Genomic DNA, 72,089 nt, shown 5'->3' with positions numbered 1-72,089 from the left:
CTCGCCCTATGTAGGCCAGGTATGCCCAGACGTGGGTCCTGGGCTAACTGTGCCACTGGAATCAAGCTATCCTAGCTGAAGAAGGATGATACCCCAAAACTGATCTTAGGATGCTTGTTTCCGATAGGGAGGACCTGGCTTGGCAGTTCGGGCTGGACTATTCCCATGAGGAACAGGGTCAAGACTGATTTGCATATGGCCAGGTCTAAACTGGGGTGGCCTGGTGAGCATAAGAATGATGGATTTAACCCAGATCTCTTGACTGGTGGTGAATGTTTTGATTTGTTCTGCATTCCGTCCATCAATGGTGTGTCTTTTGCTTTCTCGCCCTAAGTGCGCCAGGTGTGCCCAGACGTGGGTCAGGGGCTCACTATGTCACTGAAATCATGCTATCCTGGCTGAAGAGGGGTTAAATCCCGAAACCAGTCCTAGGATCCTTGTTTCCCATCCAGGGAGGACCTGGCTTGGCAGTTCGGGCTGGAGTGTTCCCATGAGGCACAGGGTCAAGACTGATTTGCATATGGCCAGGTCTAAACTGGGGTGGTATGGTGAGCAAAAGAATGATGGATTTAACCCAGATCTCTTGACTGGGGTGAATGTTTTGATTTGTTCTGCATTTCATCCATCAATTGTGTGTCTTTTGCTTTCTTGCCCTAAGTGCGCCAGGTATGCCCAGACGTGGTTTCTGGGCTCACTGTGCCACTGGAATCAATCTATCCTGGCTGAGGAGGGGTGAATCCCTGAAACCGGTCCTAGGATGCTTGTTTCTGGTCCAGGGAGGACCTGGCTTGGCAGTTAGGGCTTGACTATTCCCATGAGGAACAGGGTGAAGACTGATTTGCATATGACCAGGTCTAATCTGGGGTGGCATGGTGAGCAAAAGAATGATGGATTTAACCCAGATCTCTTGACTGTGGGTGAATGTTTTGACTTGTTCTCCATTACGTCCATCAATTGTGTGTCTTTTGCTTTCTCGCCCTATGTATGCCAGGTATGCCCAGACGTGGGTCCTGGGCTCACTGTGCCACTGCAATCAAGCTATCCTAGCTGAAGAGGGGTGATTCTCCAAAACTGATCCTAGGATGCTTCTTTCCGATCCAGGGAGGACCTGGCTTGGCAGTTCGGACTGGACTATTCCCATGAGGAACAGGGTCAAGACTGATTTGCATATGGCCAGGTCTAAACTGGGGTGGCATGGTGAGCATAAGAATGATGGATTTAACCCAGATCTCTTGACTGGTGGTGAATGTTTTGATTTGTTCTGCATTCCGTCCATCAATGGTGTGTCTTTTGCTTTCTCGCCCTAAGTGCGCCAGGTGTGCCCAGACGTGGGTCCGGGGCTCACTAAGGAACTGAAATCATGCTATCCTGGCTGAAGAGGGGTGAAATCTCGAAACCAGTCCAAGGATCCTTGTTTCCCATCCAGGGAGGACCTGGCTTGGCAGTTCGGGCTGGAGTGTTCCCATGAGGCACAGGGTCAAGACTGATTTGTATTTGGCCAGGTCTAAACTTGGTGGTATGGTGAGCAAAAGAATGATGGATTTAACCCAGATCTCTTGACTGGGGTGAATGTTTTGATTTGTTCTGCATTTCATCCATCAATTGTGTGTCTTTTGCTTTCTTGCCCTAAGTGTGCCAGGTATGCCCAGACGTGGGTCCTGGGCTCACTGTGCCACTGGAATCAATCTATCCTGGCTGAGGAGGGGTGAATCCCCGAAACCGGTCCTAGGATGCTTGTTTCCGGTCCAGGGAGGACCTGGCTTGGCAGTTAGGGCTGGACTATTCCCATGAGGAACAGGGTCAAGACTGATTTGCATATGACCAGGTCTAATCTGGGTGGCATGGTGAGCAAAAGATTGATTGATTTAACCCAGATCTCTTGACTGGGGGTGAATGTTCTGATTTGTTCTGCATTCGGTCCATCAATTGTGTGTCTTTTTCTTTCTTGCCCTAAGTGCGCCAGATATGCCCATACGTGGGTCCTGGGCCCACTGTGCCACTGGAATCAAGCTATCCTGGCTGAAGAGGGGTAAAACCCTGAAATCGGTCCTAGGATGCTTGTTTGCGGTCCAGGGAGGACCTGGCTTGGCTGTTCGGGCTGGACTGTTCCTATGAGGCACAGGGTCAAGACTGATTTGCATATGGCCAGGTCTAAACTGGGGTGGCATGGTGAGCAAAAGAATGATGGATTTAACCCAGGTCTCTTGACTTTGGCTGAATGTTTTGATTTGTTCTGCATTCGGTCCATCAATTGTGTGTCTTTTACTTTCTCGCCCTAAGTGCGCCAGATATGCCCATACGTGGGTCCTGGGCCCACTGTGCCACTGGAATCAAGCTATCCTGGCTGAAGAGGGGTAAAACCCTGAAATCGGTCCTAGGATGCTTGTTTGCGGTCCAGGGAGGACCTGGCTTGGCTGTTCGGGCTGGACTGTTCCTATGAGGCACAGGGTCAAGACTGATTTGCATATGGCCAGGTCTAAACTGGGGTGGCATGGTGAGCAAAAGAATGATTGATTTAACCCAGGTCTCTTGACTTTGGCTGAATGTTTTGATTTGTTGTGCATCCGTCCATTAATTGGGCGTCTTTTTCTTTCTCGCCCTATGTACGCCAGGTGTGCCCAGACGTGGGTCCTGGGCTCACCATGCCACTGGAATCATGCTATCCTGGCTGAAGAGGGGTGAAATCCCGAAATCGGTCCTAGGATGCTTGTTTCCCATCCAGGGAGTACCTGCCTTTACAGTTCGGGCTGGACTGGCCCCATGAGGCACAGGGTCAAGACTGATTTGCATATGGGCAGGTCTAAACTGGGATGGCATGGTAAGCAAAAAAATTATGGGTTTAACCCAGATCTCTTGACTGTGGGTGAATGTTTTGACTTGTTCTCCATTACCTCCATCAATTGTGTGTCTTTTGCTTTCTCGCCCTATGTAGGCCAGGTATGCCCAGACGTGGGTCCTGGGCTAACTGTGCCACTGGAATCAAGCTATCCTAGCTGAAGAAGGATGATACCCCAAAACTGATCTTAGGATGCTTGTTTCCGATCCAGGGAGGACCTGGCTTGGCAGTTCCGGCTGGACTATTCCCATGAGGAACAGGGTCAAGACTGATTTGCATATGGCCAGGTCTAAACTGGGGTGGCCTGGTGAGCATAAGAATGATGGATTTAACCCAGATCTCTTGACTGGTGGTGAATGTTTTGATTTGTTCTGCATTCCGTCCATCAATGGTGTGTCTTTTGCTTTCTCGCCCTAAGTGCGCCAGGTGTGCCCAGACGTGGGTCCGGGGCTCACTATGTCACTGAAATCATGCTATCCTGGCTGAAGAGGGGTTAAATTCCGAAACCAGTCCTATGATCCTTGTTTCCCATCCAGGGAGGACCTGGCTTGGCAGTTCGGGCTGGAGTGTTCCCATGAGGCACAGGGTCAAGACTGATTTGCATATGGCCAGGTCTAAACTGGGGTGGTATGGTGAGCAAAAGAATGATGGATTTAACCCAGATCTCTTGACTGGGGTGAATGTTTTGATTTGTTCTGCATTTCATCCATCAATTGTGTGTCTTTTGCTTTCTTGCCCTAAGTGTGCCAGGTATGCCCAGACGTGGGTCCTGGGCTCACTGTGCCACTGGAATCAATCTATCCTGGCTGAGGAGGGGTGAATCCCCGAAACCGGTCCTAGGATGCTTGTTTCCGGTCCAGGGAGGACCTGGCTTGGCAGTTAGGGCTGGACTATTCCCATGAGGAACAGGGTCAAGACTGATTTGCATATGACCAGGTCTAATCTGGGGTGGCATGGTGAGCAAAAGATTGATTGATTTAACCCAGATCTCTTGACTGGGGGTGAATGTTCTGATTTGTTCTGCATTCGGTCCATCAATTGTGTGTCTTTTTCTTTCTTGCCCTAAGTGCGCCAGATATGCCCATACGTGGGTCCTGGGCCCACTGTGCCACTGGAATCAAGCTATCCTGGCTGAAGAGGGGTAAAACCCTGAAATCGGTCCTAGGATGCTTGTTTGCGGTCCAGGGAGGACCTGGCTTGGCTGTTCGGGCTGGACTGTTCCTATGAGGCACAGGGTCAAGACTGATTTGCATATGGCCAGGTCTAAACTGGGGTGGCATGGTGAGCAAAAGAATGATGGATTTAACCCAGGTCTCTTGACTTTGGCTGAATGTTTTGATTTGTTCTGCATTCGGTCCATCAATTGTGTGTCTTTTACTTTCTCGCCCTAAGTGCGCCAGAAATGCCCATACGTGGGTCCTGGGCCCACTGTGCCACTGGAATCAAGCTATCCTGGCTGAAGAGGGGTAAAACACTGAAATCGGTCCTAGGATGCTTGTTTGCGGTCCAGGGAGGACCTGGCTTGGCTGTTCGGGCTGGACTGTTCCTATGAGGCACAGGGTCAAGACTGATTTGCATATGGCCAGGTCTAAACTGGGGTGGCATGGTGAGCAAAAGAATGATTGATTTAACCCAGGTCTCTTGACTTTGGCTGAATGTTTTGATTTGTTGTGCATCCGTCCATTAATTGGGTGTCTTTTTCTTTCTCGCCCTATGTACGCCAGGTGTGCCCAGACGTGGGTCCTGGGCTCACCATGCCACTGGAATCATGCTACCCTGGCTGAAGAGGGGTGAAATCCCGAAATCGGTCCTAGGATGCTTGTTTCCCATCCAGGGAGTACCTGCCTTTACAGTTCGGGCTGGACTGGCCCCATGAGGCACAGGGTCAAGACTGATTTGCATATGGGCAGGTCTAAACTGGGATGGCATGGTAAGCAAAAAAATGATGGGTTTAACCCAGATCTCTTGACTGTGGGTGAATGTTTTGACTTGTTCTCCATTACCACCATCAATTGTGTGTCTTTTGCTTTCTTGCCCTATGTAGGCCAGGTATGCCCAGACGTGGGTCCTGGGCTAACTGTGCCACTGGAATCAAGCTATCCTAGCTGAAGAAGGATGATACCCCAAAACTGATCTTAGGATGCTTGTTTCCGATAGGGAGGACCTGGCTTGGCAGTTCGGGCTGGACTATTCCCATGAGGAACAGGGTCAAGACTGATTTGCATATGGCCAGGTCTAAACTGGGGTGGCCTGGTGAGCATATGAATGATGGATTTAACCCAGATCTCTTGACTGGTGGTGAATGTTTTGATTTGTTCTGCATTCCGTCCATCAATGGTGTGTCTTTTGCTTTCTCGCCCTAAGTGCGCCAGGTGTGCCCAGACGTGGGTCAGGGGCTCACTATGTCACTGAAATCATGCTATCCTGGCTGAAGAGGGGTTAAATCCCGAAACCAGTCCTAGGATCCTTGTTTCCCATCCAGGGAGGACCTGGCTTGGCAGTTCGGGCTGGAGTGTTCCCATGAGGCACAGGGTCAAGACTGATTTGCATATGGCCAGGTCTAAACTGGGGTGGTATGGTGAGCAAAAGAATGATGGATTTAACCCAGATCTCTTGACTGGGGTGAATGTTTTGATTTGTTCTGCATTTCATCCATCAATTGTGTGTCTTTTGCTTTCTTGCCCTAAGTGCGCCAGGTATGCCCAGACGTGGTTTCTGGGCTCACTGTGCCACTGGAATCAATCTATCCTGGCTGAGGAGGGGTGAATCCCTGAAACCGGTCCTAGGATGCTTGTTTCTGGTCCAGGGAGGACCTGGCTTGGCAGTTAGGGCTTGACTATTCCCATGAGGAACAGGGTGAAGACTGATTTGCATATGACCAGGTCTAATCTGGGGTGGCATGGTGAGCAAAAGAATGATGGATTTAACCCAGATCTCTTGACTGTGGGTGAATGTTTTGACTTGTTCTCCATTACGTCCATCAATTGTGTGTCTTTTGCTTTCTCGCCCTATGTATGCCAGGTATGCCCAGACGTGGGTCCTGGGCTCACTGTGCCACTGCAATCAAGCTATCCTAGCTGAAGAGGGGTGATTCTCCAAAACTGATCCTAGGATGCTTCTTTCCGATCCAGGGAGGACCTGGCTTGGCAGTTCGGACTGGACTATTCCCATGAGGAACAGGGTCAAGACTGATTTTCATATGGCCAGGTCTAAACTGGGGTGGCATGGTGAGCATAAGAATGATGGATTTAACCCAGATCTCTTGACTGGTGGTGAATGTTTTGATTTGTTCTGCATTCCGTCCATCAATGGTGTATCTTTTGCTTTCTCGCCCTAAGTGCGCCAGGTGTGCCCAGACGTGGGTCCGGGGCTCACTAAGGAACTGAAATCATGCTATCCTGGCTGAAGAGGGGTGAAATCTCGAAACCAGTCCAAGGATCCTTGTTTCCCATCCAGGGAGGACCTGGCTTGGCAGTTCGGGCTGGAGTGTTCCCATGAGGCACAGGGTCAAGACTGATTTGCATTTGGCCAGGTCTAAACTTGGTGGTATGGTGAGCAAAAGAATGATGGATTTAACCCAGATCTCTTGACTGGGGTGAATGTTTTGATTTGTTCTGCATTTCATCCATCAATTGTGTGTCTTTTGCTTTCTTGCCCTAAGTGTGCCAGGTATGCCCAGACGTGGGTCCTGGGCTCACTGTGCCACTGGAATCAATCTATCCTGGCTGAGGAGGGGTGAATCCCCGAAACCGGTCCTAGGATGCTTGTTTCCGGTCCAGGGAGGACCTGGCTTGGCAGTTAGGGCTGGACTATTCCCATGAGGAACAGGGTCAAGACTGATTTGCATATGACCAGGTCTAATCTGGGGTGGCATGGTGAGCAAAAGATTGATTGATTTAACCCAGATCTCTTGACTGGGGGTGAATGTTCTGATTTGTTCTGCATTCGGTCCATCAATTGTGTGTCTTTTTCTTTCTTGCCCTAAGTGCGCCAGATATGCCCATACGTGGGTCCTGGGCCCACTGTGCCACTGGAATCAAGCTATCCTGGCTGAAGAGGGGTAAAACCCTGAAATCGGTCCTAGGATGCTTGTTTGCGGTCCAGGGAGGACCTGGCTTGGCTGTTCGGGCTGGACTGTTCCTATGAGGCACAGGGTCAAGACTGATTTGCATATGGCCAGGTCTAAACTGGGGTGGCATGGTGAGCAAAAGAATGATGGATTTAACCCAGGTCTCTTGACTTTGGCTGAATGTTTTGATTTGTTCTGCATTCGGTCCATCAATTGTGTGTCTTTTACTTTCTCGCCCTAAGTGCGCCAGATATGCCCATACGTGGGTCCTGGGCCCACTGTGCCACTGGAATCAAGCTATCCTGGCTGAAGAGGGGTAAAACCCTGAAATCGGTCCTAGGATGCTTGTTTGCGGTCCAGGGAGGACCTGGCTTGGCTGTTCGGGCTGGACTGTTCCTATGAGGCACAGGGTCAAGACTGATTTGCATATGGCCAGGTCTAAACTGGGGTGGCATGGTGAGCAAAAGAATGATTGATTTAACCCAGGTCTCTTGACTTTGGCTGAATGTTTTGATTTGTTGTGCATCCGTCCATTAATTGGGCGTCTTTTTCTTTCTCGCCCTATGTACGCCAGGTGTGCCCAGACGTGGGTCCTGGGCTCACCATGCCACTGGAATCATGCTATCCTGGCTGAAGAGGGGTGAAATCCCGAAATCGGTCCTAGGATGCTTGTTTCCCATCCAGGGAGTACCTGCCTTTACAGTTCGGGCTGGACTGGCCCCATGAGGCACAGGGTCAAGACTGATTTGCATATGGGCAGGTCTAAACTGGGATGGCATGGTAAGCAAAAAAATGATGGGTTTAACCCAGATCTCTTGACTGTGGGTGAATGTTTTGACTTGTTCTCCATTACCTCCATCAATTGTGTGTCTTTTGCTTTCTCGCCCTATGTAGGCCAGGTATGCCCAGACGTGGGTCCTGGGCTAACTGTGCCACTGGAATCAAGCTATCCTAGCTGAAGAAGGATGATACCCCAAAACTGATCTTAGGATGCTTGTTTCCGATCCAGGGAGGACCTGGCTTGGCAGTTCGGGCTGGACTATTCCCATGAGGAACAGGGTCAAGACTGATTTGCATATGGCCAGGTCTAAACTGGGGTGGCCTGGTGAGCATAAGAATGATGGATTTAACCCAGATCTCTTGACTGGTGGTGAATGTTTTGATTTGTTCTGCATTCCGTCCATCAATGGTGTGTCTTTTGCTTTCTCGCCCTAAGTGCGCCAGGTGTGCCCAGACGTGGGTCCGGGGCTCACTATGTCACTGAAATCATGCTATCCTGGCTGAAGAGGGGTTAAATTCCGAAACCAGTCCTAGGATCCTTGTTTCCCATCCAGGGAGGACCTGGCTTGGAAGTTCGGGCTGGAGTGTTCCCATGAGGCACAGGGTCAAGACTGATTTGCATATGGCCAGGTCTAAACTGGGGTGGTATGGTGAGCAAAAGAATGATGGATTTAACCCAGATCTCTTGACTGGGGTGAATGTTTTGATTTGTTCTGCATTTCATCCATCAATTGTGTGTCTTTTGCTTTCTTGCCCTAAGTGTGCCAGGTATGCCCAGACGTGGGTCCTGGGCTCACTGTGCCACTGGAATCAATCTATCCTGGCTGAGGAGGGGTGAATCCCCGAAACCGGTCCTAGGATGCTTGTTTCCGGTCCAGGGAGGACCTGGCTTGGCAGTTAGGGCTAGACTATTCCCATGAGGAACAGGGTCAAGACTGATTTGCATATGACCAGGTCTAATCTGGGTGGCATGGTGAGCAAAAGATTGATTGATTTAACCCAGATCTCTTGACTGGGGGTGAATGTTCTGATTTGTTCTGCATTCGGTCCATCAATTGTGTGTCTTTTTCTTTCTTGCCCTAAGTGTGCCAGATATGCCCATACGTGGGTCCTGGGCCCACTGTGCCACTGGAATCAAGCTATCCTGGCTGAAGAGGGGTAAAACCCTGAAATCAGTCCTAGGATGCTTGTTTGCGGTCCAGGGAGGACCTGGCTTGGCTGTTCGGGCTGGACTGTTCCTATGAGGCACAGGGTCAAGACTGATTTGCATATGGCCAGGTCTAAACTGGGGTGGCATGGTGAGCAAAAGAATGATTGATTTAACCCAGGTCTCTTGACTTTGGCTGAATGTTTTGATTTGTTGTGCATCCGTCCATTAATTGGGTGTCTTTTTCTTTCTCGCCCTATGTACGCCAGGTGTGCCCAGACGTGGGTCCTGGGCTCACCATGCCACTGGAATCATGCTACCCTGGCTGAAGAGGGGTGAAATCCCGAAATCGGTCCTAGGATGCTTGTTTCCCATCCAGGGAGTACCTGCCTTTACAGTTCGGGCTGGACTGGCCCCATGAGGCACAGGGTCAAGACTGATTTGCATATGGGCAGGTCTAAACTGGGATGGCATGGTAAGCAAAAAAATGATGGGTTTAACCCAGATCTCTTGACTGTGGGTGAATGTTTTGACTTATTCTCCATTACCACCATCAATTGTGTGTCTTTTGCTTTCTCGCCCTATGTAGGCCAGGTATGCCCAGACGTGGGTCCTGGGCTAACTGTGCCACTGGAATCAAGCTATCCTAGCTGAATAAGGATGATACCCCAAAACTGATCTTAGGATGCTTGTTTCCGATAGGGAGGACCTGGCTTGGCAGTTCGGGCTGGACTATTCCCATGAGGAACAGGGTCAAAACTGATTTGCATATGGCCAGGTCTAAACTGGGGTGGCCTGGTGAGCATAAGAATGATGGATTTAACCCAGATCTCTTGACTGGTGGTGAATGTTTTGATTTGTTCTGCATTCCGTCCATCAATGGTGTGTCTTTTGCTTTCTCGCCCTAAGTGCGCCAGGTGTGCCCAGACGTGGGTCCGGGGCTCACTATGTCACTGAAATCATGCTATCCTGGCTGAAGAGGGGTTAAATCCCGAAACCAGTCCTAGGATCCTTGTTTCCCATCCAGGGAGGACCTGGCTTGGCAGTTCGGGCTGGAGTGTTCCCATGAGGCACAGGGTCAAGACTGATTTGCATATGGCCAGGTCTAAACTGGGGTGGTATGGTGAGCAAAAGAATGATGGATTTAACCCAGATCTCTTGACTGGGGTGAATGTTTTGATTTGTTCTGCATTTCATCCATCAATTGTGTGTCTTTTGCTTTCTTGCCCTAAGTGCGCCAGGTATGCCCAGACGTGGTTTCTGGGCTCACTGTGCCACTGGAATCAATCTATCCTGGCTGAGGAGGGGTGAATCCCTGAAACCGGTCCTAGGATGCTTGTTTCTGGTCCAGGGAGGACCTGGCTTGGCAGTTAGGGCTTGACTATTCCCATGAGGAACAGGGTGAAGACTGATTTGCATATGACCAGGTCTAATCTGGGGTGGCATGGTGAGCAAAAGAATGATGGATTTAACCCAGATCTCTTGACTGGGGGTGAATGTTTTGATTTGTTCTGGATTCCGTCCATCAATTGTGTGTCTTTTCCTTTCTCATCCTAAGTGCGCCAGGTATGTCCAGACGTGGGTCTTGGGCTCACTGTGCCACTGGAATCAAGCTATCCTGGCAGAAGTAGGGTGAAACCCAGTAACCGGTCCTAGGATGCTTCTTTCCGGTCCAGGGAGTACCTGGCATGGCAGTTCGGGCTGGACTGTTCCCATGAGGCACAGTGTCAAGACTGATTTGCATATGGCCAGGTCTAAACTGGGGTGGAATGCTGAGCAAAAGAATGATGGGTTTAACCCAGATCTCTTGACTGGGGGTGAGTGTTTTGATTTGTTCTGCATTCAGTCCATAAATTGTGTGTCTTTTGCTTACTTTCGCACTGGCCAATATGATTACTGCTAGATCACTTGCTCAAGAAAATTCTTCCCAAATACGGGTATTGCTTTACTATGACAAGTTTATCTTTCCCTAGAAACCAATGCATATTTTTCCTAACTCTACATCTCCAAGACCTCAAAACTATAATTTTACTTTTTGAAAACATTCATTAAACAAAAATGATCATCAGAGTAGTGACCTAGGTCTTTAAGTCACCTTTGTAAACCTATTGTAGTTAAATCCAATGGAATGGCGTCATCCGCATAAAGTAGACAATTCAATTCTACAGGTCATAATTTCGGTGAGTCCCCTTTGCTGTTCCCCACCCGGCTCAGCACTTCATTAAAGTACAAAGAGAAAAGGAGAGGGGCTAATAAACACCCATACCCTTACCCATTGTGAGTTTCCACTTTACTCAACAGGCCCTGGTTGCCTCCCATCAGCACCTGTGTCCAAGATGAAGAGTGTAATGCAATGATCAGTCTTAACAAATGCACTGGAATCCCCATTGCGGACAGTTTCCTGTGCAGCATCCCCCAGTCCACCTGGTCGAAGGCAGTGGAGAAACCTCTCAAGGCGGCATACAAGGCCGTTCCCTTGCCTACTGGATATTTTTTGATCAAGGGTTGTAGAACAGTGATGTCATCTAAAGTGCCACTATGCTTATGGAACCCCGCTTGCTCTACGGGTACAAGGTCATTACCAACAGCCCAATCCTGGAGATGAAGATGTATGTTCCTAGCAAACAGTTTTCCGGTTGCATTCAGTAATGAAATCTGTCTAAAGCTGGCTCAAGATGTTTTAGGGCCCTTTTTATATAGTGGAACTGCTATGCTTCCTCTCCAAAAGGACGGAATAATCCCGTAAGCATAGCAGTAAGAGAACACCAGGTAAAGGAAATTAGCCCATGTGAGGCTGCCTTGTTTATTATCTGCCCAATATTTACGTGAATTACCAGATTGTGCAACCTCTCTCAATTTAATCAATTTTGAACCCTCCACCCCCTACATTCAGAAGCATTCAATCTGGTTCTTACCCGCTGTAATCTATTAATTTTCCTTTGCCTAGTCAATTGGTCCCTTACTAAGGCACTTAATTCCTGGTTTAACTTTTTTACCTCCCACAATGCAACCACTGGGAGGTTAATGACATTAACTCATTTTTTTCTTCCATATGATCTGAATAGAGCCTAATGTTTCTCAAGCCAGATGGTGGCATTTTCCTGACTGGGACCAGAGCTCGGATTCTTAACAAGCCTCCTCTAGCATGTCAGATTTTTATTAAACCAATAGGTACACCCATTTGTTTTATTGTACATTATATTTAAATTTCGCAGATTCTAAAACTCAAGCATCTTGAGTTCCAAATTGACATCCACTGATAAAATACTGTGGTCGCCCAGGTCTGTCCTCAGTACCTTAAACTGAGTACATGCTCCAAAGAGTTGATGTGATACCACCACATAGTCAATTAGTAACTGCCCCGAGCGGCATGAAAAGTATGGGAGGCGGGGGCGCCTCTGGGAATCTCCCATTTAATATGACAAGATCATTAGTTCTCAGACAATCCAAAAGACTCAATCCTCACCTATCCAATCTAGTATGGCCTGGCAACATTATTTCAGGGATGGTCCATACATCTTCCAACTCTCGGTTGCTGAACCGAGAGTTGGATTAATTTTGCCAGAGAGGAACAATTTGAGATTTTAGCAATAAAATCACCCACCACATATATAAGTGTACACACTTCTGAAGTACTAATTTTATGCACAGAAGAAAACATTTAATCTATAAGAAAGTCAGAAGCCCTCCCAGGTGGAATGTACATTTACCAGTAAAAAGGTTGAGTACTGACCTCGTGCTACATTAACCATGGTCAGTTTTTAACACATACAAAGATTTGACGGATCAAAAAAAAACAGAGGATTCCAGTTTATACTGCCACTAAGTAAAATATCTAGACCTCCACTTTCATGGACTTTTACTGAAGGTTTTGCTGAACAACAAAAGACAAAAAAAAATCTCAAAACTAAAATCTACACAACTCCATGTTTCCTGAAGGCAGATTATCATTGAATCATATGTCATTAAGGAGCTTAGCTTAAAGCTTGTGTGTCCTACACCTGCCATGTTCAAGGACAGGATTCTTCCCAAGGGGTTACCTCTGCACCATAGGGAGTTTTATATTTTCTTTATAAGCATTCAATGAACCAGCGACCCAACTCCACTGGGCCAATTCAACTTCCCCACTGGGTTTGATAGTCCTTCATTCCTCTTATCCCGCAATGTTAATTGCTCTTTTCCCTATTTTACTACCAACCGAAATTGTAATATCTTTAAGGTTTACAATTCCTCTGCTATTGGATTTTACTCTACTTAAGCCCTGGCAGTATTTCTTATGGAATTCAATCTGAGCAACTACTGGCTCCTCAGATGAAAAAATATCAATCTAATTTTTCCTGAAATGATGAACATTCGCTAGGACTAACATTGCGATTATCCCGGAGCTAAAAGTAACTTTGGAATTCAGGAGTCCACTTTGATGGTCTAATAAAACCAGCGGAATATCTCTACTTGTTACCAATCTCAGGTCCTCGATTTTGAATAATAACTACAAGTCGACCGGGCAGAAAAGAGTTTAATATGGTGGCGATGTTTGTTAGACACCGCCAGCCATATTACTATGGGGGCAGAAACATGCCTTTTCGTGGCGGCATTGCCGCCATGGAAAGGCATGCGGGAATTGCTTGCGGGGTACGTTGCGGGCCCCTATGGACTCTGGGGGGTGGGGGGTGCAAATGGGGGGTACCTATGGTACCCCCCTGCAGTTCCATGCACAACATGGCAGGCACCGTTATTAATTGGATAATATTTTTTTATAAATAATTAGTAAATATGTTAATTGTGTAATTTGTTTATGAATTGGTTGTGGGTTGATAGGGGAGTAGGGTGGGAAGTAATTTAATTTTAATAAAATGTGTATTCGTTTTTTAACTACAATATTTATTCAAATTTAGTGGTAATTGTGTGAACTAATTTATTTTTAATTGTTTTTAATTTGCTTGTTAATTGTTATCAGTTAATTCATTAATTGTTAAATAATTAGGATAATTATGTAATATTTTACAATATTGGTGGTGACGTTTATAGAGGAGTATAGTGGGAAGAAAATTATTTTTGAAAATTAATTATTTGTTAAATAATGTTATTTATTTTGCAAGAGTGGGAATACTAAATTATTCCCCTCCGCTATCCAACACTTTCCCTACTGTTACACTTGGTGGAGTGGGAATAGTAAATTATTCCCACTCGCTATCCAACACTTTCCCTGCTGTTGCACTTGTTGGAGTGGGAATAGTAATTTTTACCCACCCGCTATCCAACATTTTCCCTACTGTTGCACTCGCTGGAGTGGGAATAGAAATGTTTACATACCCGCTATCCAACACTTTCCCTAATGTTGCACTTACTGGAGTGGGTATAGCAATTTTTACCCATCCACTATCCTACACTTTCCCTACTGTTGCACTCACTGGAGTGGGAATAGTATTTTTTACCAACCTGCTATCCAACACTTTTACTACTGTTGCACTCATTGGAGTGGGAATACTAATTTTTTCATACCCGCTATTCAACACTTTCCCTACTGTTGCACTCACTGGAGTGGAATAGTAAATTATTCCAATTATTCCCCTCCGCTATCCAACACTTTTCCTACTGTTGCACTTTCTGTATTGGGAATAGTAGTTGTATCCCCTACGCTATCCATCATGTCCCTACTTTTATAGATAATGTACTGTAATTTATTTGTAAAATAAATATGAATTTTAATATTTTAATTTATTATAAATATTTCATTTTTAATATTACAGGTTGTTAGATCTGGGGGTATCTAGTTGGCAATGGTTATCACCTTTGTCCAAATAGGGACCCTTACTTCTAAGTCAGGACAAGGGGATTACTCTCCTTAATAACCCCTGCTCACCCCCTTGGTAGCTTGGCACGAGCAGACTGGCTTATCTCAGAGGCAGTGTGTTAAGCATTTGTGAATATACACAGTAATACAGTGATAACACTACAGATGGACACAAAACAGGTTTTATAAAAATAGGTATTTTTTATATAGACTTAAACACAAGACCACAAACAACAAAAATCCACAATACTATACTAAAGGTTACTTAAAAGATGATCAAAGTCTCTTAATTCAAGTTGATGGTAAATGCGACAAAGTTCTCAACAAAGTTCTTGGATGCGGCACGCAAAGGAAACAAAAGGCTCGCAGAAGGGGAGATGCGTCGGTTCCGTGACCCGGGGGAACGGTTGCGTCCTTCCTCAATGCTTGAGCAGAGTAGGGGACTTGTCGTGAGCCTTACCGGTGTGAAGGTAATGCGTAGATTCTCGACCTGTTGCAGTGCGCAAGATGGTGCCTTGATGCGATGCGATGACGATGCGATGATCCAGTTGCGATGCGAGAAGATGGCGCCCTTGATGCGGCGATGCGATGATGATGCGATGACGCCCTGGCAGCCTTGCGATGACTCTGTACTTTGGAGCCGTGACAGACCCTGCGATGCGCTTCTCCGGTGATGCGATGACAGCTCTCTCTATGCGTCGCGCTTCTCCGGTGATGCGACAGCAGACAGCTTCGATGAACACACGCTCCCAGAGAGATGCGACGAACTCTCGCTTCTCCGGCGTTGCGATGATTTCAGCTGCGGCGGCGACACGCTTCTCTCGATCTGTCGCGCTACCAGCTCCCAGCGGCACGCAAGTGACTGGAGTCAGAATTCCCAGCAAGGAAATTCAGGAGGGAGCTGGGGGTGAAGTATTTTGGCCCTGAGACTTCAGAAGGAGGCAAGCACAATTCAAGCCTTTGGAGAATATTCTGTAGATGAAAGTCCTTACAAAGTTCCTTCTCCTTTCCCTTGGCAATGAAGCAACCACTGGAGGCCAACCCAGCAAACAGCACACTGGCAGAGGGGCAGTCCAAACTCATGCAGCTTCCTTGGTTTTTCTCCTTGGCATAAAGGTTTCTTGTTCCAGAAGTGATCTAAAGTCTGTGGGACTGGGTCCCAATATTTATACAAAAAATCCTTTGTTCTAACCAGTTCCTGAGCACTGTGTTTACATGACTCTTCTATTCCTTTCACTGTGCAGGGCAGAAACATCAGACGCCCCACAGGAGGTGGAGCCAGCACAGGGGAGGGAAGATGCAGCTCTGGAGCACTCTGTTGACAGGATTCCCCTTCTCCTTTCAATGTGCAGGGCAGAGACATCAGACAAGCCACAGGGGGTGGAGCCAGCCTTGTGGAGGGAAGGCCCAGCCCTATTCAGGTCCCAGGTGAACTCTCCCCCTCCCATCTGGAGGTAAATCTCCCTATTCACCACTGGGCTGTCCCAGTCTCCTGGAATTTCCCCAGCCCTGTCACACACAAACCCAGACAAGGAATACACAAGTCAGCAGAGGGGGGCTCAAATGGTTAGGCAACCAAATACCTACTTTCTAAAAGTGGTATTTGCAAACACAGAATATTAAAATAAACTTTACTAAAAGATGTATTTTATTATTCTGAGTTCAGGCATACTAAGCTCGAATTTCTACCATGTTCCCTGAGTCAGTTAGGATTGTAGGGATGTAACAATCTTCACTGCCCATTCTAATCTATGAGAACAGGTAGCCTTCAATAGTGAAAATGGCTGTAATTCACTACTAGAACATGCTACACACATCAGAGCATGTCCTACCTTATTCTTACAATGCACCCTGCCCTTGGGCCTACCATAGGGGTGTCTAATATGAAGCAAAGGGAAGGTTGAAGGACTGGCAAGTGGGTGCACTTGGCCAAGTCGACATAGTAGTCACAGACTACACACATGCCTTGCAATGGCAGGCCTGAGACACACTTTACAAGCTGCTTCTGTGGGTGGCACAACCAGTGCTGCAAGCCCACCAGCAGCATTTGCTCTACAAGCCCTGGGCACACATGGTGCACTGTACTAGGGGCTGACAGTACATCAAATAAGCCAATCATGGAATCCAATCAGTATATCAATTTAACATAGGGAGCACTTGCACTGTGGCACTGATTAGCAGTGGCACAGGGCCCAAAACATACAACCAGCAAAAATATGTCAAAACAGAGGAGGCAATCCATCAAAAATGGAAGGGAGACTCACGCCAATGATGTCAGGTCTAACACAGGTTTGTTTATATATATATATATATATATATATATTACCTACTGGCGGTCGCCAGTAGGTATATATAGTTAGGATTTTTTCTCTATGGGATTTTTGAAAATTCTATGTCTAATAACTTTGGCGTTTGTGGACGGAATTGGCTGAAATTTTCAGGAAAATGGCACATTTTGTTTCTGAGCAGCCCTTGAAAATTTGGGGGGGGTTCGTCAAGGGGGGGCCGAGAAAAAAGGGGGGTCCCAAAACGTGTTTTTAACATTGAGTTTTCCATAGGGCGGTTGGCCTCACTTTTAGCCCGAACGGCTGAATGGATTTGCACGAAACTTGGCAAAATTGTAGGGACTGGTAGCCCGATGTGCCTTTGCTAGGTCTCAATATATGTGCTCCAGTGGATTTTGAGAAATTAACGTTCAAAAAAAGATATATATCTGTAACAGCGGACCGGGCAGCGCTCCGGTTCGCGGACTTTTCGCGGTACGGAGCTTTGTGAAGCGAAGCTGATTGGTTCTCCGGCGTCTGTGAACATTCCAAACAGTCCGTAGCGGCCGCCATCTTGTCTCTCGGTAGGATCGAGAGACAAGAGGAGGCCAAAGCGAAGGGGCAAATGACCATAAGGGGGCATAGTAGATCCTCGCTGACCCCCTAGGTTTGATGTGGAGGTTTTAAAAGGGCCCCGCGGGGCAAAAAAAAAAAATAAGAATAATAATCGAACGGCTGAATGGATTTGCACGAAACTTGGTAAAATATTAGGGACTGGTAGCCCGATGTGCCTTTGCTAGGTCTCAATATATGTGCTCCAGTGGATTTTGAGAAATTAACGTTCAAAAAAAGATATATATCTGTAACAGCGCTCCGCTTCGCGTAACGGAGTTTTGCGAAGCTGATTGGTTCTCCGGCGTCTGTAAACATTGCAAACAGTCCGTAGCGGCCGCCATCTTGTCTCTCGGTAGGATCGAGAGACAAGAGGAGGCCAAAGCGAAGGGGCAAATGACCATAAGGGGGCATAGTAGATCCTCCTTGACCTCTTAGGTTTGATGTGGAGGTTTTAAAAAGGCCCCGCGGGGCAAAAAAAATAATAATAATAATAATCGAACGGCTGAATGGATTTGCACGAAACTTGGCAAAATTGTAGGGACTGGTAGCTCGATGTGCCTTTGCTAGGTCTCAATATATGTGCTTCAGTGGATTTTGAGAAATTAACGTTCAAAAACAAGATATATATTTGTAACAGCGCTCCGCTTCGCGGAGATAAAATTATATCTGTATTACCTAGCTGTTGCTAACACCAGTTAGCGACGGCTAGTAGGAGATAGCGACCATCTTGGGCCCCACTTTGCATGTGAGTGATATTTATCACTAATGACATGCAAAGTGGGCATGCCAAGATGTTAGCGACTGGAAACAGTCGCTAACATCGCTATCTCCTATTATCAACTTTTGGAAATATTCGCGATAAGCGCGAATATCTCCAAAAGCTAGCACCTACCCTGAGCAGTTCTTAGCCATGTTATCCAATGGGAGGTGGATAACATGGCTAAGAGCATTAGCTCGGTAATGCATGAATATCGCTGAGTTTTCAGCGATATTAATGCATTGCGGTCGTTTTTTATCGTATTTGCGATAAACCTTGATAATAGCAAGGTTTATCTGCGATAATTTCTGACGATGCTTAGCGGTAAAAAAATCGTTGCTAAGCATCGTTAGGGATAAATATCGCTTAACTTTGGTAATATGCCCCAACGTCTGTTAACGTTCGATTCGAAGGAAATCAGGAAGTGTTGAAAAACATTGTCTGCGCCATCGTGCCTTTTTTCAAATGCCACACTTTTGTCGTGCACGGCAGTCATTTTAGATGCCTTGACCAGACCCACTCTGTGCACGCTGTCGATCCTTAGCATGGCTCCCCACCCTCGCAAGCATCTCCCCCAGGCAGTGGTCACCCCCGCTCTCTGTCTTATGCATGGGTAATAAACCACCCCCCATCTGCGCTGCTCTTCCCTGAGAATCACACCCTGTGCCCGCCCGACACCTCCCTTTCGCCCTATTCACTACCGCACCCTCTGACACTCCTTTTCCTCTGTGTCCGATTGTCCAGGCCGGTCCTAGGGTATCAGCTAGCCCTGCAGATGTAGTTTATGGCCCCAGCTGTAAAGAATCACCCCTCTTCAAAGGAGTTATAGTAGATCAAGGCCCACACTCGATGAGATCCGTCACAGCAGACGCGTTCCTATTATCTGAAAACCATCCTGTATTGTGATTGGGGAGGGGACCGAGCCTGAAGCGGAAGATTCCAGGGATGACTCTTTGTACATCAAAGTTTTTACAATTATGTGTCACATTAAAAATATATAGCACTCCAACAAAGTAGTAAGATTATAAAACTTTAATAACTTATAAATATATACAAGAAAACAAAAACAGTAATAACATATAAACATTTTTAGGGAAAAACAACGAAGTAGCGGTCGGCTGTGCGAATAGTCCCAACGCAGCACAACGTCCAGATTTCTGGCGTGGGGCGTCGCGGGGGGTGGGTCATCAGTAGCAAACTGTTGTGCGAATAGTTCCAAGGCAGCAGAACGATGGCACCAAGGTGATGTCCAGTAAGTTGCCGCACTGGTTTTGGTATCCTACAATGCTGCTCCGAATAACGGCGTGGGGCGCCCCGGGGGAGGCGGCGTGAACGGGCCTCTCCAGGTGGAGTCTCGTCTGTTGTAGTGGGGCGCCCCTTTACCGTTTCAGTTGCCATTCCGTCCGCTTTTGGTCCACTGTGTCAAAAGCCGCAATTCAGCTGAGTTGCGCCCACTCTTGCGGTGCAGCGATAGGCGGCTGTCACAGGACTCTCAAATTGGCGGCAGGCTGTTTCCTTTTTGGGCCTGGTCCACTGAAATGGCCCTGGGACACCTTGGAAATCGGACGCTTGTCTGCTAGGTCTTGGACCCCATTCTCGAAAGCGTCCCCTCCGCCTTGAGGATTCATCAAAAGTTTTGGGGGCCCCCGACTCCTGTAGGCTTCTGGTGGGGAGCGGCTGCCATGATTGCTCGCGGAATGACCACGACGGAGCTACGAGATGGTGGTGCTCTCATGCTGACGCCAGCTTCAGTCTGAAACATCCAGAAACAAGGTGGGGCTTTCATCGTTTGGGAAAAAAAAAAAGTTTTCATCCAATGAAAAGTGTTGTTTTTAGGTCATATGATCAAGCCTTCCATCATTAGGAAACCAAAAGTAAAATGAACCAATGAAAAGTTTTATAAACAAGTCACATGACCTGTTATGCGGCATAGGGTATAAAATGCGGAGAAAATACGTTGGCACGTGAGGCGGCGTCAGTAGCGGACCGATGTGCGAATAGGCCGAAGGCAACACAACGCGCCAAGATCCGGATGGCACCGAGGTGGTGTCCAGCAAGTTGCAGCACTGGTGTGGCCATCCTACAATGCTGAAAGTCGGCGTGGGGCGCCACGTTGGCCTGTGAGTTTGCGTCAGTAGCGGACCGATGTGCGAATAGGCCGAAGGCAGCACAACGCGCCAAGATCCGGATGGCACCGAGGTGGTGTCTAGTAAGTTGCCGCACTGGTGTGGCCATCCTACAATGTTGAAAGTCGGCGTGGGGCGCCCCGTTGGCCTGTGAGATGGCGTCAGTAGCGGACCGATGTGCGAATGGGGCCAAAGGCAGCGCAACAATATTTTCTGACTAGAAGACACCACAAGGCGCTGAGATGCCAAGATTCGGATGGCACCGAGGTGGTGTCTAGCAAGTTGTGGTACTGGTGTGGCCATCCTACAATGGTAAAAGTCGGCGTGGGGCGCCCCGTTGGGCTGTGAGATGGCGTCAGTAGCGGACCGATGTGCGAATGGGGCCAAAGGCAGCGCAACAATATTTTCTGTATGGAAGATACCACTAGGCGTTGAGATGCCAAGATCCGGATGGCACCGAGGTGATGTCTAGCAAGTTGCTGTACTGGTGTGGTCATCCTACAATGCTGAAACTCGGCGTGGGGCGCCCCATTAGCCTGTGAGATGGCGTCAGTAGCGGACCGATGTGTGAATAGGCCGGAACCAGCACAAGGCGCCAAGATCCGGATGTCACCGTGGTGGTTTCATAGTTGAGAGGCACTTCATCTGCAGTGGGGCGCCGAGATCCGGATGGCACCGAGGTGATGTCTAGCAAGTTGCTGTACTGGTGTGGTCATCCTACAATGCTGAAACTCGGCGTGGGGCGCCCCATTAGCCTGTGAGATGGCGTCAGTAGTGGACCGATGTGTGAATGGGGCAAAGGTAGCGCAAGAATATTTTCTGAATAGAAGACACCACAAGGCGCTGAGATGCCAAGATCCGGATGGCACCGAGGTGGTGTCTAGCAAGTTGTGGCACTGGTGTGGCCATCCTACAATGGTAAAAGTCGGCGTGGGGCGCCCTGTTGGCCTGTGAGATGGTGTCAGTAGCGGACCGATGTGCGAATGGGGCCAAAGGCAGCGCAACAATATTTTCTGACTAGAAGACACCACAAGGCGCTAAGATGCCAAGATCCGGATGGCACCGAGGTGATGTCTAGCAATTGCTGTACTGGTGTGGCCATCCTACAATGCTGAAACTCGGCGTGGGGCGCTCCATTAGCCTGTGAGATGGCGTCAGTAGCGGACCGATGTGCGAATGGGGCCAAAGGCAGCGCAACAATATTTTCTGAATAGAAGACACCACAAGGCGCTGAGATGCCAAGATCCGGATGGCACCGAGGTGGTGTCTAGTAAGGTGCACTGGTGTGGCCATCCTACAATGCTGAAAGTCGGCGTGGGGCGCCCCGTTGGCCTGTGAGATGGCGGCAGTAGCGGACCGATGTGCGAATGGGGCCAAAGGCAGCGCAACAATATTTTTGGAATAGAAGAGACCACAAGGCGCTGAGATTCGGTTAGCACCGAGGTGGTGTCTAGCAAGCTATGCAGCTGAGTTGCGTGCGCACTTGCGGCGAATAGGTCGAAGGCAGCACAACAATGTTTTCTGAATAGAAGACACCACAAGGCGCTGAGATTCGGTTACCACCGAGGTGATGTCTAGCAAGTTGCCGCACTGGTGTGGCCATCCTACAATACTGCTCCGAATAACGGCGTGGGGTGCCCGAAGGGGGGGGGGAGGCGGCGTGAACGGGCCTTCCTAGGTGGAGGCTCGTCTGCTGTAGTGGGGCTCCCCTTTACCGTTTCAGTTGCCATTCAGCTGAGTTTCGGCTGCTCTTGATGGTACAGCGACAGGCGGCTGCAACAGGACTCTCAAAATGGCGGCCTGTTCTTTGGATTTGGGCCTGGTCCACTAAAATGGCCCTGGGACACCTTAGAACTCGGACGCTCGATTTTTTTTTCCTTTCCTGTACATGCAAAAAAAGGTAAATGCCCGGTACGTTACACGCTTCATCTGCCACGATGAACTCTCCAGAGGAACCGAAAAAAAATATAGTTATGGTAACTATACCATGCATCGTCATATGGAGAGGTGGCACCAATTAATTATAGTGCTGCATAAAAGAGAGATTTGGAGGAGAACCCCTGACCTGCTAGTACATTCATCAAAGAAGTGGCACTGACAGCATCAGAGGCAAGGGAAACGGTCCCAAATATTTAGAAGAACTTTGGAAAGATTAAAATGACATGTTTAGATTGTGGCAAATTAATTTCATGTGGACAGATGAGTGTTACTCTAATAAATACAGCATATGAACATCATCATAGTCGATGGTTGGTAGAGACATTTTGACTATATCCTGGACCTGCCCGTCCTCGCCCAAAATGGCGCCGGAATAAATGGGACTCGTAACTCCTTGTTGTGTACTGGTTGCAGAACCTTGAAATCACGAGATACGTATGCAGTTTTGAAGCACATGGCGGGCGGGGACGAGAATTGATTGAATATTTCGACATCCCTATTGATATTAAGTTCTGATGTGTTATTGATTACTGTACTATTGAAAGTTCGAATTAACGTCACCCATGGTACTTGCCCGCAAATGTATATCTAGATAATTTTATTGTAACTGGCCCTGTCGTATTTTAATTATAAAATGTACGTCCACCGATTCCGTAACTGTTAGACACCTTAGTTCTTGCAACCTAATGGCCCGCCCGTTACGTTCCTCTACAGTGTAAATGTCTACTCATCATATACGATTACAGTTTGCTCCGTGGCCGGCCCACGTGGTTATAGGCTCGTATTTGTATAATGAAATTTTCACAATAAAGGTTTTTAAAAGAAAACATGGTAGTAGTATATACATTGGTAAAGTTTTTAATAATAGTCACTGTTTTAGAATCATTAAAAGGCAAGTGAAATAAAGCAGACCAATTACATGAAGGGTAAAAGGTATAATACGAAGGAACGCAGTAAAGATAAATGGTCAAGGGCTGTTGTGTTTTCTACTCCTGCAACATAAAGTGATCGATAAGAATCTCATATTCAGGCGTATCGGCGACTAAGACAGCAGGTCGACCCTCTTTTGCTCAACGGCTCCGTCATGGGACGAAGAAACGCTCTTTTTCTCGAAAAAAGAATATATTTTACTTGCAGGACAGTTGTAAATTTTCCGTGAAAGTACATTAGCCTGGAACATTATAACATATATTTAAGAAAAAATAATGTTCGGAAGTAATAAAAAGCGTAATTTTTAGGTCATATGACCAAGCCTTTCATCATTAGAATAAGAAAAGTAAAATGAACCAATGAAAAGTTTTATTAACAAGTCACATGACTTGTTATGCTTACGTTACGCGCTGCGCGCCCCGGATGACTTCCGGATGCGCTAACGCGGCGCATCATATGACGCATTACGCGACAACGCAGGTCCAGAATATAGTCAAAATGTCTCCACCAACCAGCGGTCGGAACACAACCCCTTTCAGCAGGCTAAATAGTTCTGTTAAATGACAACAGAAGGGACAGGCAACAAGAACCATCAGTCAAAGAGGGGAGGGCTAGTTCTTCTCTACCGGGTTACATTGGGGCGCTACCGGAACTGATCGAATTGGTAGTCTACAGTGTGTCTGGATGTTTCAGACTGAAGCTGGGGTTAGCATGAGAGCAGCACCATTTCGTAGCTCCGTCGTGGCCATTCCGCAACCAATCATGGCAGCCGCTCTTTATCGTTATTTTGGGCGGGGTGGGTGGCGGAGCCAAGCTGTTTTGCAGCCATCATTGTGTGGAGTTCAGTTCATCTCACTAGTTTTGTATTTGTCATGAGGGGTTGTTCCTAATGTTTCTATTTTAGCGAGGTCAAAAAGAGATCCCATTAGTGGCCTACTGATTTTGCTCGATTCCTTTTCTTTTTTTTTTACACGATTTTTCGTTATCTGCAAAGACTAAACAGAGTATTGCGACTCTGTGTTTGTTTGTAAATAGAGAATGAACCAAAGAGAACCAATTCTAAAACAGTAAATACTTGGATAACAATCAATCAAATGGAGAGAGAAGCAGGCACGACGTATTACAACGGGGGCAAAGGCCTGCGTTAACTACCCTTCACTATGTGCAAAGAGAGAGTACTCCTAATAGAAATGAGGGGGGGGGCACCATTCAAAGCAGATCAGTGTGCATAAACACGAAAATGTTTTCACTTACCACGTACTTGACATTCGACAGCTTATGATATTTGCTATTAAAAAACCATTGAAATTCACTGAAAAAACCATAGGTTATAGACCATATATAGTTAGGAATTAGCATTTACAAAACCTTGAAAATTCACTGAAAAAACCATAGGTTATAGACCATATATAGTTAGGAATTAGCATTTAAAAAACCTTATTTTACTCACACAAAACCATTGAAATTCCATATATAGTTAGTTGCACTAACTATATATCGCGCACCCGCAATCCACTGCTGATGATGTCACATATTACATCATTCATGACATGGTCAGTGACATCACTGATGACATCACTGATGACATCTCAAATGACATCACTGATGACATCACTGATGACATCTCAAATGACATCACTGATAACATCTCAAATGACATCACTGATGACATCTCAAATGACATCACTGATGACATCACTGATGACATCTCATTTGACATCAATGACCACATCACTGATGATATCATTCATGTGACAATACAATGCATCTCCTCACACTTTAATATAACCTCTGTTACACCCAGTGTTAAATACAGAGTATAATTTTTGAAACCATTGACACACCAATACTAGTTACTACATACGCACTCAGTGATTCCTATGTTTACACACACATTCACTCATTTACCCATACAATCATTCATACATACAATCACTCATCTTTACAACACTATCATATGCACTCATACACCTATACAGACTCTCACACTCTGTCACTCATCCATGGAGTTACTCACACACCTAGTCAGTCCTGTAAATAATCAATCACACTTCCATTTTCTAATCTATACAGTTAAACATAGAGCACCTTACATTTTGAAACATATACTAACACATACTTACTCTCTTATACAATCATTGATACAAGTACACATTGATCTGCACAGAGTCACACACCTCCCAGCCAGCCACACACACACTCAGTCTCCCATACAAATACTTGGGCAATCAATCAATAACCCATATAGTTACTCATATAGCTACTGACCAACACATGCAGCAGTTTACAGAACAACAGACATAATGATGCACAAATTAAGACAGTTTAGTCACTAACCCATGCACTCAGTGAGACACATTTAATCACTCACTCATACAGTCAGTCACGCACCTACTAAATCCTTCATCCAGACACTTCTACATCTACTCATTCTTCAATATGTAAAACATATTTAAACTTTTCAGAAACACACAGTCACTGGATGATGTCATCAGTGATGTCATTTGAGATGTCATCAGTGATGTCATCAGTGATGTCACTGACCATGTCATGAATGATGTAATATGTGACATCATCAGCAGTGGATTGCGGGTGCGCGATATATAGTTAGTGCAACTAACTATATATGGAATTTCAATGGTTTTGTGTGAGTAAAATAAGGTTTTTTAAATGCTAATTCCTAACTATATATGGTCTATAACCTATGGTTTTTTCAGTGAATTTTCAAGGTTTTGTAAATGCTAATTCCTAACTATATATGGTCTATAACCTATGGTTTTTTCAGTGAATATATATATATATATATATATATATATATATATATATATATATTACCTACTGGCGGTCGCCAGTAGGTATATATAGTTAGGATTTTTTCTCTATGGGTTTTTTGAAAATTCTATGTCTAATAACTTTGGCGTTTGTGGACGGAATTGGCTGAAATTTTCAGGAAAATGGCACATTTTGTTTCTGAGCAGCCCCTGAAAATTGGGGGGGGTTTCGTCCAGGGGGGGTCGAGAAAAAAGGGGGGTCCCAAAACGTGTTTTTAACATTGAGTTTTCCATAGGGCGGTTGGCCTCACTTTTAGCCCGAACGGCTGAATGGATTTGCACGAAACTTGGCAAAATTGTAGGGACTGGTAGCCCGATGTGCCTTTTGTAGGTCTCAATATATGTGCTCCAGTGGATTTTGAGAAATTAACGTTTAAAAAAAGATATATATCTGTAACAGCGGACTGGGCAGCGGCCCAGGACGCGTACTTTTCGCGCAACGGAGCTTTGTGAAGCGAAGCTGATTGGTTCTCCGGCGTCTGTCAACATTCCAAACAGTCCGTAGCGGCCGCCATCTTGTCTCTCGGTAGGATCGAGAGACAAGAGGAGGTCAAAACAAAGGGGGAAATAACTATAAGGGGGCATAGTAGATCCTCGCTGACCCCCTAGGTTTGATGTGGAGGTTTTAAAAGGGCCCCGCGGGGCAAAAAAAAATAATAATAATAATAATCGAACGGCTGAATGGATTTGCACGAAACTTGGCAAAATTGTAGGGACTGGTAGCCCGATGTGCCTTTGCTAGGTCTCAATATATGTGCTTCAGTGGATTTTGAGAAATTAACGTTCAAAAAAAGATATATATCTGTAACAGCGCACCGCTTCGCGTACTTTTCGCGTTACGGAGCTTTGCGAAGCGAAGCTGATTGGCTCTCCGGTGTCTGTAAACATTCCAAACAGTACGTAGCGGCCGCCATCTTGTCTCTCGGTAGGATCGAGAGACAAGAGGAGGCCAAAGCGAAGGGGCAAATGACCATAAGGGGGCATAGTAGATCCTCGCTGACCCCCTAGGTTTGATGTGGAGGTTTTAAAAGGGCCCCGCGGGGCAAAAAAAAAAATAATAATAATAATCGAACGGCTGATGACCATAAGGGGGCATAGTAGATCCTCGCTGACCCCCTAGGTTTGATGTGGAGGTTTTAAAAGGGCCCCGCGGGGCAAAAAAAAATAATAATAATAATAATCGAACGGCTGAATGGATTTGCACGAAACTTGGTAAAATATTAGGGACTGGTAGCCCGATGTGCCTTTGCTATGTCTCAATATATGTGCTTCAGTGCATTTTGAGAAATTAACGTTCAAAAACAAGATATATATCTGTAACAGCGCTCCGCTTCGCGGAGATAAAATTATATGTGTATTACCTAGCTGTTGCTAACACCAGTTAGCGACGGCTAGTAGGAGATAGCGACCATCTTGGGTCCCACTTTGCATGTGAGTGATATTTATCACTAATGACATGCAAAGTGGGCATGCCAAGATGTTAGCGACTGGAAACAGTCGCTAACATCGCTATCTCCTATTATCAACTTTTGGAAATATTCGAGATAAGCGCGAATATCTCCAAAAAGTAACAGCTGCCCTGAGCAGTTCTTAGCCATGTTATCCAATGGGAGGTGGATAACATGGCTAAGAGCATTAGCTCGGTAATGCATGAATATCGCGGAGTTTTCAGCGACATTAATGCATTGCGCTCGTTTTTTATCGTATTTGCGATAAACCTTGATAATAGCAAGGTTTATCTGCGATAATTTCTGACGGTAAAAAAATCTTTGCAATGCATCGTTAGGGATAAATATCGCTTAACTTTGGTAATATGCCCCAACGTCTGTTAACGTTCGATTCGAAGGAAATCAGGAATTGTTGAAAAACATTGTGTGCGCCATCTTGTCTTTTTTCAAATGCCACACTTTTGTCGTGCACGGCAGCCATTTTAGATGCCTTGACCAGATCCACTCTGTGAACGCTGTCGATCCTTACCATGGCTCCCCACCCTCGCAAGCATCTCCCCCAGGCAGTGGTCACCCCCGCTCTCTGTTTTATGCATGGGTAATAAACCTCCCCCCATCTGCGCTGTTCTTCCCTGAGAATCACACCCTGTGCCCGCCCGACACCTCCCTTTCGCCCTATTCACTACCGCACCCTCTGACACTCCTTTTCCTCTGTGTCCGATTGTCCAGGCCGGTCCTAGGCTATCAGCTAGCCCTGCAGATGTAGTTTATGGCCACAGCTGTAAAGAATCACCCGTCTTCAAAGGAGTTATAGTAGATCAAGGCCCACACTCGATGAGATCCGTCACAGCAGAAGCGTTGCTATTATCTGAAAACCATCCTGTATTGTGATTGGGGAGGGGACCGAGCGTGAAGCGGAAGATTCCAGGGATGACTCTTTGTACATCAAAGTTTTTACAATTATGTGTCACATTAAAAATATATAGCACTCCGACAAAGTAGTAAGATTATAAAACTTTAATAATTTATAAATATATACAAGAAAACAAAAATAGTAATAACATATAAACATTTTTAGAGAAAAACAACGAAGTAGCGGTCGGCTGTGCGAATAGTCCCAACGCAGCACAACGTCCAGATTTCCGGCGTGGGGCGTCGCGGGGGGTGGGTGATCAGTAGCAAACTGTTGTGCGAATAGTTCCAAGGCAGCAGAACGCGCCGAAATCTAGATGACACAAAAGTGATGTCTAGTAAGTTGCCACCCAGCAAATAACGGCGTGGGGCGTCGCGGGGGGTGGGTCATCAGTAGCAAACTGTTGTGCGAATAGTTCCAAGGCAGCAGAACGATGGCACCAAGGTGATGTCCAGTAAGTTGCCGCACTGGTTTTGGTATCCTACAATGCTGCTCCGAATAACGGCGTGGGGCGCCCCGGGGGAGGCGGCGTGAACGGGCCTCTCCAGGTGGAGTGTCATCTGTTGTAGTGGGGCGCCCCTTTACCGTTTCAGTTGCCATTCCGTCCGCTTTTGGTCCACTGTGTCAAAATCCGCCATTCAGCTGAGTTGCGCCCACTCTTGCGGTGCAGCGATAGGCGGCTGCCACAGGACTCTCAAAATGGCGGCAGGCTGTTTCCTTTTTGGGCCTGGTCCACTGAAATGGCCCTGGGACACCTTGGAAATCGGACGCTTGTCTGCTAGGTCTTGGACCCCATTCTCGAAAGCGTCCCCTCCGCCTTGAGAATTCATCAAAAGTTTTGGGGGCCCCGACTCCTGCAGGCTTCTGGTGGGGAGCGGCTGCCATGATTGCTCGCGGAATGACCACGACGGAGCTACGAGATGGTGGTGCTCTCATGGTGACGCCAGCTTCAGTCTGAAACATCCAGAAACAAGGTGGGGCTTTCATCGTTTGGGGGGAAAAAAAAGTTTTCATCCAATGAAAAGTGTTGTTTTTAGGTCATATGATCAAGCCTTCCATCATTAGGAAACCAAAAGTAAAATGAACCAATGAAAAGTTTTATAAAGAAGTCACATGACCTGTTATGCGGCATAGGGTATAAAATGTGGAGAAAATACGTTGGCACGTGAGGCGGTGTCAGTAGCGGACCGATGTGCGAATAGGCCGAAGGCAACACAACGCGCCAAGATCCGGATGGCATCGAGGTGGTGTCATAGTTGAGAGTTCTGAGCAGCGGTTGTAACACTGTCTGAAGCTTATTTGCAGCTGCTGCAGCTTCACTACGCGCGAAGATCCGGATGGCACCGAGGTGGTGTGTAGGAAGTTGCCGCACTGGTGTGGCCATCCTACAATGCTGAAAGTCGGCGTGGGGCGCCCCGTTGGCCTGTGAGTTTGCGTCAGTAGCGGACCGATGTGCGAATAGGCCGAAGGCAGCACAACGCGCCAAGATCCGGATGGCACCGAGGTGGTGTCTAGTAAGTTGTCGCACTTCTGTGGCCATCCTACAATGTTGAAAGTCGGCGTGGGGCGCCCCGTTGGCCTGTGAGATGGTGTCAGTAGCGGACTGATGTGTGAATGGGGCTAAAGGCAGCGCATCAATATTTTCTACTATATTTCCGGTGTAGAAGAGACCACAAGGCGCTGAGATGCCAAGATCCGGATGGCACCGAGGTGGTGTCTTGCAAGTTGTGGTACTGGTGTGGCCATCCTACAATGCTGAAAGTCGGCGTGGGGCGCCCCGTTGGCCTGTGAGATGGCGTCAGTAGCGGACCGATGTGCGAATAGGCCGAAGGCAGCACAACAATATTTTCTGACTGACACCACAAGGCGCTGAGATGCCAAGATCCGGATGGCACCGAGGTGATGTCTAAGTTGCGGACTGGTGTGCGAATGGGGCCAAAGGCAGCGTAACAATATTTTTTGTATGGAAGATACCACTAGGCGTTGAGATGCCAAGATTCGGATGGCACTGAGGTGATGTCTAGCAAGTTGGTGTGGTCATCCTACAATGCTGAAACTCGGCGTGGGTCACCCCATTAGCCTGTGAGATGGCGTCAGTAGCGGACCGATGTGCGAATAGGCCGAAGGCAGCACAACGCGCCAAGATCCGGATGTCACCGTGGTGGTTTCATAGTTGAGAGGCACTTCATCTGCAGTGGGGCGCCGAGATCCGGATGGCACCGAGGTGATGTCTAGCAAGTTGCTGTACTTGTGTGGTCATCCTACAATGCTGAAACTCGGCGTGGGTCGCCCCATTAGCCTGTGAGATAGCAGTTCTTTGGATTTGCGAATAGGCCGAAGGCAGCACAACAATATTTTCTGACTGACACCACAAGGCGCTGAGATGCCAAGATCCGGATGGCACCGAGGTGATGTCTAAGTTGCGGACTGGTGTGCGAATGGGGCCAAAGGCAGCGTAACAATATTTTTTGTATGGAAGATACCACTAGGCGTTGAGATGCCAAGATTCGGATGGCACTGAGGTGATGTCTAGCAAGTTGCTGTGGTCATCCTACAATGCTGAAACTCGGCGTGGGTCACCCCATTAGCCTGTGAGATGGCGTCAGTAGCGGACCGATGTGCGAATAGGCCGAAGGCAGCACAACGCGCCAAGATCCGGATGTCACCGTGGTGGTTTCATAGTTGAGAGGCACTTCATCTGCAGTGGGGCGCCGAGATCCGGATGGCACCGAGGTGATGTCTAGCAAGTTGCTGTACTTGTGTGGTCATCCTACAATGCTGAAACTCGGCGTGGGTCGCCCCATTAGCCTGTGAGATAGCAGTTCTTTGGATTTGGGCCTGGCTCGTCTGCTGTAGTGGGGCGCCCCTTTACCGTTTCAGTTGCCATTCAGCTGAGTTTCGGCTGCTCTTGATGCTACAGCGACAGGCGGCTGCAACAGGACTCTCAAAATGGCGGCCTGTTCTTTGGATTTGGGCCTGGTCCACTAAAATGGCCCTGGGACACCTTAGAACTCGGACGCTCGATTTTTTTTTCCTTTCCTGTACATGCAAAAAAAGGTAAATGCCCGGTACGTTACACGCTTCATCTGCCACGATGAACTCTCTAGAGGAACCGAAAAAAAATATAGTTGTGGTAACTATACCATGCATCGTCATATGGAGAGGTGGCAACAATTAATTATAGTGCTGCATAAAAGAGAGATTTGGAGGAGAACCCCTGACCTGCTAGTACATTCATCAAAGAAGTGGCACTGAGAGCTTCAGAGGCAAGGGAAACGGTCCCAAATATTTAGAAGAACTTTGGAAAGATTAAAATGACATGTTTAGATTGTGGCAAATTTATTTCATGTGGACATCTGAGTGTTACTCTAATAAATACAGCATATGAACATCATCATAGTCGATGGTTGGTAGAGACATTTTGACTATATCCTGGACCTGCCCGTCCTCGCCCAAAATGGCGCCAGAATAAATGGGACTCGTAACTCCTTGTTGTGTACTGGTTGCAGAACCTTGAAATCACGAGATACGTATGCAGTTTTGAAGCACATGGCGGGCGGGGACGAGAATTGATTGAATATTTCGACATCCCTATTGATATTAAGTTCTGATGTGTTATTGATTACTGTACTGTTGAAAGTTCGAATTAACGTCACCCATGGTACTTGCCCGCAAATGTATATCTAGATAATTTTATTGTAACTGGCCCTGTCGTATTTTAATTATAAAATGTACGTCCACCGATTCCGTAACTGTTAGACACCTTAGTTCTTGCAACCTAATGGCCCGCCCGTTACGTTCCTCTACAGTGTAAATGTCTATTCATCATATACGATTACAGTTTGCTCCGTGGCCGGCCCACGTGGTTATAGGCTCGTATTTGTATAATGAAATTTTCACAATAAAGGTTTTTAAAAGAAAACATGGTAGTAGTATATACATTGGTAAAGTTTTTAATAATAGTCACTGTTTTAGAATCATTAAAAGGCAAGTGAAATAAAGCAGACCAATTACATGAAGGGTAAAAGGTATAATACGAAGGAACGCAGTAAAGATAAATGGTCAAGGGCTGTTGTGTTTTCTATTCCTGCAACATAAAGTGATCGATAAGAATCTCATATTCAGGCGTATCGGCGACTAAGACAGCAGGTCGACCCTCTTTTGCTCAACGGCTCCGTCATGGGACGAAGAAACGCTCTTTTTCTCGAAAAAAGAATATATTTTACTTGCAGGACAGTTGTAAAATTTCCGGGAAAGTACATTAGCCTGGAACATTATAACATATATTTAAGAAAAAATAATGTTCGGAAGTAATGAAAAGCGTAATTTTTAGGTCATATGATCAAGTCTTTCATCATTACAATAAGAAAAGTAAAATGAACCAATGAAAAGTTTTATTAACAAGTCACATGACTTGTTATGCTTACGTTACGCGCTGCGCGCCCCGGATGACTTCCGGATGCGCTAACGCGGCGCGTCATATGACGCATTACGCGACAACGCAGGTACAGAATATAGTCAAAATGTCTCCACCAACCAGCGGTCGGAACACAACCCCTTTCAGCAGGCTAAATAGTTCTGTTAAATGACAACAGAAGGGACAGGCAACAAGAACCATCAGTCAAAGAGGGGAGGGCTAGTTCTTCTCTACCGGGTTACATTGGGGCGCTACCGGAACTGATCGAATTGGTAGTCTACAGTGTTTCTGGATGTTTCAGACTGAAGCTGGGGTTAGCATGAGAGCAGCACCATTTCGTAGCTCCGTCGTGGTCATTCCGCAACCAATCATGGCAGCCGTTCTTTATCGTTATTTTGGGCGGGGTGGGTGGCGGAGCCGAGCTGTTTTGCAGCCATCATTGTGTGGAGTTCAGTTCATCTCACTAGTTTTGTATTTGTCATGAGGGGTTGTTCCTAATGTTTCTATTTTTGCGAGGTCAAAAAGAGATCCCATTAGTGGCCTACTGATTTTGCTCGATTCTTTTTCTTTTTTTTTACACGATTTTTCGTTATCTGCAAAGACTAAACAGAGTATTGCGACTCTGTGTTTGTTTGTAAATAGAGAATGAACCAAAGAGAACTAATTCTAAAACAGTAAATACTTGGATAACAATGAATCAAATGGAGAGAGAAGCAGGCACGACGGATTACAATGGGGGCAAAGACCTGCGTTAACTACCTTTCACTATCTGCAAAGAGAGAGTACTCCTAATAGAAATGAGGGGGGGGGGCACCATTCAAAGCAGATCAGTGTGCATAAACACGAAAATGTTTTCACTTACCACGTACTTGACATTCGACAGCTTATGATATTTGCTATTAAAAAACCATTGAAATTCACTGAAAAAACCATAGGTTATAGACCATATATAGTTAGGAATTAGCATTTACAAAACCTTGAAAATTCACTGAAAAAACCATAGGTTATAGACCATATATAGTTAGGAATTAGCATTTAAAAAACCTTATTTTACTCACACAAAACCATTGAAATTCCATATATAGTTAGTTGCACTAACTATATATCGCGCACCTGCAATCCACTGCTGATGATGTCACATATTACATCATTCATGACATGGTCAGTGACATCACTGATGACATCACTGATGACATCTCAAATGACATCACTGATGACATCACTGATGACAACATCCAGTGACTGTATGTTTCTGTAAAGTTAAAATGTGTCTTACATATTGAAGAATGAGTGGAAGTATAAGTGTCTGGACAAAGGATTTAGTAGGTGCATGACTGAATGCATGAGTGAGTGATTAAATGTGTCTCACTGAGTGCATGGGTTAGTGACTAAAGTGTCTTAATTTGTGCATCATTATGTCTGTTGTTCTGTAAACTGCTGCATGTTTTGATCAGTAGCTATATGATTAACTATATGGGTTACTGATTGATTGTCCAAGTATTTGTATGGGAGACTGAGTGTGTGTGTGGCTGGCTGGGAGGTGTGTGACTCTGTGCAGATCAATGTGTACTTGTATCAATGATTGTATAACAAGGTAAGTATGTGTTAGTATATGTTTGAAAATGTAAGGTGCTCTATGTTTAACTGTATAGACAAGAAAATGGAAGTGTCATTGATTCTTTACAGGACTGACTAGGTGTGTGAGTAACTCCATGGATGAGTGGCAGACTGTGAGTGTCTGTATAGGTGTATGAGTGCATATGATAGTGTTGTAAAGATGAGTGATTGTATGTATGAATGATAGTATGGGTGAATGAGTGAAGGTGTGTGTAGACGTAGGAATCAGTGAGTGCGTATGTAGTAACTAGTATTGGTGTGTCAATGGTTTCAAAAATTATATTCTGTATTTAACACTGGGTGAAACAGAGGTTATATTAAAATGTGAGGAGATGCATTGTATTGTCACATGAATGATATCATCAGTGATGTGGTCATTGATGTCAAATGAGATGTCATCAGTGATGTCATCAGTGATGTCATTTGAGATGTCATCAGTGATGTCATCAGTGATGTCACTGACCATGTCATGAATGATGTAATATGTGACATCATCAGCAGTGGATTGCAGGTGCGCGATATATAGTTAGTGCAACTAACTATATATGGAATTTCAATGGTTTTGTGTGAGTAAAATAAGGTTTTTTAAATGCTAAATCCTAACTATATATGGTCTATAACCTATGGTTTTTTCAGTGAATTTTCAAGGTTTTGTAAATGCTAATTCCTAACTATATATGGTCTATAACCTATGGTTTTTTCAGTGAATATATATATATATATATATATATATATATATATATATATATATATATATATATATATGTGTGTGTGTATTTATAACTTTTCTTATGTTTCTAACATTTTATAACTAAACAACATAAATATTTATTAATATTATGAAGTTAATATATATTACAAAAATATATGTATGTTTAATTTGTTTTATGTTACATTTATAATGTATCAGTTTTTAACATTTTAAAATAATACTAAATATGTTTCGAATAATTATATGTTTTATTTAATTATTTTTATATTATTTTTAAGACATTTAAAAAAACGATATTTTAAACAAAAATATTTTGGTTTTGATATTTTTGTATTTACCATTGTAGAGATAGGCTGTCGATATTCTGTCCATCGATATTGTAGACTCGATATTCCTGTAGCTCGATATTCTGTCCATTGCAATTCTGTCAGTGATCCGTTCCTAAGGCATAGTGAGGACATTTTATACCCGTTGATCTGTTTAATATCTTTTATCTAGCGCTTGAGATATCTTGACCTTTGTTCATCTGTGTTTGCAGGTGGAACAGGATTTGGTGGTGGTCTGACCAGCCAATTAGTAAGATGGATTCTATGCACTCTGATCCTTCTTTGATATAATGAGGTCCAGAGCTGCCATTTTTACATAGGGCAGGTCTGCACAGGATTGCATAAGTTTATGATTAACAAGGTAGGCTTTTAACCCCTTGCATGTGAAGGACAAAATGGTTCCATCCTGCAACATGGTGCTCATCTGCCAAGGACGAAATTGTTCCTTTCTCTGCACACAACCACCAAATCATTCATTCCTCGGGAGCTGGGGAAAAGATTTCCCAACTTCCCGAGGTATTTTTTTTCAATGCAATGACAATCGCGCGCATGGTGTGCTGATGTCATTACATTGATAGTGAAACTGAAATGAGCCGATCGGCACATTTCAGTTTTACTGCTTTGGTGCTCGTGGGGCTATCTCAGGGGATCAAATGTATTTTTGTGTGCTGGTGCACAGCCCTGTGAGTTCTGGTCTCTTTTTGTCTTTGAATAAAGGTTTAGGTGCTCCACTGGTGACGTCTCCCATCCTGTGACGTCTATTATCAAGCAAATATCACGTGTTTCCAATTGACAATTGGTCACATCCCCTTGGGCACACTTTGAGGTTCCAAATAAGGACTTCACAAATGTTCGTAAATGAGTTGAAACAAATATTTATTCTTGTAGTTTTTGTGCTTCCATTTAAGAAATTAAAGTCATTTCTTATCTTATTGAATCACAAATAAATTTCATGTATCAAGAGCTCAGATTGCTCCAATGCATTTCGGGCCTGTCGTCCTTCTTCTGGGAGCATTTCTGAAATATGAAAAACCATAGCATGCTTTTAGCCTACATGTACACCTAATGAGCAATGATACATTATGAATCTGATAGTGCCATGTGCGTTTTATCACCTGTGCATAGTATCAAACAAATGTGTGTTCGTGTTCCCCAGTGTTTAGCACTGTTTTGTAGTGACCAACTGTGAATATACGACACTGTGTAAAAACGGAAAAATAGACAATGGAGTAAAGCTTACATTGAACTCTTTCAGACGCTTTGTGTTGAACCTGAAATGAAACGAAAAACGAGCAAGAGAAAATAATGGACTGTGAGCAAGGGGTTCCCCAAAGTCAACCTGCATGTGGTGACAGGCTTTAATCATTCTGACTTACGGGTTTTGGAAAGTGGAGTGAGATGGCGTTTCGGATCCGTTGTTGGCTAGTCCGAACTGCATTGGCATTTCCGTGTAAACGATGTTGCCGATAAATGATTGGAGAAAGACACGTCACGTGCCAGGGACTCCTCGGACGTGCGCGACGAATATGGAAAACAGACTACGGGCCATGGTTACGGCTTGACAACTGATGTGCTTACTGCCGAATGTAACGAAAGAAAGACTAAAAAATGGTATACACCCGTTACAACGGATCTTTTACTCCGCAGACCCATTACAACGCGACCATTACTCCGCATACCATTACAACGCATTGCGCTGGGGGGCGCTCTAGGATAGGGAATAAGTATAATTTACTATCCAACACCTTCCCTAGGGTCCACGGGGACTGGAGTTAGAATAGTAAATTATACTTACCACTATCCAGCGCCCCAAGGCGCTATGCGTTGTAACGGTATGCGGAGTAAAAGTCACGTTGTAATGGTCTGCGGAGTAAAAGTATGTGTTATAACGTCATACATCCCTAAAAAATGAACCACTTATAATGGGACCGAACGTGGCTTGAAAATACAAATAGAACCGGCAGAAAATGCCGGGCCTTGAAAGATTCGGGCCTTACAATAAAAGCTAGGAGATGTGTGACAAAAGTGAAGCAATCTAGGAGGATGGAGAAAAAAAACGTGATTAGTGAAAAAAGAATGGGTAGATAATGCGAGGTGTGGATTCCTTAAGGGACGTTTATGAGTGTGCTCTGCATGCAACATGACACAATGGCAGTGTAGGTCAATATGAAATATAATCAAAGGTAACATGGCAATTCAATGTGGTCATTTAACCCGTGTGGTTTTGCTGAGTTCAATTTACTGATCCATAAGTTTTCACGGCGTAGTAGGAATTTGTCGTTATCCCTTCCTTCCTTTTTATCAACGACTTCTAAGATCATAAATTTTAGTTGGGAAATGTTATGGTTCTGTTCCAAAAAGTGCGTTGCCACTGTGGACTTCACGTTTCGAGTTCTTATGTTGGATTTGTGTTCGTTTAAACGCACTTTAATTTTGCGTTCAATCTTCCCCACATAGACTTTGCCACAAGGGCATTTCAGAAGGTAAATTACATTTGAAGTGTTACATGTAGCTGACACTGTGAGCCTAATGTTGTAACCCTTCATGGGATGTGTTACACTTTTGTCTGGTATGATGTTGTTGCAGTTGTTGCAATTGGTACATGGTCTGGTGCCTTTTGCTTTCACATTCTGAATGTTAGGTGTCTTAAGAATTTTTCCTATGTTTTTACTTCTGGTATATGCAAACAATTGAGCGTGAGCAAATATGGCTTTAAAATCAGGTTCCATACCCCAGATCGGCCAATGTTTATTGATGATCTTCTTGAAGTCTGCACTGATGTTTGAAAATTTAGAGACAACTACTGTCCATTTGTTGGGTGGTTTGATCGTTGTTTGCAATAACTCTGTTCTATTCAAGGAATGCGTTATTTTTTTAGCTTCTTCAATGATGTGGTGTGGGTACCCTCTTTCCAAGAATCGGACTCTCATTTCTTCAATCCTTGTAGTGGCTTTGTGGGGATCAGATGCTATTCTTTTCGCCCTGATCATTTGAGATAATGGAAGATGTTGCTTTAGCGACAACTGGTGAAAGCTGGTAAAGTGTAACGTGTTGTTCCTATCTGTGGATTTTCTGTAAACGTCCGTGGAGTCAAGACTGATTTCAACGTCTAAAAACATGATTTTATCAGCGTTTATTTCCCACGTGAACTGTATGCGTTGATCGATTTGATTCAAGGTGAAAAGCGCGTCTTGTAATTTTTCTCTGGTGTTCTTCAAATGATAAAAATGTCATCAATGTATCTGACGAATAATTTGATGTTGTCACTCCATTGTGATTTTTTTAAGATATACTCCTCCTCATATTGATTCATAAAGAGATTTGCATATACAGGCGCAGCACAATTTCCCATAGAGGTACCTACTAGTTGAAGATACCAATCGTCTTTGTGTTTAAAATAACTTTGGTAGAGGGTAAAATATACCAGTTCCATAAGGAATAATTGCATTGAGTGTTCAATATCCAAGCTTAATATTGCTTGCTCCATGGCTTCAATTCCTTGTTGATGTGGAATCGAGGTGTAAAGAGATTTGACATCTGCTGTACACAATAGTAGATTCTCATCCTCATTTTTCTGCACTTCTTGAAGTTTCAGTAAGAAATCTGTTGTGTCTTTCATGTAACTCCTCATTGCCTTAACTGCTGGTTGGAGATATTTATCAAGAAATTGACCCACGGGTTCATGGAGGCTTCCCCGTGTGGACACTATGGGTTTCGGTGGTGGATCAGTGGCATTTTTGTGGATCTTCGGGACCATGTAAATTGTGGGGCTTCTAGGATTCTGCTTGATCAAAAAGTTTTTTGTTCTTTCTTTGATGGTACCTGCTAGATAAGCTTTCTCTACAATGTTTTGTAGGATATTGACAAATTGCTTGGTCGGGTTGCCGTCCAATTTCATATAGGTCTTGCTATCAGCGATATGGTTGTTTCATTTTCATCATACATGACGGTATTCATGATAACTAGTGCTCCTCCCTTGTCAGCCTTCATACATTTGATTAATTTGTTGTTCGCTATGGTTTTTAACGCATCTAGATCCTTCTGTGTGATGTTCTTTTGTGCAGTTTTGTTGAAATTCAATTTGGTTATATCATGTTTGATCATTTTTTCAAATAAGTCTAAAGTCTTGTGGCTGATAGGTGCTTGATATGTGCTGGCAGTTTTGAGGCCCATTAGTTGATCTGGCTCTTGTATGCCTTGTACCAGTAAGAGATTTTCAAAGAAGTGCCTTAATCTGAGTTTTCTCATTAGTTTGAAAGTGCAGACTTCTAGTTCAAGTTGATCCATTTTAGTAGTTGGTACAAATGAGGTACCTTTTTGTAATAGTTTAATTTCATTAAGTTTGACTGTGTAATCCGAGATGTTGATTATGAGTTCCATATTGCAACATGGTGCTCATGTGCCGAGGACGAAACCGTTCCTTTCTCTGCACACAACCACCAAATCATTCATTCCTCTGGAGCTGGGGGAAAGCTTTCTCAACTTCCCGATGTATTTTTTTTCAATGCAATGACAATAGCGCACATGGCGCGCTGATGTAATTACATTGATAGTGAAACTGAAATGAGCCGATCGGCACATTTCAGTTTTACTGCTTTGGTGCTCATGGGGCTATCTCAGGGGAAACACATGGCGGAGGTATTGTTGGAAAGGGGAGAATCTCCCGTTTCCAATTGTACCCTTCACTAGTGGATCCCTGTTTGGGGTTCGCCGCAGGAGGGCTATCCCCAAGCAGAGATCCACCACTAGACACCACGGAGGGGAGAGCGGCCCCTCGATTGGCTGGCAGTGTGGCTCGCGTGGATCCCCCCATGTTTCCTTACCCAGAATCCTCTGCAAACCTCAAATTTAGCTAAAAGGTCACATTTTCCTGGGAACATCGTTTACAACGCGGTGTTTACACCGTGTTGCCTTTACAACAATGCCATTACAACGCAAGTCGTTACTATGACTTGCGCTGGATGGCGCTGTTATATAAAGAATATTGTAATTTTATATTCCAACACCTTCCCTACTGTTACGTGGACTGATGTTGGAATATAAAATTATAATATTCCACAATCCGCGCCCTCCAACGCAAGTCGTTGTAACGACTTGCATTGTAATGGCAGCGTTGTCATGTACCGCGATCTACATGTCAGGGTGGGAAAGTTGAAGGATCACCCAGCGTTCCCCTCGATCTCCTGTCAGCATTGTGATCCCACAACTTTACCACTCACTAATGTGAGGAAAATGCATTTTCTTTATCTAAATTTGAGGTTTGAAGGGGATTCTGGGTAAGAAAACTTTGGGGGATCCTCACAAGCCACACCTCCCTGAACTCCTCCGGGTGTCTAATTTTCAACGCAGATGACTTCCCTTGCAAAACCAGGTCTTTTTGTGATCGATAATTTTGATGCTTCTATAGTACGTTTTGGGCCATTTCCTGTCGCAGGCACTTGGCCTACCCATACAAGAGGAGTACCATTTTTATCAGGAGACTTGGCAGAATGCTGGGTGGATGGAAGTTTGTGGCTCCCCACAGATTCCAGAACTTACATCCCTGAAATGTGATGAAAATATGATTTCTTTTACAAAATTTGAGGTTTGCAGGGGATTCTGGGTAACAGAACCTGCTGAGAGCCCCACAAGTCACCCCACCCTGGATTTCCTTGGGTATCTAGTTTTCAAAAATGTACAGGTTTGCTAGGTGTCCTTGGAAGCCAGCTGAGCTTGGATCCCAAATCCGCAACTAGACACATTGCAAAAAAAGGGTCAATTTTCACACAAAAGATGTGATGTGGGCATGTTGCGTTTTGACCAAGTGTGGTGGGAGGTACTCTTTTCTTCACACTGAAGGGTAGGTCGCTATACAGTTTAGCGATTTGCCAGGATTTTTCCATCCTCGAAAAAAACTTTGGAAAATGATATTTGTTGTTTTAACATGTTGCGTTTTGAGCCGTTTCCGGTTGCGACAAAAGGCCTACCCACTTAAGTGAGGTGCCATTTTCATTTTCTTTGGAAGACTTAGGTAAACACCGAATAGTAGACAAATGTTATTACCAATTGACTTTCTATGCATTTCAGCCTCCCAGGGAGGACACTTGATAAGTAAGTGTTGGTAGTATGACCTAGTTCTGGAAGCCAGGTGTTCTTGGATGTCAGCTAGGGATGGAAGGCTGGGATATGTGCTCAGGCATATTGCATATCTTCGAAGGACCTTTTTGGTAGCTGTAGTCTGAGTAGAAGTCGACTTCCAGTTGTCATGAAGAAGTCAGGCGTTGTGGTAAAGTTGAGGCCCTAGTGCTGTCCGAGTTTCAGGGGGATGATTTCACTGATGACTCTGACAGGCACAGAAGATGTATGGCTGCCACTCCATTCTTGTCCACTCTAAGTTTTAGTTCACCCCTGTTAGACCTGACATCCTTGGGTAGTAGACCCCCAAACGTTTTGCCGTTTTCCCTCCTGATTTGCTGAATTCGTTTTTTTGGGCTTTAAGACTCTGAATATTTTACCACTGCTAACCAGTGCATGTGTGATCCCCATTAAAGATGGTGAGATTAGCTTAATCTGAATTGGCACATATAATTCACAAATAAGCCCTTAGAAAAGTGGTACTACAAGCACCCAGGGCGTGTAAACTAAATGTGACTTTTGGGCCTGCAGCCCTCAGTGTTCCACCCACTTAAGTAGCCCTTTAAAACCTGTCTCAGGCTGCCATTGCCGGCCGCTTCAGCCCCTCAGCCGGTTACCACTGGGGTCCCTCAGCGGTCCTCCCTTAGCCCTTTCCTCTTTAACATCTATGTGATTCCTCTGGTCTATTTAGCCGAGGACCTGGGGGCTAAGGTCATTGCCTACGCGGATATAACCCAGCTTCTTTTTACCTGGGGAAAGGATGCTGATGCCGTATCCTCGGCTCAGCACTGCTTGTCTTCTGTTTTTGAGTGGCTAGCCGCAGCACAGCTTAAGTGTAATGAAGACAAGTCAGAGATTCTCCTTTATGGTAACTCCCCCCCCTATTTTAGAGACACTCTCTGACCTCCAGGGTTCCTTTTACCAACATCGAAAGGGAAATCCGCCAAAAACTTAGGAGTGTGGTTCGAGGATAATTTATCCTTCTCTGTTCAGGTTAAGAAGCTCTCAGGCAACTGCTTTGGACTCCTAAACACGCTAAGGAAATGGATCCCTCTTCTCCCAAGGCCCGCAAAAGAAATAGTTATTTGCGTGCTGATCCTTTCTTGCCTCGAATATGCCAATGCACTGTATATAGGAATCCCGGGATACCTGCTAAACAAGCTTCAGGTTGTACAAAATACGGCTGCCAGATTACTCCTTGAAATTCCCAATAGGTGTAGTGTGCGACATTACCTGCGCTCATTACATTGGCTCCCCGTGGCTGAACGGGTTAAGTTCAAATCCCTAGTCATTGCCCACCACGCCCTTTATGGCTGAGGCCCCTCCTACTTACAGAAGCGGTTCTCTTTTTATGTCCCGCTGAGACAACTGCTCTCATCAGCACAGCTTCTGGCAAATGTTTCCCGCTTCATTCATCACAGGCTGAGCGGTGGTTCGCTCGTCGTGAAAGCGGCCCAGGCATTAAATGTCCTTCCATTTGAGCTTCGCAACACTCAAGATCCTTTGGCCTTTAAGCAAAAATTTTAAACGTATCTTTTTGTCTAGTGGTTATGAGTGACTCCTCTTGGTTCGCGACAGGACACTCTTCGGAGTAGCTGCGTGCGTGACAAAATTAAATAACATAACATAACAGTGCAGTTTTAACAGCCATTTTGACTTGCAAAAGAAACCTTTTGCCAGGCCAAAACCTTTCTTTTTAACCCCTTTGATGCTGATGACGGAACTGCTCCGTCATCAGCACAGACCCTGGGATAAGAGCTGGCGCTCCCCCCCTGCGGCATTGATTTTGCCCCCACAAACAGGGATGGCAGCGGAAGAGTTTCCGCTGCCACCATTGAGCCCCCCCATGCTTCCCCATGACGTCAGCGTGCACAGCGAGCGCCGACGTCATCAGGAAGTGCTGGATGCGCTGAAAACCATTTGTTTCCAGCGCGTCCAGGAACAGGAGGTAAGTTTGGGCCTCCGGTGGGGCGGGGGCATTTCTTTGTGGCTTGAGGCATCAGAGGGGAGGAAACAGTGTTTCCTCTCCCCTGATGTCCCAATGCAGGGCATTCCTGGTGCAGGATTGCGCACAGCGTCGCGATCGTGCACCAGGAATGCCCCCACTAGACACCAGAGAATTCTTTTTTTTTAAATGGAAGTGACCCCTTGGGCAAGAGTCACTTCCAGGGGCCCAGTTTATTTGAAAATTATATTCTGCCCCCCCCCCTTGGGACAGCTAGCCTGATTTTGTGGCGTTTCTGGCCCCGGGGGGGGGGGCAGAAAAGCCCACTAGAGCCAGGGAATTGTTTTTCTTTTTAAATTGGAAGTGACCAGTCGCCTCCAGGGGCCATTTTTTTTAAAGTATATTCTCTCCCCCCGGTTTCTTTATTGGACCTTTCTTCCCCCAGGGGAGGGCAGAAAACCCCACTAGACACCTGGGAGTGTTTTAAATTTGAAATGGAAGCGACCCCTTGGGCAAGGATCGCTTCCTTATGGGCCTTAATTAATTTGTAAGACTTTTCTGCCCCCCCCCCGCCCCTTGGGGACAGATTACCTATATTTTTGGCATTTCCGGCCTGGGGGGGGGCAGAAAAGCCCACAAGCGCCAGGAATTTAAAAAAAAAATGTGTTGCTTCCAGGGGACATATATTTGTTTGTGTATTCAGCCCACATATTTGGCCTTTCTGCCCCATTTGTGTAGTGACATAGCCTGTTATAATGTGTATTGTTTTTATTTTTTGTGAATTGTAATGTTTTATTTCCCCCTTTTTTGTTCTAGTTCAAGGCTTTTGCTCTTTGAACTGTTGCAGGTTGCTGTTTTGTTACTGGTGGTTCTGCTGTTTGTGTAGTTGCATGTGTTTGATAAGAGACCTTTTTTTGTACAATTTCGATGTAAATGTGTTTTTTGCAAAGTGTGTAATAATACCAGTATGTTTGGTTTCTGTTTTTTGAGTGTCTAAAAAATGTTTTGCATTTGTGCTTGATGTATATTTTGTTTTCTGTAGATTAATTGTTTTTTTTCTTCTTTCTAGTGGGATGTCGTTGACTATTTGCTGTGTCTTTGCAGAGTAGGTGCTGGTGAGTGTAGCTGTCCCTTGTAAGTGAATTGTATAGTTTTTAAGTATATAGATCTTTGTGATAAAGGCACACATTTTTTTACTTACTTTGCACAGTGTTGGTTGTTGACTTGTTTGTGCAGTCTCCTTTCTTAGTAAGGATAATGGCTAATCGCCGGATTACAGCTCAACAAGTGGTTGGAATGCTTTTTGATTCTTCCTTCGGCCATGGTCCAGAGACTGACTCTGATTCTGAGGCAGAGGTGGGAGGGGAAGATTCAGGAAGTGAGTTTTCCCTCCACATGGCATCATCTGATGATGAAGATACTCTCAGTGCAGATGAAGCTACATTTGGTGCGGATGAAGTACCTGTGTTAGAGGAGGACATTGATGTGCCGATAGTGCAGCAAGAGGCATCTGGGCTGCAGCCTGGGGCTGCAGTTGCGATAGTGAGACAAGAGGCATCTGGGTTGCAGCCTGGGGCTGCAAGACTTCCCGTTAGTATAGTGAGTCAAGAGGCAGCTGGGCGGCAGCCTGGGGCTGCAAGGCTTCCCATTGAAAGTGCTGACTTCTGGGTTGCCCCAGCCATGGTGCAGCCGGCATTGCCAGACTTTACTGGTGTTCCAGGGTGTACGGTGAACACTGAAAACTTTTTGCCGATTGATTTTTTTCAGTTGTTTATGGATGATGTGTTTTTGGCAGAGATTGTTGAGCAGACTAATTTGTATGCTGAACAGTTTTTGAGGGACAACAGTGCCAGCCTTAAGCCCCACTCTAGAGCTACGCGGTGGACACCCACAAATATGGAAGAGATGAAGAAGTTCTTGGGTTTAACTTTTTTGATGGGCTTGCTAAGGAAGCCATCAATGGCTTCATATTGGTCTACTAGTCCCTTGATGGCAACTGCTATATTTCCGGCAGTTATGAGTCGTGATAGGTATTTGCTTCTGCTTCGGATGATGCATTTTGTCGATAATGGTTTAGCTTTGCCATGAGATCACGTCTTTTCAAGATTCGGCTTGTCATTGATCACTTTGTTGATCGATTTTCTGAGATCTATTCTCCAGGGAAAGAAATTGAAATGGATGAGTCTTTGGTGTTGTTCAAGGGCCGCTTGGTTTTTAGGCAATACATTCCTAGTAAGAGGGCATGCTATGGAATTAAGCTGTATATGCTGTGTACCAGTCGGACTGGATATGTCTCTAATTTCAGGGTGTACATCAGTAAGGAATCCAGGATTAACCCCCCTGGTTGTCCGTCCACTTTTGGAGTGACTGAGAAAATTGTGTGGGAACTTGGTAGAGGATTATTTAACAAAGGCCATCATTTATATGTAGATAACTTCTACACTGGTGTGCAGTTGTACAGGGATTTGTCCAAAGTGGACACTGTTTCTTGTGGCACAATTCGCTGTAACCATAAAGGTTTCCCAAAATAACTTGTTTGTCAAAAGCTTGTCTGGGGACAGTGCAGTGCATTGCGTTGCGAGGAGCTTCTAGCTGTGAAGTTTTCAGACAGGAGAGATGTCTACATGTTGACTACCATCCATGATGAAAGCACTGAACCGGTGACTGTTTGGAGTGAGGTGGCTGAAGCGCGCAAACCTGTGTGCATTATAGACTATAATAGGCACATGGGTGGCGTTGACAGAGTAGATCAGAGGTTGGAACCGTATGCTGCTCTTCGTAGGCCTTACATTTGGTACAAGAAGTTGGCTATCCATCTTTTCCACTTGGCAACCTTTAATGCTTTTGTTGTGTTCCAGGAATGTTGTCCTGAGTCAAAGATGACTTTTGTAAAGTTTCAGGAGTCTGTAATAGGCAGCCTTGTTTTAGTGGAACAGGCAAGTGTTCCTAGAGTTGGAGTGGTGGAGGATGTTGCTAGATTGAAAGATCGCCACTTTCCTGATCATATTCCTCCCACATCCTCAAAAGACTTTGCCAGTAGGAGATGTAGAGTCTGTTGGCGAAGAGGTATGCGGAAGGAGGTTCGTATGTACTGCGCTGAGTGTCCTTCTAACCCTGGGCTGTGCGTGCCTGCTTGTTTTAGAATCAAACATTTTTATTATAAGGTTAGGACATCTTAGAACACAGCCCAGCTGCCTACATCGACTCGCCGGCAGGGTGGATTCACACAGTGGTTGAAGACAGCGTCTGGGTCTACATCCCGGAGGCCGACCCGTGCAATTGAGGAATCACCACCACCTCACCGGAAGCATAGTGACTGCTTTTAGGGGAGAGGAATCAAAAGAACAGCAAAACAGGACCCCCCCACCTACCCTCACCCCCACCCACCCCATGCCCCCCTCCCATACCCACCACCTCCGCATCAGCACATCCAAACATCACCTTTTCCCCATGGTTCAGTCTCTCCCTGCATGGTTACAACTAGGATACCTTAAGGTGTGTCGAGGCCCTGACAGGTTCCAGGGGAATAAGCTGTAGTATTTGCAAGTATTTCGGGCATGTCACTTCCCTAAGATCTTTAGACAAAAGCTGCACAAACGGTGCCCAGAGGGCAGCATATTCTGAACCTTTCCCATCCATACCCAAAGACAGGCGCTCCATAGCAAGGGTGTGCCATAGTCGCTGAAACCAGTCCCGCGGGTCAGGTATCGCAGGGGAGCCCCATTGCGCTAGAAGGACTTGCCGCGCCGCCAATAGAGCCAACGCTATCTGTTTACTCCTGAAGGAATGCAAGGGAAAAAATTTAGGGTGGGGAAGTCCCAGCAAAGTATGCTCGGGCAGTCGGAGCAGTGTAATCTGAAAAACATTATCCAGCTCGTCAAGGACTGTTGCCCAATAGCGTTCCAGTTTCGGGCAGCGCCATAGTAGATGAACTAGGTTCCCAGACATCCCGCAACTCCTCCAGCAGAGGCCCGACTTTGCTTTGTCCCAGGTCAGTACGCGCGCTGGGGTATAATACCAATAGGTCACTGTTTTATAGGCCGATTCAGTCCCTGTGGAGTTAGAGGTCATGTGATGCGCCCGGTAGAACACATGCTCCCATTCTTTGGGCGACAGGGGGCGTCCCAATTCTGTGTCCCACCACACCTGCACCTTCGTGTGCTGCTTCAGGGGGCCGCGCACAATCATTGCATAGAGTTCCGAAATAAGGCTGCGGTCCTCCTTTTTACAAACCAGCCAGCGTTCAAAGGTCGTTAGCGGCCTAGACATGAGGGCTACATTAGCCGGACGGGTTACCCAATGCGCCACTTGCGCATGATGGAATGCATCCTCTGGCCCCAGCGGGAAGTAGTCCGCTCGTAGTGTCAGAAGCTGAATCAGCCCTTCTAGATCAAAAAGCATGCCCACCCACTTGCAAGTCTTCTCCCGCCAGCGGTGGAAAACTGGTGATGAACAACCCAGAGGGAAATCGGGATTATCCACTATTGGTGTCATTGGTGAGGGGAAGGAGGTCCAACCTTTACGGAGAGCCAGCTGATCCCATGCTTTGAGCGTCGGGCACGTCACCGGGGAGGAGTACAGCCCCCACACTCTGCATTTACGCGGCAGCCAGAGCTCTCTACAGATATTACAGCCGGCCACCGTCTGGAAATATGCAGAAAGCAGAGGGAAACCCAGGCTGCCAGACGCCTTCGGGGAGGTGGTTACCGTGAACGCAAAGCGAGGTCTTTTGTTATCCCACAAGAATTTGTTAAGGAGACTCTGCAACTGTCTTAACAGGCCCGGCGGTGGGGCAAGGGGTAGCATCTGAAAGAGATAGAGTATACGGGGAAGCACCGTAATTTTAATCGCGGCAAGCCGACCAAACCATACCAGCTTAAGACGTGACCAATCAGCCAGGGATTTAGCAACCTGTTCAGCCAGCGTAGAATAGTTCAGAGAAAGGGTTTTGGTGAGAGTTGGGGCTAATCGTATACCCAAATAAGTGATATCCGAATGCACCCATTGGAAGGCAAAATCACTCTGCAAGTCTACTACATCAGAGTCCGGAATGGAGATGTTAAGAATTTGCGATTTAACAAAATTAACCTTAAACCCCGCCGCTTTGTGGAAGGCCAGAAGCTCAGTGGACAAGCACCGTAGGGAAGAGTGGGGGTCGGTCAGCGCCAAAATGACGTCATCCGCATATAGACTGATTTTATGGATATCCTTCCCAAAGCGAATACCCGAGATAGTAGCGTGGGCACGAACGCGCTGGGCAAAGGGTTCCATGTAGAGCGCGAAAAGCAGCGGCGAGAGCGGGCACCCCTGCCGCGTTCCCCTATTGATGGAAAAAGGGGCAGACCTACAACCGTTCACTCTCACCACCGCCTTGGACGCCGCATATAGGCACCGAACCCAACGTGAAAAGTTGTTGCCAATGCCAAGGGCTTTCAGCACCTCGAACATGTAGTCACAGTCCACGCGGTCGAAGGCTTTCTCCGCATCTATAGACAGTAAAAAAGCCTGGGCCTTAGAGCGGTGGACCAGGTCCAGCAAGTGGAGCAGCCTCTTGGTATTATCTCCCCCCGTCTGGTCGGTATAAACCCTGCCTGTCGGGTTCAATCACTCCATCCATTAAGGGGCTAAGCCTTGCCGCCAACACTCCCGCAAACAACTTAGCATCAATGTTAAGAAGCGAGATCGGCCTATAAGAGTCGCATTCCGTCGGTTCCTTCCGAGGCTTGAAAATAACCGTTAAGGCTGCCTCAGTCATGGAGGGAGTGACCACCCCAGTGTCAAGAAAGGAGTTGAAGAGATGGGTCAAAAAAGGAGCCAACTCCCTACAGAATGTTTTGTACAATATAGCTGAGAACCCTTCTGGCCCAGGTGACTTAGCCAGTTTGAGTCGGGAAATGGCCGATATAACCTCTTCTATGCGGATCTCCGAGTCAAGCGCATCGACCGACTCGGGATGGAAGGGAGTGATGTGAGATGATGTTATATATTGCGATATGGTCTCCTGTGACGCACCCTTCCTCGTGTATAAAGATTGATAAAAGTGGCGGAAGGTGTCGAGAATGGCAGCATCAGTGTTGTGAAGCTTCGCCCAGTTGTCTTTGATTTCCGTGATGGCATAGGTCTGCACCCGCGCTCGCAGCCTATGCGCCAGCATCCTACCCCCTTTATCTCCACAGAGATAAAATTTGTGACGCAAACGTAGCAAACGCATATGCCGCTCTGTCAAGATCCAGGGGCTTGAGCATGCACCTCTTTGTCTCCAATTCTCTCCACACCCTTGGGGCCCCTGTCCTTTTGTGGATTGCCTCCAAGCCTCGTACATCTCCCTCCAACTCTTCGCGTTTCTCCCTGCACAGCTTACCCCATAGGTCACTGAGGATAATAAAATACAACCAAGGGACGACCAACCAGCCATAACTACTCCCTCCGCCCCCGTGCAATAGGACCAAACCTCCTCCAACGCCAATAAACCCCCCTCTGGCTGATGTGGAGCACCCCCTACCCTCCCCCAAACCCACCTAACCCCCCTACCCCCACCTCCCAAACTTAAGAAAAACCACAAAGTCTCAAAACATAACAGCACTAGAGTTAGGAATAAACGGCAGTCCGATGAACAGGCCCCAAAGGCAAGGGAACATGGCATCCACCAACCCCATACCCAATTCCTGATACAGGACATTCCCTTCAGCAAGGACACTTACAAGTAACTCAGGAGGTCCCCATCCGGACCCCTCCAGTGCCAGGCAAGCCCCTGAAAGGCCCGGCTATAGGTTTGAAGTCTCAGGCGTCTCCGGAGGCGTCCGTCACCAAGGCCACCGAGGCCACCGCATCCCCTCTCTCCTTCAAGCTTAACGACCGGTCCGGTTTCAAAGCTGCCGCCTGCCTGCCAACCTACTGCCATTCCGCGGAGCGTCGACGGCGTCTATCAGGAGAGCTGCCAGTCTCAGACGGGATGATACAAAAGGGGATGATGGACGGAGCGTTTGAGCAAATCAAACACTCACCCCCAGTTAACTGATCTGGGTTTAATCCATCACCATTCTTTAGCCCACTCAGCTACCCCATTTCAGACATGGCTATATGCAAATCAGTCTGACCCTGTGCCTCATGGGAACAGTCCAGCCCGAACTGCCAAGCCATGTCTTCCATGGACCGGAAACAAGCATCCTGGGACCGGTTTCGGATTCATAATCCTCATCAGCCAGGCTATCTTGAATCCAGTGGCCAAGTGAGCAAGGGACTCACGTCTTAGCATACCCTGCCACACTTAGGGCGAACAAAGCGATACAAAAGGGGATGATGGACGGAGCGTTTGAGCAAATCAAACACTCACCCCCAGTCAACTGATCTGGGTTTAATCCATCACCATTCTTTAGCCCACTCAGCCACCCCATTTCAGACATGGCTATATGCAAATCAGTCAGACCCTGTGCCTCATGGGAACAGTCCAGCCCGAACTGCCAAGCCATGTCTTCCATGGACCAGAAACACGCATCCTGGGACCGGTTTCGGATTCATAATCCTCATCAGCCAGGCTATCTTGAATCCAGTGGCCAAGTGAGCAAGGGACTCACGTCTGAGGATACCCTGCCACACTTAGGGCGAACAAAGCGATACAAAAGGGGATGATGGACGGAGCGTTTGAGCAAATCAAACACTCACCCCCAGTCAACTGATCTGGGTTTAATCCATCACCATTCTTTAGCCCACTCAGCCACCCCATTTCAGACATGGCTATATGCAAATCAGTCTGACCCTGTGCCTCATGGGAACAGTCCAGCCCGAACTGCCAAACCATGTTTTCCATGGACCGGAAACAAGCATCCTGGGACCGATTTCGGATTCATAATCCTCATCAGCCAGGCTATCTTGAATCCAGTGGCCAAGTGAGCAAGGGACTCACGTCTGAGCATACCCTGCCACACTTAGGGCGAACAAAGCGATACAAAAGGGGATGATGGACGGAGCGTTTGAGCAAATCAAACACTCACCCCCAGTCAACTGATCTGGGTTTAATCCATCACCATTCTTTAGCCCACTCAGCCACCCCATTTCAGACATGGCTATATGCAAATCAGCCTGACCCTGTGCCTCATGGGAACAGTCCAGCCCGAACGGCCAAGCCATGACTTCCATGGACCGGAAACAAGCATCCTGGGACTGGTTTCGGATTCATAATTTTCATCAGCCAGGCTATCTTGAATCCAGTGGCCAAGTGAGCAAGGGACTCACGTCTGAGCATACCCTGCCACACTTCGGGCGAACTAAGTGATACAAAAGGGGATGATGGACGGAGCGTTTGAGCAAATCCAACACTCACCCCCAGTCAACTGATCTGGGTTTAATCCATCACCATTCTTTAGCCCACTCAGCCACCCCATTTCAGACATGGCTATATGCAAATCAGTCTGACCCTGTGCCTCATGGGAACAGTCCAGCCCGAACTGCCAAGCCATGTCTTCCATGGACCGGAAACAAGCATCCTGGGACCGGTTTCGGATTCATAATTCTCATCAGCCAGGCTATCTTGAATCCAGTGGCCAAGTGAGCAAGGGACTCACACCTGAGCATACCCTGCCACACTTAGGGCGAACAAAGTGATACAAAAGGGGATGATGGACGGAGCTTTTGAGCAAATCAAACACTCACCCCCAGTCAACTGATCTGGGTTTAATCCATCACCATTCTTTAGCCCACTCAGCCACCCCATTTCAGACATGGCTATATGCAAATCAGTCTGACCCTGTGCCTCATGGGAACAGTCCAGCCCGAACTGCCAAGCCATGTCTTCCATGGACCGGAAACAAGCATCCTGGGACCGGTTTCGGATTCATAATCCTCATCAGCCAGGCTATCTTGTATCCAGTGGCCACGGGGTAGCAGGCCTCTCCAAGCCCAGAATGGAACGTGCCGCTTCTAATGACCGAACCTGAACCAATTTGAACTTCCACTTGAAGATAAGCCTGAACGGGTGCCCCCACGAGTAGGGGACCCCCTGCTCCCTCAGGTAATTAGTGACGGGCTTAAAGTCTCTTTGCTTGAGTAATGTAGAGGCTGCTAAGTCCTGGAACAACACAGGATGGTGGTCGCGAAATTGGAGGGGACGAGGTTGCGCGCCCGCCTCAAGATTCTCTCCTTAAGTTGAAAGTCATGCACACAAATGAGGATATCCAGGGGGGGACTTGGGTCCCCGTGGCAAACCCACTCGGTGCACATGATCCATTTTAATCTCCTGCAGATCCTCCTCATTCAAAACTTGCTTAAAAAGGGCCTCCACATACTCTCGCAGGTCTGTACCCTCTCCTGTCCACGGGTCTGCCCTGATTCGAATGTTATTTCGCCGAGACCTGTTCTCCAGGTCCTCAGTGTGGGCCTGCAGGTCCAGGTTCTGTTCCGTGAGACGGATCACGTCCTGTTGCAGCCAGTGAATATCCTCCGCCGTACCTAGATCGTGTTCCTCTAAAGTAGCGACTCGTTCCCCCACATTGTCCACATCTCGCCGCAAGTCTCTCATATACGAAGCAAGCTGGGAGCGCAACTCCGTAATATCCTCCTTAATGGCGGCAAACAACTCTAACATAAATGCCTTAGTCACTGGTGCATCGTTGTTAGCGTGGCGCGGGGATTTATCAGTGGTCGGCGCGGCGGGCTGCTGAGAGGGTTTCTGGTTATTGTCTTAAGGCAATTTATCTTTTTTGAGCCTGGCTGTCGCCATTTTGTCTTCTCAGGTGGCTCACAATGGAGGGGAGGAGAGGTCTGCGTCTGGTACGTCGCCCGTCCTCTTTGGCGCCTAGCAGCGCCGCCAGCCAGCTCAACCCCAGCAGGCTGCACCTTACCCTACTGAACCGCTCCTATCCACTAACCCACGTATCACCGATGGGGCCACAGCAAAAAAGGGCCGGTCTGCAGTTCATTCACATAGAGATCAGAGCCAATTTTAGAAGCAACAGCCAGCCCAAACTGTTCAGCGACAGCCAAACTAGCGCACAGCCCCAATTCAAATCCCAGCCGGGCTCAGGTGATAGATATCAGTTCCAGGCCCTCCGTATGGCGGGCGTGCTCTGCAGCTTCTGGGAGAGAGGTGGAAGGAGCAGGCCTTGTAAAAGCTGGCAGTGCGCTTCCCGCCGAAATGCGGGCCGAGGAAGGGCTTTCTCTCAGGAAGCTGCGGATGGTGGGGGAGCCATGATTCACTTCGGCCATGCAAGTCTTCCTGCCCCTCTAATGGCCGCCCCTACCCAGGCCCAGGAAGCTCCCATACCCTCCTCCTAGCCTCATCGTGGACCGAAATACTGCGTCTCCCTAGCGGCCAGCCACTCGTCTCTCACCTTCTCTGTCACATGTAGTAGTGCGGCGTCGCGAGGGAGCACTCACCCACACAGCAGGGATCTCAACCACCGCGGCCGCTCCGAACTGAAATTTCGCTGCTCACAGCACCCCCGGTCGGGCCCTGCCACTCAGCGCACCTCCACTGCATGCAGCTCGGGCAGCCTGCAAAGCAAGCCCGCAGCAGGTACTGGTCCGTCCCTTGGGAGTCACGCCGCAGGGCCGGTGTCCTCCTCTCTAATTAGGGCCGGGGCGCCGCCTCTTACTTCTGGCCCGCGCGTCCTCTCCACACTCTCTTCGTGGCCGGGGACAGGCAGTGGGCCTGCAGCGGCGATCGTCAGCCTGCGCGGGTCTCCCGGAGGCCTCCACACACTCTCCGCCCTCCGATAAAGCAGATCGGGGCAGGCGCCGGGGAGCTCCACCTCCGTTACGCGATGTCACCAGGCCCCGGTGTCTCCAGTCTACTCCCGCCGCGTGGGATCAGTCAACCTCCCTCTGCGGAGCCGGGTCAGGTCGCTCGCGGCTGCTTGCCTCAGGACGCCCGTCCGCAGGCTTCAACACCTCCGTTGCCGTTGCCTCAGAGCCACTGGGTAGCCCGCACTCCTCCAAAGTCGTTCAGTGATGAGGCCCGGGGTAGCTCCCGTCTCGCCTCCCATCTAGGCCGCACCACACCGCACCTCCACTCTCGGGCCAATCGGCAATCAAAAGGTGCCAGACAGCGCCACACAACCTCCTGGACCACGCTAGCACAATTTCAGGCGTGGATGGGCGCTTAGTAGTGCGATAAACAAAGCTATTAAATGTGTAGCGCCGGAGGGACCGAAGACACGTCCTACTCCGCCGCCATCTTGGCCACGCCCCCCTGCCTGCTTGTTTTAGAATGTACCACACGCAAAATAAGTTTTGGGAGCATCCATGAGTGGTAAAATGAACTGCCTGGCCTCTATTGTTTAATAATTTTTGTTTAGTTTCAAGGTTGGCATTTGTGTAGGGTATTTAGTTTTAGATGTTGTGTTAGTAGATTTGTATCAATTTGCAATTTGTTTGTGTTTTCTTACTTATATTAAAAAAAAATCCTAAATGTGATGTTGGTTTGAGGGGAGTGGTGATTGTCTGGTGGTGTGCGTGGTCTGGCGCTTGGCTGGCGGTGTGTTTGGATTGGTGCTTGGTTGGCGGTATGCCTGAACTGGTGCTTGGCTGGCGGTGTGCGTGGACTGGGGCTTGGCTGGCGGTGTGTTTGTACTGACTCTTGGCTGGCAGTGTGTTTGTACTGGCACTTGGCTGGCAGTGTGCGTGGATTGGCACTTGGCTGGCGGTGTGTGTGGACTGGCCTTTGGCTGGCGGTGTGTGTAGACTGACATTTCACTGGTGGTGTGTCTGGACTGGTGCTTGGCTGGCGGTGTGCGTGGTCTGGCGCTTGCCTGGTGGTGTGTTTGGATTGGTGCTTGGCTGGCGGTGTGCCTGGAATGGTGCTTGGCTGGCGGTGTGCATGGAATGGCGCTTGGCTGGTGGTGTGTTTGTACTGACTCTTGACTGGCAGTGTATTTGTACTGGCGCCGCTGGCGGTGTGCATGGACTGGCGTTTGGCTGGCGGTGTGCGTGGACTGGTGTTTGGCTGGCGGTGTGCGTGGACTGGCGCTCAGCTGGTGGTATGTGAGTAGTGACTTGATGCTGGTCACTACACACACTGCTGGCTGAGCGCCACTCCATGCAATCCATCAGTTTGTGTAGTTGCTGTTTCAGGAATCTGGTAGTACAGAAAGAGGGGTCCCAGAACGGGATAACAGATAAACACATGAATCGAGAGAAATCAGACACATCATGGTGTACATTATATTGGTATATCAATGCACAGATAATTAGTGCCCAATGGTAGGGCCTACCATTGGGCACTAATTATCTGTGAATTGATATACCAATGTAATGTACACCATGATGTGTCTGAGCACTTTGTGATTAAATAACAATTTGCTCTAAAGATAAGGATTTCTCTTGATTCATGTGTACTACTGCATACCCAGGTCCCAGTGACTTCTCTTTGGGTTTACCCTATTTCTTGTAACGTTTCAGGAATGTGGGCATGTGAAAGTGATGGGCCCTTGAATGGTGCTGTCTGCTGGTGGAAGTGTTGTAATGTGATGGGCCCGCGGCTGGCGGTGTGAATGATTTGTATGTGTCACACATTTGAAAGGTGTATGAATGACCTGTAAAGAGGTTGGTGCCTTGTCATTGCTTTACAGCTCACGAGCTGCGAGTCAATGGTTCAGTTTCTCGTCCTTTCAATTATTAACAGTGCATTTCATTTTTGTAAAATCACTTGCTAATACAATTGTATATACTGAACCATCACTCACCCTCGTGCCAAATCCAACCAGTATGTGTGTGTGTTTGATGAAGAGATGGCTGTGCAGTAATATTTGTCTTTTTTGTATTTGCCTGTCATGGGTACTTGCGCCTCCCACGCAAGTGAGGCACTATTTTTATCAGGAGACCTGGGGGAATGCTGGGTGGTAGGAAATTTGTGTGAGCCTGGTGATGCCACACTTTCCCACACGAAAATGTGTGAGTAAGGAAACGTTGGGGGATCCACACAAGCTATACCTCCTTGGAAGCCCCCAGGTGTCTACTTTCCAGAAATGTGTGGGTTTGGTAGGTTTCCCTAGGTGCCGGCAGAGCTAGGTTTTACAAACTACAGCTAGGCACTTTGCGAGAAAGGGTCATTTTTCACTGTGAAATTGAGGTATTGTGGTAAATAAATAAATAATACCCTATTTTTGGATGAATGAATGAATAACAGATAGCTCAATAAATAAGAGTCAAGATTCGAGGTAGTAGGAGTTTCTGCAGGTTTATTACAGCATAAGGACAGGATCAGGACAACCTGCATAGGAACAGGATGACAGGGGAAAAGAGGCCCGGCAGGACAACTGGGGCCCAGCAGGGGAAAAGAGGCCCGGCAGCTGCCGGGGCTTGGTCTGGGATGAGCGCGCTAACATTCAATAACAAGACATTCATTTATATACATAACGCAAACACATAGCATTACATTGCAGTAGGCGTAGCAGTGGGTGGAGCAGAAGGCATGACGTGTAGCAGTCGCAAGAGATAACAGTAAAAAGAGGTGTAACTGGGAGTTTACTTAGACATGTGAAGTAAAACGTAACAGAATATGTCATGAATGGGCGGACACATAGGAGGGGGCTACCTAAGGAGCCGGGACCTCTAACCTAATGGTGCGCGAAAACTGGCAATGACGTGTTACTAGGAGAAGCTGGGGGCTACGAACTCTGTGCTAGGAGCAGAGACTAGAGTCTGGAGGGTCGGAGCGACATGTACCTAAACCCTATCTGGTATCTAATGTTTAGGGAACATGTTGATATAAACTAGAAGTCATGAGGGGAGAGGCTAACTTGATTCTAAGACTGGACCATGCATTATTCTACATGAAATGCGTGATGAAGAATACTAAATGACCATTAAATACAGTATTTCTCTAACAGGGAGACGAGAAGGCTAGACAACGACGGAAACTATTGATGCAGTTCAGTAGCTTAGGAATGCAAAGGAGGAGGACTGAACTGATAGCTGGAACTATAACATACTTTTGGCAGACTTAGAGGCAGGGCCGGGCTGCACCGGGCAGTGCGAGGCAGGAAGTAAGTGAAAGGTCGAGGATACAGGTGGGGGCTGTATCGCTCCTCAGCGAGGCTTTCAGGAGACAGGAGCTGAATCCAGGGTCCGGGCCCTTTTGAGGCCTAGAAACGGGGACTTTATAATGGAATAACGTGCACACTGAGAAACGTGGCAACATTATTTTACATAGGCCTGATATTCGTAGTATTCACGAGGACTGGAAACTAACATATTAGAGGTGGACACAACTGTAATTGCGTCATTAATCAGAAATGGGGAATAACATATGCATATTGGTCATGCATACATAACATATGATGGATGGGGCGTAGGGACACAGAACATGGCAAAATTTACTTTTCCACATTCCCTCCTTGTCACTACGTTTCCATCAGGAAACATCAATATTCATGATACCGTCTATCATTTCATACAGTACCATTTGCTCGTCTCGAATTGTCTTGGAACGGGATTTAGAACGGGGCTTGGGACTAGGAATACAAGAGGTAGCACACATGCTGCAAATCGCAGGGCCACATTGTATACAGAGGCAGCAGCTAAATATGATCGCTACTGCAATACCTAGAAAGGACAGGACTTTCCATCCCCATGCGGAAATTACATTCCAGAACCAACCGGACCATGTCCAGGTGCCTGGATCTTGATGTAACAGATGGGCAATTTTATGGAGTCTGGTTATAGCTGAATAAACAGACGGCGCGTTATTTGGAATGAAAATGCAACAACTGGATCCGAGAATTCTACAGGCCCCGCCCCTATCGGCCAGTATGACGTCAAGGACGAGACGATTCTGTAAAACGACAATTCTCATAAAGGATTGTTCTTCAGTTAAGTTACCTAGAGCAGAGGCAGTCTCATCTACTACAGCTTCAAGGGTTCTTGTTAACCTACGAATTAACTTACTATTTACAACTGTACCTAAATAAGGGAAAACACCTTTATCTATATCAATGAATTGCTCTGCGGCGGTTTCAGTATAATCGACAATCGGGAGATTTCTCTTGTGTCTAGTGTGTACTAAGAAAGAATTCCTATGATAATCAGGTGGGGCTAGAAAAACAGGTGGCAGTAGGAAAGCAATGTAACAGGTTCCCTCCCAATCGAGGGGCAGACGGACATATGCAGTTTGACCACAAACAAAATAAGAATGACGTGAAGCTTTAAAAATAGATTTCCTACTGTCACTATACTGGATAACAGTAGTACATTCACTATGACCTATATGTACAGAACCATAACTACGGACACATAATTCGCCTTTGACTGGTAGTACTGAAATAGCGGGTGAGTCTGGAGTAGTATCAGACTGAACATTCAGAACCATGAAATTCGACGAATAATTTCCTAAATTATATACTTCATTTTCTAGATCTAAACCTGTTCTATGGGGGAAACCTTGCTTGTCTGGGAAACATGTACTGTTAAGAAAAGACATATCTGTTGAGGATGACGTTAGCGTGGACCATGCTCCACACGAACCATTGTGTGAAAATGGATAAGGAAACAGTGGCAGAACTCCCTTCGATGTCTGGAAAGGGGGGAGTCGACCACACACCCAACAATTAGTGGCATTGCTGGTCTGGTGTGAATAATGTAACATACGGATGAATGTGTTATTACGCATGGCGAGGCGGTATGAATATTCGTGAGGAGGCAGATCACTAAACGTGTGCTCTACTGTAGCATGAGCAGACATATTCACATGAGGAACTGGTAAATACAGATAGAAAGCATAGCTGGTGCAAGAAATCATTATGCTGAGAAATAATATGAAACTTAGAAAAACGATACATTGCAGTGAACTTTGACTGACTCTCTCACTATGGGGGTCTATTTTATACATGTCAGAAACAGTCTAACCGTTTCACCTAGGGGAGGACTTATACAATCAAACTGGCTGACTTATTAGACCTGAGCTTTAACTTATACTCCTGCTGCGGAGTTTTCTCTAACAAGGGAGGGGTTGTAATAAAGTCTGGTGCGGGACAGTCCTTTAAAACAATGTTCTGGCAATCCTTCGAATCCGGGGAAATGTTCTTGGCAATGTCTTTGAAGTCTGGCTTTGGTCCTTTGAAAAGTTTTACATGAGAGAGGTGGACCCACCCCTTCCTGCCTTCTAACTTGACGGCAGTTCGGGTGGTCAAGAGGACCTGACGTGGCTCCTTCCAACGTGGTTCCAGCGGACTTGATCTGTCAAAATTGCGGACCATCACCAAGGATCCTGGAACGATCTCGTGCGGTGCCACCTCTGTATTGTCTGGAAATGCGGCGGCAACCTGTGAACGACATGAGTTGAGGGCAGACATCAAGGAAGCTAGGTAATCTGTCAGCATATTACATGAAACATCGGTAATACTTCGGGGTCTAGGAGTACCCCACATGTTAGGGGGGCGGCCGAATACGACCTCATACGGGGACAGACCTGATCTGGAATGTGCGACCATACGCATGTAAAATAGAGCGACTGGCAAAGCTACTAACCAGTCCACACCCTTGTCTTTACAGATTTTTGCTATACGGATTTTCAGAGTCTGATTATGTCTTTCGACTAGTCCAGCTGCTTCTGGATGGCGTACACAATGGAACTTCCACTGGTACCCTAACAACAGGGAAACGTGTTTCATGAGTTCGGATGAGAATGGCTGACCGTTATCAGAATATACGACTCTAGGGAGTCCGTATCTAGGGAAGAATTCACGAACCAGCTGCTTGGCAGTGGTCGCGGCTGTGTAATCTGGGACTGGATATGCTTCTGTCCACCTGGACAAAGCGCATACAACTACAAGGACATACTTGAAACCTCGACATCGCTCCATCTGAATATAATCCATCTGGAGGACCTCAAAAGGGTGGTCAGGGGGCTGGAAACCACCTTGTTCCACCGGGACACTTTTACCTGGATTAAACTGGCAACATATCATACAGGTACGGACTTTCTGCTTGGCTGCAGCTCGTAAATGCTTGTTGAACCAAATGTTCTGGATACTGTCTAACATAGCTTTTTCTCCTAAATGTGCTGGACTATGTGCGGTATTGATAATAACTTGAACCATAGAATCGGGGAGAAACCATGTGGCTCTACCCTTCGTTAACCATCCTTGATCTGTCTGGACCCCTCCTTGTACAGACCATTTCTTGATTTCATCGGGAGTAGCATGTAACTGAATATCTATGACATCTTGTGTAGGGTCCTTAACTGTCATGCATGTAATCAGATCTGGAGTATGTGTCATGTTTACTGGAATGTCTGGTGTCTGTGCTGTAAGCTTGGCTGTGCGGTCTGCTAGATCATTACCTTGGGAAATAATGTCAGTAACTTTCGTATGTGCTTTGCACTTCATGATAGCAATAGATGTCGGTAAATGTATGGCATCTAACAGAGCTTGAATAAGGAGACCATGCTGAATCTTGGTTCCATGAGAAGTCATAAAACCTCTCTCCTGCCAGAGCACTCCGAAGTCGTGTACAACTCCGAATGCGTAACGTGAATCTGTGTAAACATTAACCTTCAGGTTCTTGGCGTGTATACAGGCTTGTGTCAGAGCAACTAGCTCTGCTGCTTGAGCGGACAGGGTATCAATACGGTGTGTTTCAATAACTTCAGTGTCAGTAGTCACTGCATATGCGGCGACTAGTTCTCCTGTACTAGTTCTCATACATGAACCATCCACATAAAGTGTCAGGTCAGGATCTGGTAACGGAATGTCTGTCAGGTCTTGTCTTGGCTTTGTCGTAACGTTAACTACTTCCACACAGTCATGTGTGTCTGGATTTGAATTAACTGATGGTAACAGTGTAGCAGGATTCAGGACATTGCAGCGTCTAATTTCTATGTGTGGCTGGAACAGTGTCAATTCATAACCTGTTAAACGTGCAATTGTCAAGTGCTGAGTTTGTGTTCGGTTTAAAAGAACTTCTACTGAATGTGGAACTTGTACTGTCAGGGAATGTCCTAAAACTATGGAATCACTTTGTCTGATAGCTAGTGCTGTGGCTGCAACTGACTTGAGGCACGCAGGCAACGCCTGGGCGACTGGATCTAATGTGCTTGAAAAATAAGCACAGGGCTTGTATTGACCTGCTTGATCTTGTGTGAGAACAGATAATGCTGTACCTTCGCGTTCTGTAACGAAAAGTGTAAAAGGCTTACTGTAGTTCGGTGTAGCTAGAACTGGAGCTTGGCATAGGGCTTTCTTTAACTCGTTGAAACTAAGTGTATGTTCAGATGTCCAAGGGAGGACAGTCGATACGGCTGCCTCCTGTGTCGTTAACTGTATCAGTGGCTTGGCTAGAAATGCATACTGGGGAATCCATTGTCTACAATAAGAAGTAAGGCCGATAAAAGCACGTACCTCCTTCTGGGTTCTGGGCTGGAGAAGATTCGCTATTAACTGGATACGGTCGGGTGTCAACTGCCTACCCCTCTTGGACAGCAAGTGTCCTAAGTATACCACTTGCTGGACACAGAATTGAAGCTTTGAAGGTGACACCTTGTGCCCCATCTCGGCTAGAAAATACAGAACTGTAAGTGATGCTCGCTCGCAAGCACGTTCAGAACGGGCTGTGATCAGTAGATCATCGACATACTGGAGCAGGGCAGTGTCAGTTGGCATGTGAATATTGTCTAGTTGTCTCTTGAGTGCTTGACTGTAAATACTAGGGCTTTCTGTGAAACCTTGAGGAGCGCGTGTAAACATATAGCTCCTTCCATTTAAACAAAATCCGAAAAGAAACTGGCTGTCTGGATGAATTGGAACACTAAAAAATGCATTCTTGAGGTCAATAACAGTGAAAAACATGGCTTCGGAATCAATGGCAGTTAACAGGGAAGAAATGTCTGGAACAACTGGATACTGAGGAATAATACATTTATTAAGCTCTCGTAAATCAATCACTAATCGATATACTGGGGGTGCATTTGGATCAGTACGTTTCATGACTGGAATGATCGGAGAATTGCATACATTGGAGTCAGTTTCTACAACTACTCCTTGAGCCATGAGTTCGTCAATAATTTTGGATAAGGCTGCTACAGCCTCAGGTGGCAATCTGTACTGTCTGATTCGGGGTAACACTACACCTGGTTTGAGAGTCACACGATAGGGTGTGATTTGCATGTAACCTACATCAGTTGGACCTTGCGCCCATAAATGCTGCGGAACATTAGACAATCTGGAATCAAAATCTCGTAATACATAGTGACCCTTAAAGTCACGTAGGAACAGACGTATTCCCTCTGGGGAACAGCAAATAACTGCACCTAACTCTTTCAGTGTCTTAATACCTAACAGATTTTCTGGACATGCCTTAGTAAGTAACAGATCAGTAGTACGGGACAATGGACCTACTTCTAGAGTAACTGGCTGAGATATTTCATTAACTATGGGTTTTCCTGAAAATCCAAGGGAAACATTTCTTGAGCCTGAGAGCGGAGCCCCTGGAACTTCGGCGTGACTAATTGTGGTCCTACTTGCCCCTGTATCGATCAGAAACTTTCTGTCTTTCCCTAATACTTGACTGTGTACATAGGGACCTTCTTGGTCTACAGGTATCTCGATGAGAGGCAAGCCTACCTCCCTCTCTAGGCTGTTTCATGAATATGACTGGTACTCTGGATACTCAGACTGTGCATACTGGTACATCTGCGATGTAACGTGCTGTGTTGCAGCAATAGGCTGCGGTACTGTAACTGTCTGTTGTGCATTCTGTGACTGAGGAATCTGTGAAACTTGTTCTTGTCTCGGCGGACGTGGTCTTTCTTTAGTCTTACCAGTAGCTATGTTGTGTTTCAGAACTGCACACTCGTTTATAAAATGACCTGGCTGTTTACAATAATTGCAGTTCCCTTTAACGGGAGCTGCAGGATGACTGGCTTGAATCGGACCCCTCTTCTGACTGTCTTGAGGAATAGATTGTGCAACTAGCACTTTCATTTTCGTGTCTTTCATACGTTTTCTTTCGTGTTCTTGCTCTTCTCTAATTCTATTCTGGTGATACTGGAGCATCTGGAGCATCTGGGACGGAGTATTTGCTTGCCAGGTGCTTTCGACTTTCAAAACTCGGTTTTTAATTTGTGGACTTGAATTCTCGACTAATTTGGTAACGAAAAGATGAGGGTATGACTCACTACTTGTCTTGAGACCACTATTAATACTGAAACATTTCTCAAATCTAGAATAAAAATCACTAATGTCTTCATCTTGTTTCTGTTTACAGGCTGAGATGGCATCCCAGTCTTCTTTTCTAGTTGTCAATAATCTGGGTAAAACTTGAATCAATAATTCTGGTAATTCTTTACATTTATCTCCAAGACCGGTACCTGGTACTCGTGCCTTGTCTTCAGCTTCTAGAGCTGTCCAATCGATCTTTTTCTCTCCCACCTCCCATTCTTTTTCCTTTAACTTTTCATACACCCCTGCGGGTAGCAGAACCTTTAACATTTTAATGACATCTGGGTACGTGTATTCTCCCATACGGAGCATGTCTTTTAATTCTCTATGGAACCCTGCTGGATCTTTGTCATGACAGGGAATTAGCTTTTTCATTTCGAGGAGTTCCATCTTTGAAATCGGAGTGTATACAAACACTCGTTGCATTTCGCCACCCGTCCCTTGGACTGGGTGGACTTCTCGTAACGGATTCTGTCTGTCTATGTAGAATGGTTTACTTTCTGGGGGTGAGACGTGAACAAAATGCGGGTTCAGGAACGTTCTATACTTGTGACGCTGTTCTAGAATAACACTAATTAAATCGGTACCTAGACCTCTCCATCTGTACTGGAGTAACTCGTTCAGGATATCGTGTAACGGGCCTGGATCAGAGTGTTGACCCTCATACAGAGTAATGAGGTGCTGGATCATATACATACCCACCAGTCGTTGCTCGGCTGGGGGCAGTTTCAGAAACATTTGTGCCACTATTTCGTCTGGAAAAGTGGTAGAATCAGTAATCCATCGGACTGCTGATCGGGCTAATTCTTGTTCATGCATGGTGCTTAACTCGCTATAACCGACTCGTGATTTCAGAATGTGATCGGTAGCTTGAAATACTTGTTCTAGAGAACAAGGCTCTCGTTCTGGTGCTGGATGATGAAAAATAGACTTGGGTTCTAGACGTAAATGGCGATCTGGAAATCTGGATTTCCCTACATACGCTATTCTGGCGGGATTCTCGTCTTCCTCTTCAGGATCAGAGATACTTTCTTTCTCACTTACTTGTGCTGCTTTACGCTGTTCGTGTAACCTTACTATTTCTTTACGAATTTTCTTGTACATACTTTCCATGGCACTAATGGTCTTGTGCTTACCCTCGGCTATATTATCACTCCACCTTGTCAGGATTCTCATTTCGGCGGGATCTTTAGACGGGTAATCTTGTTCTCTTATTAGACAATTGATCAGGAACTTTAATATCATGAGCTGAATCTCGGCTTTCCTTTGAGACATGATCTCGCCAATACTTTCTGGATCATCCCCTGTACGGATGAAACGATATATTCTGTCTAGATCTTCTTTCATATTTGGTAAGGTGACTAGATACTCGGTCACCCTTCTTACGCGTACGGAATATAAAACCATATTATATTCGCCTGGAACTGGATCATAAACACATTCGGCAAGGGCTTGTCTGATTTCTGTAACAGACTTATTACTTTTAGGAGTACGCTGTGATGCTTGAGCATGTAATTCGAGTGCTGATAAACGTTTGTGTGGCGGCGGGGTTTGAGGAGGACCTCCTCCTGCGGCCCCTAGACTAGAATCGTCGACTGACATTCTTCGTGCTTGCAGGGTCGGTAATTGTAACGTGGGCTGAACTTGTATGGCAGGCTGACCCGGGGGTACCGTAACAGGTATTCCGGTGTCTGGAGGAACGGGAAGTGCCTGATTTACAGGGACTAGCGGAGCGCGAACAGGATTTGCATATTCTGGAACTGTGTCGTCCAAATAGGACGAAATAAAAATATCAGCTGCGGTCGGTTTGTGACGTAGCTTGGTCGGAACTAATGGTGGCGGGAAATTACTGGGTGCCTCTGGGGTCGCTTTTGGCGAGCCTTCGGCAAGGAGAGGATACATACCCCTAATAAGGGCATGCCTCTGTCTGTCTGACTGTTCGGTTTTGACTTGTTCACCTATCTCGATTAATTCTCTTTCTTGGGCTCGTTCTTGGGATTCTCTACTTAACTCTGACTTTCTGACTTCCTTTTCCGTTCTTCTATGCGCTTCCTTACGCCATAACTCGATGGCATCTTTCTGTGACTGTCTGGCTTTCTTTTTCCATAATGCTTCTTCTACTCGCATGATACATTCGGCATCCCATGTACCCGATACGGGCCATCTATACTTTTCTTCTAACTGTTTGGTATACTCTACCCATAAATCTAGATACAATATGGCGCTTATGCCATGTTTCTGATACATAAAGTGACCTGGACTGTCCCTAGGCGGAACAGGAACTGCTGCTTCCAGCAGACCCTTTCTAGTTTTTAACTGACGTAACTTGGAAAAGAGCGGCATTCTAAACTTGAATCGGAACACAATACAATACACGAAAAACAATAACAATTGGGGAAACAATTCAGGCATACCACGACATTGGAAATACATTAAACAACATTATAAATAACAGTTCGAACAGAATACTACCTGAAAATACTGAAAACAGAACAGAATTCTCGAGAACGGAACAGACTAGAGTTACTGGATGCACTGCTATAACAGTACGGAACATACCGGTCCCATAAAGGAACACATCAAGACCCGTATCCACCTAGGTGAACACTTCGTTTGTGAGCTTGGGTACCACCAACCCACGGACCAGAGTCAATTTAGACTGACCCTGTCTAGACACTACCCCAGCAATGGTACTCACCGGGCAGCACGGAACGGAAGGCCTCGGACGGGACTGGACTACGACGACGAACTTCGGACTTCGGACTTCAGTTACGGGTGGACCTCCGGATACCTCGGACCTTGGACTCTCGGCTTGGGCTCTGGTCGGGACTCGCCGCGTTCCTCCACCGTCTCGTTCGGATGCTGGACCGCCTCCTCCGTCTCCTCCGTGGACCTGAGGGATACTTGAAGCAGAAATATCTGCCAGGTGCACGGTATGGTTCCGTCACGACTGCAGAGGGTCAGGGGGTCGGCGTGGCTTCACCGACGCGTGGGGAAAGGGCAAGTACCTGTTCGGGCGCCATTATGTGGTAAATAAATAAATAATACCCTATTTTTGGATGAATGAATGAATAACAGATAGCTCAATAAATAAGAGTCAAGATTCGAGGTAGTAGGAGTTTCTGCAGGTTTATTACAGCATAAGGACAGGATCAGGACAACCTGCATAGGAACAGGATGACAGGGGAAAAGAGGCCCGGCAGGACAACTGGGGCCCAGCAGGGGAAAAGAGGCCCGGCAGCTGCCGGGGCTTGGTCTGGGATGAGCGCGCTAACATTCAATAACAAGACATTCATTTATATACATAACGCAAACACATAGCATTACATTGCAGTAGGCGTAGCAGTGGGTGGAGCAGAAGGCATGACGTGTAGCAGTCGCAAGAGATAACAGTAAAAAGAGGTGTAACTGGGAGTTTACTTAGACATGTGAAGTAAAACGTAACAGAATATGTCATGAATGGGCGGACACATAGGAGGGGGCTACCTAAGGAGCCGGGACCTCTAACCTAATGGTGCGCGAAAACTGGCAATGACGTGTTACTAGGAGAAGCTGGGGGCTACGAACTCTGTGCTAGGAGCAGAGACTAGAGTCTGGAGGGTCGGAGCGACATGTACCTAAACCCTATCTGGTATCTAATGTTTAGGGAACATGTTGATATAAACTAGAAGTCATGAGGGGAGAGGCTAACTTGATTCTAAGACTGGACCATGCATTATTCTACATGAAATGCGTGATGAAGAATACTAAATGACCATTAAATACAGTATTTCTCTAACAGGGAGACGAGAAGGCTAGACAACGACGGAAACTATTGATGCAGTTCAGTAGCTTAGGAATGCAAAGGAGGAGGACTGAACTGATAGCTGGAACTATAACATACTTTTGGCAGACTTAGAGGCAGGGCCGGGCTGCACCGGGCAGTGCGAGGCAGGAAGTAAGTGAAAGGTCGAGGATACAGGTGGGGGCTGTATCGCTCCTCAGCGAGGCTTTCAGGAGACAGGAGCTGAATCCAGGGTCCGGGCCCTTTTGAGGCCTAGAAACGGGGACTTTATAATGGAATAACGTGCACACTGAGAAACGTGGCAACATTATTTTACATAGGCCTGATATTCGTAGTATTCACGAGGACTGGAAACTAACATATTAGAGGTGGACACAACTGTAATTGCGTCATTAATCAGAAATGGGGAATAACATATGCATATTGGTCATGCATACATAACATATGATGGATGGGGCGTAGGGACACAGAACATGGCAAAATTTACTTTTCCACAGTATGACCACGTTGTGTTTTGCACCGTTTCCTGTTGCAGGCACTAGGTCGACCCACACAAGTGAGGTACCATTTTTCTTGGAAGACTTTGGGGAACGCAGTGTGGAAGGACATTTGTGGATACATGCAGATTCCAGAACTATCCACCACAGAAATGGGGAGAAAATGTGTTTTTTTTTACAATTCTTAAGGTTTGCAAGGGCTTTTGGGTAACAGAACCTGGTGGGAGGCAGTCAAGTCACCCAATCCTGGATTCCCCTGGGTGTCTAGTTTTAAAAAATGTATAGGTTTGCTAGGTTTCCCTAGGTGCCAGCAGAGCTAGGGTTCGAAAACTACTGCTAGGCACTTTGCCAAAAAAGGGTAATTTTTCACTGCAAAATTGAGGTGTGACCAAGTTGCGTTTTGCGCCGTTTCCTGTCGCAGGCACTAGGCCGACCCACATAAGTGGGGTACCATTTTTCTTGGAAGACTTTGGGGAACGCAGGGTGGAAGGACATTTGTGGATACATGCAGATTCCAGAACTTTCCACCACAGAAATGTGGAGAAAATGTGGGTTTTTTTGGACAATTTTTAAGGTTTGCAAGGGTTTCTGGGTAACAGAACCTGGTGGGAGGTAGTGAAGTCACCCTATCCTGGATTTCCCTGGGTGTCTAGTTCTCATAAATGTATAGGTTTGCTAGGTTTCCCTAGGTGCCAGCAGAGCTAGGGTTCAAAAACTACAGCTAGGCACTTTGCCAAAAAAGGGTAATTTTTCACTGCAAAATTGAGGTGTGACCACGTTGCGTTTTGCGCCGTTTCCTGTCGCAGGCACTAGGCCGACCCACACAAGTGGGGTACCATTTTTCTTGGAAGACTTTGGGGAACACAGCGTGGAAGGACATTTTTGGATACACTCAGATTCCAGAACTTTCCACCACAGCAATGTGGGGAAAATGTGTTTTTTTGGGACAATTTGTAAGGTTTGCAAGGATTTCTGGGTAACAGAACCTGGTGGGAGGCAGTGAAGTCACCCTATCCTGGATTTCCCTGGGTGTCTAGTTTTCAGAAATGTATTGTAGTGTAGTTCCTATTATCCCAATAGGCTCTCCGCATTGGAATAATATCTTCAATAGTATAGACGTAGGACAGAGGTTAACTAGGTCTTCTACTGTCGATATTAGACTTAAAGTTTAATGTTTTGCCAGCTAGCTCAGAGTTCACTAGAAACTTTCTCGAATAGACAAGGAGGAGTTTAACCTCCCTGGATAGACAAGAAGGTATTTCGTTTCTGACAACCATAGAACATGACAACTTTGCTCTCCCCTAATCAAGAGTGTATCTCTAGAGTCGTGTGAAAACAAAAGACAACTTATTTTACTCAGTCAGTTCAGTGCATTCTTAGTTTCACCAGATTGTAGAGAAAAGGAAGAGACGGGCGTGTTCAATAAAAAGATGTTATTTATTGATCAGTCTCTTTTCTCATACAAGAGAAATGAATCGCTATTATTGCAATACTTATGGTTAAGTAAAGTGCATACAGTAATAACAGAATTATAAAATAATACTGTAAAAGCATTGATATGGTTTCTTAGCCATGTGATACTTAAAATGGATAAAATAGATACATACATATATACATTGACTAATCGTACTCAACTGGTGCTTCTAACTACGCCTACCCCAATGTACCTGACCTAAGCCTAATACGTGGGCGGGAGTAGATAAGTAGCAGTTTAAGTTAAGGTTGTTTTGCCGAGAGTCTGCTTCAAGAATGGTTATTCAGTTCAGTACCTGGGATTTAGAAGGCTGGAGGGCTGGTATCTCTATCTCAGGTCTTGATATTCCAGCTGCCTGCGAGGGCGGCTTGGAAGCGCCGGAGCTGGATTTCTCGGCAGGAGAAAAGGCAGCGTCTCTCTCTCAGCGCGTCAGAAAGGAGGGGCAGCGTCTGTGGGCTTCGCTGTCAGCTGGGCTCCTCAGCAAGTCTCGCTGCTCCAATCTTGTCACCACCTCGTGTGTTTGCTTAAGGCAATGTCGGTATTATTTATACCTGAAAGGTGCCGAGACTGACGAAAGGATGGACATAAATACGTCAATAAGGATGTCATACGAACTGATCGTTCGCACATTCTTTACTGACGTTCTCGGCTAAATCAAAACAATGGCTGTGGGGATTTCCCAGGTCGTGGTAGGTTTGATTTGTTTTGAGAACACCGTATGCCTATTAGGGGGCTGGAGAAATAGTGCTTGCCTAATGAGATAGCATGCGCTATGACCTAATCAGATAACGGGCTTCTGTGCCGTTGTATGGCTAATCAGATAACGGGTTTCTGTGCAGTTGAATGGCTGCTAGTTAATTATTAACCAGACAAGGGTCAGAAATAGGGGAATCGATACAGTACCCATAGTAAATACATCACACCCACTCCACGTAATCTATGTCCATATTTACAAATCTAGGCATAGTAAACAAAACTAGTAGTGCATGTGTATACGAACCACCCCAAAATACAATTAAATGCATTCTGAAAATTGGAAATGCGAAATACACGAAAAGATGAGTATAGTTACTATATGCACTTCAAGCAGTATAATAATGCTAAATCTAATACGCATATTTTGAAATCAGTATGAACGAAATGCGGAAATTACACATGAAATGGCTCTTAATACAGAAGAAAAGGTCGAGACCATCTCATTACAAAATCATAATACTTGCGAACATGCTAGAGGGTAGCTAATGTCTCTAGAGTAGCTAAAAATAGAAATTTTGTTCTCTAGGAATAGTTTTACTTTAAGCAGAAGATAAGTGTCCCAAAAAATCGTAAATATTTTTGGAAATGGAAGGGGGAAAAAAAAATGTCTCGCTCTCCGTAAAAACTGGTGAGAAAATTTCTTATTGCTTTATTTTCAAAGTTGAAGGCCAAATTCAGGGTGTATGGAACGCCGTGTGCTAGTTTGTTCAAAGTCATTCTTTCTGCTCTGGTAAAAACATCATATTGTTGAGACTTTCCAAAAAACTGTCAACTGCTTCTTGCGAGAGTTCCACTAACTCGGAAAAATTTTGTAACATGCATTCATGAGCATGATTGCCTTCATTGATGTTTCGATCAGCATAGCTGACAGAAGGTCGTACCTGATCGATGCTGCTTTCATCTTGTACTTCACAACTCTTCAATCGTAGTGGTGAAGTCTCCACGAATGCCGTCATCAGGATAGGTAGCCGCTGGGGACAGCACAATGCATGAGCCGTTACCGGACCCAACAAAGTCTCTGCGTCCATTGGCACATCCGATTGTAGTGTCAGACAGGTGTCCAACACGCATTCTTCGCCGCATAGCAAGCACCTTAATACAGGCATAACACAACTTTGCCACATCGGTCTAAATGAAAGAAACCAAGTCATGTTTAAATCTCGTAGCCGTGCTAGTCCAAGGACTTTAGTTATGCGGTCCCGGTAGCCAATAGCTCGGATTGTTTCTTCCATTATCGCTGGTGTCTTGTCTGTGACGTGGTTTGCCATAGCGAAGTAACAGGATCAAAAATAGGATGCCTGCCACTAGTCCCAAAAGGAGAGGAAGTCCGCCAAAGATGGAATGGACAAAATCAGGAAAAATGCCTAGGATGGCTTTGAATGGGGTTAAAGCTCCTGAAAACACTGTCTTAAATACACTCGCGATTCCACTTGTATCCGAAATATTTAAGATTTCGCTCAGTATTTCTGCGAAATGTATGGGGGAATTGGTTGATAACAGTGAATGAATCTCAGCAGTTGTCTTTGCAACTTGGAGATCATACGTTTCTTTTGATGACGTTAACAGGGTTGGCGTCTGTAGGAGCACAGTCTTCATTCTGCTTAAAGTATCAATTCGAATAGAAGAAATTTTCAAACTGGGCCATAACCTTGCCTCCCTGTCTCGAGCATCGTTTGGGAACAATACCCGTTCACAGCACATGACCTTCGTAGTCACGGTTATGAGATAAGGTTTTCCGGGCAGCAGACTGCAACATCTACGATCTACAATTAGAATGTAACTCCCGTTCGAGAGTCTCCTAAAGAATGGTTCTATTTGTGTTGCAGGTGTGCCTAGCTGGGGACATGAAAGG

Source organism: Lissotriton helveticus, chromosome 4_1 (assembly GCF_964261635.1).
Source record: "Lissotriton helveticus chromosome 4_1, aLisHel1.1, whole genome shotgun sequence".
In the NCBI taxonomy this organism is placed as follows: Eukaryota; Metazoa; Chordata; class Amphibia; order Caudata; family Salamandridae; genus Lissotriton; species Lissotriton helveticus.
Note: the sequence above shows the minus strand (reverse complement) of the source record.